Source organism: Mauremys mutica, unplaced genomic scaffold (genome assembly GCF_020497125.1).
Source record: "Mauremys mutica isolate MM-2020 ecotype Southern unplaced genomic scaffold, ASM2049712v1 000581F_np12_subseq_155780:279073_obj, whole genome shotgun sequence".
Lineage (NCBI taxonomy): Eukaryota > Metazoa > Chordata > Testudines > Geoemydidae > Mauremys > Mauremys mutica.
In genome coordinates, this window is record NW_025423010.1 from 24,322 (window position 1) to 96,106 (window position 71,785).

The 71,785-nt window shown below is 51.0% G+C and overlaps 1 non-coding gene across 1 annotated transcript; it reads left to right on the forward strand.

Moving 5' to 3' along the window:
* Positions 1-15,235: 15,235 nt before the first annotated feature.
* Positions 15,236-15,308, forward strand: TRNAV-GAC. Its single transcript has one exon. It is a non-coding gene; the product is annotated as a tRNA-Val (tRNA).
* Positions 15,309-71,785: the final 56,477 nt, after the last annotated feature.

Sequence of the window (71,785 nt, forward strand, 5' to 3'; positions counted from 1 at the left end):
TCTAGTGTCACCCCCATGGCACCAGCACAGGGAACCCAGTGAGATGGGGTTACAGAATACAAGGGGGGAGGCAGCAGGGAGAGAGGTGACAGGGAATCTCTCTTTTTCTTTCTCTCGTCACTTTCTGTTCTTCTCTTTCCTTCCAGGAACTGCAGTCACAGCAGGGAAGGGTTTGTCTCCGTGTCTGTCACGGAGGTGGTGGAAGTGATGGATTCTGTGACTTCCTGCAACCTCCGTGACTTCTGCAGTGGGCACAGTGGCTGACTTCAGGGCCACTCAATCAACTGGCTCCAGGGACCGCCCAAGCAGCGGCCAATGCGGCTGGCCTGGGGACCACTTGACCAGTGGTCCCGGGGACAGCAGGAGCAGCCACAGCCTGGTGGCCTCTGGCAGCACTTCTGGGGTGGCCAGAGCAGCAGCTGGCCCCCTGGGGCTCCCCCCTGCCCTAGCAGCAGCTGGAGTGGCAGCGACTGTCAGGGCTTCTCCCCTAGTAGCTGGTGCTCATTATTCATCAAATAAATCAAAACACTTCCCCCTGCAAATGGATTTAGCCTGGGACCCTCAGAGTCAGCAGCTGTTACGCCCCCACTGAGCTCTCTGGTCAGGTGTCCTAGTGCTGGGAGCCTCCGATGTAGATCCTAAAATAGCATTTTTGCACCAGGGGCAGCTGAAATTTTGGACCAGACATTGTAGCTCCACTGTTATTTTACTGAATTCCTTCAAAACAGCAAGTGTAGAAAGTGTCCTAAGTGCCAGGCTCTCTGCCATGGAAACAGCTGCCCCTGCTCTGCAGGAGTCTGTGCGTTCCACCCAGCAACGTACACACCTGCTCCGCACTGAAGAGGGGTCAGACAGTGACGGTAACGCAAATCTTCAGACTATTAACCCAGGTCCCTTTCTTTAACCCAGGACGTGCCAGTCACCTGTTAGCCATGGTGTTATCTTCATCTTCAAATACCTCTCAGGACATTTAACAGAGGAAGTGAAACCCCCTCCCCCGAATGGCTCCCTGTTGAGGCGTTGTACCGTACCTGCCCCTGGAGACTGTCTGGTCTTATACTCTTAGAGCTTTTTCTCTTCAAACCCCTTATTCCAATCTCTGGGCCAACCTCCGCATTTCAGAGTTTAGAATTTACTCTCATCACCCTCCTATGGCACTTTCCATGTGAATTGGGCAAAGCGAGTGGGGGAAGCTCCGTGGCTAATGAAAACCAATGCTCTGGGTGAGGCCTGAACTCACACCCACAGCTGTATTTCCCCCTGCATGAGCCACTATAGGTGCTTCTTAGACAAACTTGGGCTGTAGGTGGTTATGTGTGTCTGTGCTTCACCACTTTGGCTGCTCTGTGAAAAGCTGATGGTTCAAACAGAAGCTGGTGGGTTTTTGTTTTGTTTTAAGCAATTAGAGTTTAGTACATTTTAACAGGCAGAAAATGTCCTATTCTGGTCTAGCCCCATTTGACTCCTTCTGTCCATCTTCTTCCTTCCCCCCTCAGTGTCTTTCCTTCCCCATTGGGGACATGCAGAGATGAACCCCAGTCAGTCTGTGTCACAGAGAGTCTGTATCTCCTAAGGAATGTGGGTGAAGGATTCCAGCTGAATTATCGCCGCTCACCTGGGTTAGAAACATTTGTTTCTTTCGAGCAGATAGTGGGAAATGGGACATTAATTCAGACTCAGGAGGCAAGGCAGAGGCTTCATGCTCTTGATCTCCATGAAGGGAGAGAGGATCCCCAGGAAGGAACAGAGCTTCCTTTAGACTCAAGCTGGGTCTCCTGGAAGTTGGAAAAGACCCTTGGTCACTGAGGATCTCATGGGATCGTGCTGCTCCAGAGGCTCGAGAGTCCTGGGTGCGGGGAGGGTGTCACTGCACAGTCTGAAATGGAAGGGAGGACCCTGGAAGGGAAGGGGAGGAACAGAAAATGGAGAGGAATGAAACAGAATAAACGCCTCTTCTCTCTCCCATCCCCAACCCAGCAAGAACTGTTATCAGTGGGGAAACTCCCCACGATGAATGGCAGAGACCACAGAGACATTCGCCTCATGCTGAGAAGTAAGGTGACCAGACACCAAGTGTGAAAAATCAGAGACTTTCACCAGATGCATTGGTGGTATAGTGGTGAGCATTGCTGCCTTCCAAGCAGTTGACCTGGGTTCACTTCCCAGCTGATGTGATGATTCCTCCACTGGGAGTTGGTTTGATTTCAGTCACGTTGTATCAGTTTATCAATGGAATGAAAGAATCAGTGTCATTAAACACCCAGTGGAGGAAGAAAGGGGTGGGACTATATAATGAGCAGTTGGAGTCATCCTGGTATTACAATGCTTAGTTTATTTATTTTTTTTTAATTTCCTTTAATTCCCTCTCCCTTTTAGACTCAGAGCCTTTAAGGTCAGAAGGGACCAGTGTGATCATCTACTCTGACCTGCTGCACCTTGCAGGCCAAAAGACCCCACCCACCCACTCCTGGAATAGACCCGGGATGGGAGGCAGCTCCGTGCTCTGCCCCTACCCCAGGCAGCATATGGAGGCCCTCTGCTCCCCTCCCCAATGCGTGTGCAGAGATGTGCCAGCAGCACTAAGGTGGCTCACTGCCCACTCTACCTCCGTCCCTCCGTGCCGCTCCCAGAAGTGGCTGGCATGTCCCAGCATCCCCTGGGGTGGGGGGAGTGTCTCCACGTGCTGCCCCTGCCCCGAGCACCAACTCTGCAGCTCCCATTGGCCAGGAACTGTAGCCAATGGGAGCTCTGGGGGCAGCACCTGGCGACAGCAGCACATGGAGATCCCCTGGCCCCACTCATCTAGGAGCTGCTGCCAGAGGGTTGTGTGTACCGGTCACTTTGCGAGCTGCACCACCCCTCCTGCACCCCACCCCCAGCGCAGAGCCCACAGCCAAATTTCCTCCCAGTGCTTTGCTTGTCTTCCTTTCACCAGAACCATCCTTCTTCTCCTGGGCTGCAAGTAGCCACCCCTGGGAAGCCAAGAGGCAGGCACAGGATTCTGCAAGGTAAGTGTCCCACAGCGCCGCGATGGACGGTGCGATGAAGGTAAGTCTTCCTGAGGCACAATGAACTGCAATGCAGCGAACCACTGGCCAGGCGGTCGGGACGAAGGGCATTCACTGGAGGTACAAGCTTGTGAGTGACTCCTGAGCACAGGGCCCCTTCCCCTTTTAAGGACCTGCTCCTCATGGCCTGCGACTAGAGATGACTTGGCTGCATCTGGTGGGTCACACTCCACCTTGGGCAGTGTCCATGCTCTGGGTGTGTGATCGCTGCCTAATTAGAGTCCCAGACACCTTGTCTATCTAGGAGCTCTTCTGATCTTCCAGCTGTTCAACCAGCCCCTTCATCCCACAAGCATTGCAGGAGGGAGCGGGAGGGGGAGGGGGGGAAGCCACTTCACAAGCATTCAGAGAGGGAGAAGAGACAAAAATGGGAATGGGGGAAGTATAACAGACCTATTGAGCATAGAAATCACTGCTGCTCCTACAACAGCAGGGACAGGCCACTAGGAGCTGGGAAAAATTAAGCCATCATGTTTCTGCCTGGTTTTGAACCAGGGACCTTTTGCGTGTTAAGCAAACATGACAACCACTACACTACAGAAACTCTGTTGCAGGGCTTTGCCCTTCCCTTCATAAGAAGAGAGGAATGGCCAGACTGGGTCAGCCCAAAGGTCCATCCGACCCCATATCCTATCTGCCAACAGTGGCCAATGCCAGGTGCCCCAGAGGGACTGAACCTAACAGGTAATGATCAAGTGATCTCTCTCCTGACAGCCATCTCCACCCTCTGACAAACAGAGGCTTGGGATACCATTCCTTACCCAGGCTGCCTAATAGCCCTTAATGGACTTAACCTCCATTAATTTATCTGCAAAAATAATGAGGAGTACTTGTGGCACCTTAGAGACTAACAAACTTATTTAAGCATAAGCTTTCATGGGCTAAAATCCACTTCATCAGATGCATACAGTGGAAAATACAGCAGGAAGATATATATATACACAGAGAACATGAAAAAATGGGTGTTGCCATCCACACTATAATGAGAGTGAGCAGTTAAGGTGAGCTATTATCAGCAGGAGAAAAAAACTTGTAGTGATAATCGGGATGGCCCATTTCCAACAGTTGACAAGAAGGTGTGAGTAGCAGTAGGGGGACAAATAAACATGGGGAAATAGTTTTACTTTGTGTAATGACCCACCCACTCCCAGTCTTTATTCAAGCCTAATTTAATGGTGTCCAGTTTGCAAATTAATTCCAATTCAGCATCTCTCGTGGGAGTCTGTTGTTGAAGGTTTTTTGTTGTAATATTGCGACTTTTAGGTCTGTAATCGAGTGACCAGGGAGATTGAAGTGTTCTCTGGCTGTGTTTGAATGTTATAATTCTTGATGTCTGATTTGTGTCCATTTATTCTTTTACATAGAGACTCTCTGGTTTGGCCAATGTAAATGGCAGAGAGGCATTGCTGGCACATGATGGCACATATCACATTGGTAGATGTGCAGGTGGATGAGCCCCTGATGGCATGGCTGATGGTGATTAGGTCCTATGATGGTGTCCCCTGAATAGATATGTGGACAGAGTTGGCAATGGGCTTTGTTGCAAGGATAGGTTCCTGGGTTAGTGTTTTTGTTGTGTGGTTGCTGGTAAGTATTTGCTTCAGGTTGGGGGGCTGTCAGTAAGCAAGGACTGGCCTGTCTCCCAAGATCTGTGAGCGTGAGGGATTGTCCTTCAGCATGGGTTGTAGATCCTTGATGATGCACTGGAGAGGTTTTAGTTGGGGGCTGAAGGTGACGGCTAGTGGGGTTCTGTTCCTTTCTTTGTTGGGCCTGTCCTGTAGTAGGTGACTTCTGGGTACTCTTCTGGCTCTGTCAATCTGCTTCTTCACTTCAGCAGGTGGGTACTGTAGTTGTAAGAACGCTTGATAGAGATCTTGTAGGTGTTTGTCTCTGTCTGAGGGGTTGGAGCAAATGCGGTTGTATCTTAGAGCTTGGCTGTAGACAATGGATTGTGTGATGTGGTCTGGGTGAAAGCTGGAGATGTAGGTAAGTATAGCGTTCAGTATGTTTCCGGTATAGGGTGGTGTTTATGTGACCATCGATTAGCACAGTAGTGTCCAGGAAGTGGATCTCTTGTGTGGATTGGTCCAGGCAGAGGTTGTAGGTGGGATGGAAATTGTTGAAATCATGGTGGAATTCCTCAAGGGTTTTCTTTTCCATGGGACCAGATGATGAAGATGTCATCAGTGTAGCACAAGTAGAGTAGGGGCATTAGGGGACGAGAGCTGAGGAAGCGTTATTCTAAGTCAGCCATAAAAATGTTGGCATAGTGTGGGGCCATGTGAGTACCCATAGCAGTGCCGCTGACTTGAAGGTACACATTGTCCCCAAATGTGAAATAGTTATGGGTGAGGACAAAGTCACAAAGTTCAGCTGTGACATTATCGGGGATACTGTTCCTGACGGCTTGTAGTCCATCTTTGTGTGGAATGATGATGGAGCGTCTACATAGCCAGACAACCCTGCTGTCAGGGTGCCAATGCCTGAGATGATGGGGCATCCAGGATTTCCGGGTTTATGGATCTTGGGTAGCAGATAGAATAACCCTGGTTGGGGTTCTAGGCTGTCTTATTGCCAAGGGACGGAGAAACTCAGCCAGCAGCAGGGGGTGCAGAACACCGTCCTAGTGTTGGGGTGACAGCGCCTCCGGGATCCTGACACCCTTATTGGTTCCACTGCTGGTTGTTTTCCTTTTCCGGTGGGACTTTGGGGAAGTTGCTCCCCCCCCCCCCAGGGCTCTGTCCCCAGCAGTCAAATGGGGATTTCGTACCTTCCCGCTATTGGAAAGTGCTGGGAGAATCCCCCAGCCAAAGCTGCTCTGACAGAGCTAAGCAGCATCTGACCATTCAAGGTCGGAGCGCACTGCCCAGGAGAAGGAGTGTCTGGCTCTGGGGTTTCACTTCAGCCCAGTCTAGAGAGAGGGGCCCAGCCATGGGGTTTGGCTCAAGAAGACCAAGTCTCCAATTTGTTTTGGGCGTTTTGAATTCCAATCCTGAGCTCCAAAATGCTTGGTGTCAATTGCACATTTTAGAAGCATGATCTCCACTCCATTTTCCAAATCATTCATGAAACTATTGAATAGCACCAGACCCTGGATTGATCCCTGCAGAACCCACTAGGTGCCCCCTCTCCGTTGGGCAGCCAAACCTGGAGAAGGGCCCTTGGAGTCTGGGCTTTCAACCAGCTCTGCCCCCACATGTCACTGATTGCCTCTAGACCTCATTTCCCTGGTTTGCTTGTGAGAATGTCCTGCGGGACTGTGCCAAAAGCCTTAGTAACCCCAAGATAGATCCCATCTACTGTTTACCCACCTCCACCAAGCCCGGAACCCTGCCAAAGAAGGAAAGAGGATTGGTTTGGGATGATTTGTTCTTGACAAATCCATGCTCACTCGTCCTAAGAACCAAATTCTCCTGTAGGTGCTGCTGACAAACTGATTGTTTAAGAATGTATTGCAGTATCTCTCCAGCTGTGGAAGTGAGACTAGCTAGTCTGTAAGGCCCAGGGGTCTCTTTGTTCCCCTTTTAAAAATGGGTCCTGTCTTGTTCATGGGTGGGAAGATGTTCTTTTTCAGGGATCTCAGACGAGAACCGGGACACAGCACCGGGTTTGTTAAGGCCACAAAAATGGAGGCAGGAACCTCTTCTCTCCTGCTGGCAAAGAACCCCAGGTACCTAAAAGACAGAGACTCACATCCCTGAATGGGCTTTAGAAAAGGCAATGGTTAAAAAGTTTGGCCCCGACCATTTCTTGTTTCCACAGACTAGATATTTTAGCAAACTTTAGAATTCCTTGGTGCTAAACACCGTGAAACTCCCCGTTCTCCTTCACACAGGGCTTTAACGCCCCTTATCTCACTCAGGCTCACAACTGCCCAGAGTTCGAGAACTGTCCCTGTTCCCATTGGGCAGATGGGGAGGAGCCTGAGGTATAGAGAAGGGAAGTGACCTGTCACCAGATGGATCAGACTGAACAGGTTTCAGACCTCCAGGAGGCTCTTACCTTTTAAACAGGGACGGCTGTTTTCTAGTAAAATCTGGAAAAGGGAAGGAGAAAACTCGAAAGAGGTTCCTCCTGGCGCTCACGTCCATGAACCCGAATACTCTCTCAGTCCTCAAAGAGAGACCTGGAGAAGGAGACTTGCTGAAGCAAAGCCACAGGGGTCTCTGAGGTTTTCCTGGCCCCTCGCCCCGGTCCTGCCTGGGTGATGTCAGCATCTCTCTGTGAAGTCACCACCTCCCCACCAATAGTCTTTGACCAATAGTCTGAGGTCCTGCCAAAGGCCTTTGTGATGTCACTGCCACACCCCTCCCTTGCTGGGCTAATGTCCTGCCCCTGGCCAGGCACTTTGGAGGTTTGAGCTACTCCCTGTGGATCACCCCACTCCAGGAGCGTTCGTTCTAGGCAGCAAGCCGGCTAGACAGGAAAACATCAGACGCTGCTCCCAATGCTACACTCAGTTTTTCAGAAATTAGTCGACTTTATGGCCAGAAGAGACCATCAGAGCATCTAATCTGACCCCCTGCATATCACAGGCCTCCTGTATGAAACAATAGCTACTTTGGGGGCAAACACATTCCAGAAAGGCATCTAGTCTTCATTAAATGACATCAGGAGATGGAGAATCCATCACTTCCCTTGGTAGCTTGTTCCTGTGGTGAATCATCCTCGCTGTTGAATCTTTGTGCCTTAGTTGTAATATGAATTTGTCTCTTTTCACCTTCCATCCATTGGGTCTTGTTAGGCCTTTCTCTGCTAGATTCAAGAGCCCTTTAATACCCAATATTTTCTCTCCATTAAGGCACTTCAGCACTTCAATGAAGTCACCTTTCAATCTTCTTTTGATAAGCTAAGCAGGTTGAGCTCTTTCAATAGCTCACTAGAAGGCATTTTTCTCCAGCCCTCAGAACATTTGGTGGGTCTTTGCTGCCCCAGCTCCAATTTCACAACATCTTTTACAAATGAGGACACCAAAACTGGAGGCAGTATTCCAGTATCAGTCTCGCTGATGCCGTGTCACCTCCTGTGACGTTATTGACATAATCTGTAACCGCATAGGTCACCGTTGCAACCGCTGTTCTATTTGTAGCCAATATTGTAGAAAGGTTGTCGCGTAAGGGGTCTATGGAGGGGTTCTGATTGGCTGATTATAATTATGCTATTTCTAGATGTGTAAAATTTTTACAGTTGACGTTATGAATTCCTGCCCATTTTCCCACTGGCTGGAGCATGGCTAGAGTGTGTCTGTGGTTAATGTTGTTGCTGTAGATTGTTCGTTTCCTGCCTGGGCAATTCAGATAGTGCCTGTTCCCAACATATCTCCAGCACATCATTAGTTCCAATAACAGGGGCAGCTTTTCTCTGGGGCACTGAGATTTTTTGGGGAGTTGGTGGCTCCTTTCTTTCCTCACCTTGGAGTAAACTCAGCTTTTTATTCCATGGTTCATGTTTTATGGAATAACAACATCAGCAGGAAGAAAGAGGAGAGGGAATATCTCACTGCCAGGGCTGAAGGTGGCCACATCCCCTCTGTCTGGCCGTTGCCATTGCAGGAGAGAAGGTGTCAATACAATCGAATGCCCTGGCTCAGACAAGAGACACAGGGAGGTTTTGCTGTTCATGGATCCATGCAAAGGAAATTGTGTCAATGTGTGAAACTGAGAAGGGAAATGAAACGGCCACAGGGTGGCACAATGCCCTAAGCTAAGGCAGGAGGGTGAAGGAATCGGGCTGAGGAATGACTGAAGTAGACTTATGTGGGATTGAAATGACATTTGTTTCTGTCAGGCAGTGAGAAATTGACATTAATTCAGATGCGGGGTTGAGGCTTCTTTAGCTCCTTGTAAAACTTGAACTTGATTTCCCAGAAGGGAGAAAGGAAAAGTCTGGGGTGGCCTTGAGTCCCTGGCTGGGTCTCCTGGGCAGTGGAAAACGTCCCTTGTTTGGCCCTGCCAAGGGGATCGTGGAGGCTGAGACGCCCCTCGCCTTGGATCAAAGGGGGAGTTGGATGGAATTTATCACACAACCCTCCCTGCTCCCCAGAGCCCCACGGGGAGAAGCTAGAGAAGGGGGAGTCATTCCTCCCCTGCGCTCCCAGAAGAGCTGCTAGCAGGGCCGCCCAGAGGGGAGGGTAAAGGGGGCAATTTGCCCCAGGCTCTGGGTCTTGCAGGGGCCCCCACAAGCAGGAGCGTTGCTGGGGGGAGCAGGGGGGGCTGCCGCTCCCCCACTGAGCACATTCCCCCAAAGTGGTGCCTTAGTAGGAATTTGGAATAAGGTGGAAAGATCTGGATTTCTCCCCCGCCTCCATCCCCCCCTACGCAGAGTGCGGCACTGCTGATTGGCCACCAGGGCCTGATTGAGCTGCTCCCATTGGGCCTCCAGCAGCCAGACCCCCCCCTTGCACACACACACACCCACACACCCACTGCCTCAGCATGCTGTGGGGGAAGGGCTGTGTGCTGGCACGTGTTTAACTTTGGCTCCAGAGGCAGCCAGCGGTTCGAGCTGCCGGGTGGTAAGAGGAGTCCTGGGGGGCAGTCAGGGAGCAGGGGGAGGGTTGGATGGTTCGGGGGGGGGACTTTCTGGGGGCTGGGGCTGTCAGGGAGCAGGGGGGGTTAGATGGGAGGAAGTCTGGGCCTCTGTCCAACAGCAAAACACAAGCCTAGAAAAGCAGCCGTTAGCGGGAAGTGCTATCAGCTGGCCCGGGCAGCCTGCCCGGCCCCCGGCCCGCTTGCCTGAGCTGTATTGTTAATGCATTTTAGTTGGAAGATGCAGCCTGAGTGATTTAAAGGCCCCAAATGCAGCTGAAAGAGCTGGGACAGTTGCAAGCTTTCTCTGCTGGGCTTTTCATCGGGGTCACACAATGCAAACCTGCTCGAGGCTCCGCACAAGAGAGGTTTCTTGAGGCCGTCCATGCAGCTCACAGCTTAAGCTCTTCTAAGCTTGCGGCCGTGGCACAAAAGGATTTGGGAGCAGTTAACAATTCTGTGTGGTTAAGAGATTTTCATTTCCTGGGCCCTGCTACCCAATGCCACAGGGCCCCACAGGGGAGACTGAGTGAGTAGCCCGGCTTGTCCTCTGCAATCCCTTCCCTGCTTCTTGCCCTTGTGTTTGCAAGGGTCTCATTAACATGCTGCATCCGAACGCGCCTCCCCAGGCCTTCCCTCCAGAGACACAGTCCTGGCTTCTCCTCCTGCCTCACTTCCTCCTTCTCTCCCTCTCTGTGGTTTTTCTCCATGCCCCGTCCCTGGTCTGTGCTCCCTCCCCACCCCATGCACGGTATTGAGCACGTCTCTGCTTCTCTTGTTCATGGGCCCTGTGCTGGGATGGCAGAGGCAGGGCTATTGTTGTGTTCTCTGCTGGGTCTGTTTGGATCAGACTCTAAAATCAAACGCTCCCTTTGCTAGCAGGATCCCTCCGCCTGCTCGCAAGGGCTTCTGGCTACCCACTAGAGCCAGGTGCTAGGGCAGAAGCAGCTGCCCATGTACCCTCAATGGCAGGAGCGGTGCGTGGTCCCTCGCCCCCCCCCACTTTGGATTACGGGGTGTGTCTTGGTGTATATTAGGGGTCCTGTCAGGGGGCAGGGAGTGGTCGGATAGGTGTGGGAGTCCTGCCAGTCTGTCTGGGGGCAGGGGTGTGGATAAGGGTCGGGGCAGTCAGGGGACAGGTAGGGTTCTAGGGGGGCAGTCAGGGACCGGGGTCCCAGGAGGGGGCAGTCAGGGGACAAGGAGTGGGGGGGTGTTGGGGGTTCTGAAGGGGGCAGGAAGTGGGAGGGAGCAGATGTAATTAGTAATTTGATATGTTGGGTGGTGCCTTTTTTTGTGTGCTCGCTTCCCCTCATGTGAGACCCTGGCTACGCCGCTGCCCACGGGAATCCAGTATTCTACAGGTTTGCAACTTTTTTGTCTGGAAGGGGTCCCCGAAATTGCTTTGCCCCAGGCCCCCTGAATCCTGTGGGCGGCCCGAATAATGTTGAGTTTTTGCTCAGCGGGGAGGAGGGCAGTGGGGAAGGATCCTGGAAGCAGGGGAGTTGGACAGTGTGGGGAGGGGAGCCCAGCAGTGGGGGTGGGGGGCAGAGGTCTGAGGGGAGGTCAGGGCAGGATCCCAGCGTTGTGGGAAGTGGGCAGCATGGAGAGCCCAGGCCTGGCACGGGCACTGGGCAGAGTGACTCTGTCCTTCTACACTCCCCCCCGGCAGGCTAGGCAGGACGGGGAGAATTACGTGTTAGTTGGTAAATGTCAATGTCTGTGTAAACACAGGACCCAATGGCAAAATATTTCCATCGATAATCATCAGACCTGACAGATGGGCAGAGTAAGAAACATGCTGCTTGAGAACGTGTCCTGTTCTAATCCGATACGGGTCCCTTCCGCCTTGGGCACCACCAGGCGGGTGTTTCATTTCCCTCCCTATTTTCACACAGAGACACAATGTCCTTTGCATGGATCCATGAACAGCAAAACCTCCCTGTGTCTCTTGTCTGAGCCAGGGCATTCGATTCCAGTGAAACCTTCTCTCCTGCAATGGCAATGGTTGGACAGAGCGTGTGGCCAGTCTCCCTGTGTCTCTGCTGCTCGTGCTGGGGAGCCCGGCCGGCCTTAGGGGTGGGGCCCCCGGCAGCCACCCAGGGCTCCAGGGGGTCAAAGGGCACCGTGTGGCCATGCAAAGGTGCTCACTGCTCTCCCCTGCCCCAGTGCTCCTCCGTGGCCCCACAGAGGGTGGGGGGAGCGAGGAGCAGCACTATGTGCCCCATGCGTCCTGGTCACTTTCCCCACCTGGGCTGGGCTGTGAGGGGAGCATCAGAAGCTGCTGCTCTCTGCCCTCCCCTGACGCCGCCCGGCTGAGGAAAGTGACCTGGATGCAGGGAGCTCGGATGACGTCCCTTCTCGCCTCCCCCCCCCGCCCCGTCTCCCACTCCTAGGGGTGCCCAGGAGGAGCAACGTCCCAGGGAGGAGCAGGGGGCAGCAATGCCAGCTGCTCCATGCACACAGGTCAGTGTCCCCATGTGGGTGCTGGGGGGGGCACAGGGGTTGGGGTGAAGGGGGTGCAGGAGGGGACAGTGGCTGGGGGCACAGGAGGGGGCGCAGGGGTTAGGGGTGAAGGGGCGCAGGAGAGGGGCAGTGGCTGGGGGCACAGGAGCGGGCGAAGGGGTTAGGGGGTGAAGGGGGTGCAGGAGAGGGGCAGTGGCTGGGGGCACAGGAATGGGTGCAGGGGTTAGGGGTGAAGGGGGTGCAGGAGAGGGGCAGTGGCTGGTGGCACAGGAGGGGGTGCAGGGGTTAGGGGTGAAGGGGGTGCAGGAGAGGGGCAGTGGCTGGTGGCACAGGAGGGGGTGCAGGGGTTGGGGTGAAGGGGGTGCAGGAGAGGGGCAGTGGCTGGTGGCACAGGAGGGGGTGTAGGGGTTAGGGGTGAAGGGGTTGCAGGAGAGGGTCAGTGGTTGGGGGCACAGGAGGGGGTGCAGGGGCTAGGGGTGAAGGGGGTGCAGGAGAGGGGCAGAGGCTGGTGGCACAGGAGGGGGCGCAGGGGTTAGGGGTGAAGGGGGTGCAGGAGAGGGGCAGTGGCTGGTGGCACAGGAGGGGGCGCAGGGGTTAGGGGTGAAGGGGGTGCAGGAGAGGGGCAGTGGCTGGTGGCACAGGAGGGGGAGCAGGGGTTGGGGTGAAGGGGGCGCAGGAGAGGGGCAGTGGCTGGGGGCACAGGAGGGGGCGCAGGGTTTAGGGGTGAAGGGGGTGCTGGAGGGAGCAGTGGCTGGGGGCACAGGAGGGGAGTGCAGGAGTTAAGGGCAAAGGGGACACAGCGTAGGGGTTAGGGCACAGGAGGGGGCAGAGTTAGGGGTGGGGGAGGCGCAAGGGTTGGGAGTGCAGGAGCTGGGGGTAAAGGGGCAGGGGGATCATCCAGGGGCGATGGGGAAGTGCCAACGTACAAGTTTTGCCCAGGGCACCATTTCCCCTAACGCTGGTCCTTGGTAACATTTCTTGCTGGGAGGGGGAGGGGAGAGACGAGGCGTTTTCTCTCTGTTTCTTTCCTCTCCGTTTTCTGCTCCTTCCTTCAATTCCAGAAACCTCCCTTGTGTGTCAGACGGTGCAGTGACACCCTCCCCACCCCAGGCTTCTGGAGCCTTTGGAGCAGGACGATCCCAGGAGCTGAGGATGGATCCAGGGGTGAGTAGCTGGCAGGAAGGAGTCCTAGCAGCTCTTCTGGGAGCGCAGGGGAGGAATGACTCCCCCTTCTCTAGCTTCTCCCCGTGGGGCCCTGGGGAGCAGGGAGGGTTGTGTGATAAATTCCTGTAACCCTTCTGCCCCTCTGAGTTGGCAGAAACAAGGGCCGGGTTCAGTATCCAGGGGTTCTGTTTCAATAACACAATGCAAAACTGGCTCGAGCCCCCACCCAGTGACCTGGGACAATTACATACCACCCACCCCAGGCGCCTCTAGGAGGCAAAACTTCCCCTCTCGCAAGCAGGGAGTCTGAGCCGCTCCGCTCCACCAGCCATTCCATGAACCGCTCCAGTGGTCCCTGCAAACTGCTCTGCTGGGGCAGCAAAGAGCCACCAAAGGTTCTGAGGGCCGGAGAAAAATGCCTTCTAGGGAGCTATTGAAAGAGCTCAACCTGTTTAGCTTATCAAAAGAAGATTGAAAGGTGACTTCACTGAAGTGTTGAAGGGCCTTAATGGAGAGAAAAGATTGGATATTAAAGGACTCTTTAATCTAGCAGAGAAAGGCCTAACAAGACCCCGTGGCCTGAAGGTGAAAAGAGACAAATTCGTATTACAACTAAGGCACAAATGTTCACCAGCGAGGATGATTCACCACAGGAACAAGCTACCAAGGAAAGTGATGGATTCTCCATCTCCTGATGTCATTTCATGAAGACTAGATGCCTTTCTGGAATGTGTTTGCCCCCAAAGTAGCTCTTGTGTCCTACAGGAGGCCTGTGATATGCAGGGGATCAAATTAGATGCTCTAATGGTCTCTTCTGGCCGTAAAGTTGACTAATTTCTGAAAATCTGAGTGTAGCATTGGGACCAGGGTCTGATGTTTCCCTGTCTAGCCGGCTTGCTGCCTAGAACGAACGCTCCTTGAGTGGGGTGATCCACAGGGAGTAGCTCAAACCTCCAAAGTGCCTGGGCAGGGGCAGGACATTGGCACAGCAAGGGAGGGGTTCGGCAGTGACATCACAAAGGCCTTTTGCAGGACCTCAGACTATTGGTCCAAGGTGGTGGGGAGGTGGTGACCTCACAGAGAGATGCTGACATCAGCCAGGCAGGACAGGGGCGAAGGGCCAGGGAAACCTCAGAGACCCCTGTGGCTTTGCTGCAGCAAGTCTCCTTCTCCAGGTCTCTCTTTGAAGACTGAGAGAGTATTCGGGTTCACGGATGTGAGCGCCAGGAGGAACCTCTTTCAAGTTTTCTCCTTCTCTTTTAGTGATTTTACTAGAAAACAGCTGTCCCTGTTTAGAAGGTAAGAGCCTCCTGGAGGTTTGAAACCTGTTCAGTCTGATCCATCTGGTGACAGTTGAATTCTAGGCATGGAAAACACGAGCTTAAGGAGGCAGAATTTTATTGCGCACCTGGGATTCTGTCCCTGAGAATCACTGGGGACATTGGGGTTTGTCCTTTTTGTTTCACCTCTTGCTCCATCCACTGTCTGATCCCTCTTTTCTCTTCATCTCTTGCTTCCTTTGTCCTTTCTCCTGTTCCCCTCCCAACACCAGGTTTTTTTCTCCTGCTGATAACAGTTCACGTTAACTGATCACTCTCGTTATAGTGTGTATGGCAACACCCATTTTTTTCACATTCTCTGTGTGTATATATATCTTCCTACTGTATTTTTAACTGCATGCATCTGATGAAGTGGGTTTTAGCCCACAAAAGCTTATACTGAAATACATTTGTTAGTCTCTAAGGTGCCACATGTTCTCCTTGTTCTTTTTGCAGATAAATTAATGGAGGTTAAGTCCATTAATGGCTATTAGCCAGGATGGGTAAGGAATGGTGTCCCTAGCCTCTGTTTGTCAGAGGATGGAGATGCATGGCAGGAGAGAGATCACTTGATCATTGCCTGTTAGGCTCAGTCCCTCTGGGGTACCTGGCATTGGCCACTGTTGGCAGATAGGATATGGGGTTGGATGGACCTTATGTTCTTATGAAGGGAGGGGCAGAGCCCCATGACATAGTTTCTGTAGTGTAATGGTTATCACGTTTGCCTGACACGCAAAAGGTCCCTGGTCTGAAGCCAGGCAGAAACATGATGGCTTCCTTTTCTCAGCTCCTAGTGGCCTGTCCCTGCTGTTGTAGGAGCAGCAGTGATTTCTATGCTCAATAGGTCTGTTATCCTTCCCCTCCCTCCTGCTTTTGTCTATTCTCCCTCTCTGAATGCCTGTGAAGTGGCTTTCCCCCTCCTCCTCCCCCTCCCTCCTGCAATGCTTGTGGGATGAATGGGCTGGTTGAAGATCAGAAGAGCTTCCAGGTAGACAAGGTGTCTGGGACTCTCATTAGGCAGCGATCACACACCCAGAGCATGGACACTGCCCAAGGTGGAGTGTGACCCACCAGATGCAGCCAAGTCATCTCCAGTCGCAGGCCATGAGGAGCAGGTCCTTAAAAGGGGAAGGGGCCCTGTGCTCAGCTGTGCACTCACAAGCTGGTACCTCCAGTGAATGCCCTTCGCCCCGACCGCCTGGCCAGTGGTTCGCTGCGTTACATTCCATCGCGCCTCGGGAAGACTTACCTCCATCGCACCGTCCATCTTGGCGCTGGGGGACACTTACCTGGCAGAATCCTGACATCTCCAGTGCCGAGCCAGTCCTGGGAGCGTGAGTATGGGAGTGTGAGTGTGACCCCTGCCTTCTTTTGAGCTTAGCTGTCAGTATAATTAACGTGCTGCTTTCTGCCAAACTCTGGTGGGTCATTAGTCCTCCCTACGCTGACTAGTTGGCCCAATTTCAGGTAACACCTGCGATAAGCCCAACCCCTGCAGGACAGAGGGTGGTGAAATGAGCTGAGAAAGAGCCTTGGCCTCAGCAGGGGAAAGCTAGAGGATCTGGGCCGGTCGCCTTTTGAAGCCTTGTGGCTTGGCTTCCTCTGCCCTGGGAGGTTGGCCGGTGGAGGCCGGCTCTTCCTGCTGGCCTCCTCTGCGTGACTTGCCAAAGGAGGAAGTGAGGCAGGAATGGGGCAAAAGAGGAAAGTCGAGCTGAGGAAGGCAGGGCAGAAGCTAAGCGCCTCAGTGCGGCTAAGTGGGGTTAGTAGAGCGTCACCATTCGTTCTGCAAAGCCGGGGGAGGTGCGGTTGGCTGCTGGGAGGCAGAATCCTGTGCCTGCCTCTTGGCTTCCCTGGGGTGGCTACTTGCAGCCCAGGAGAGGAAGGATGGTTCTGGTGAAAGGACGACAAGCAAAGCTCTGGGAGGAGATTTGGGAGTGGGGTGCGGGCTCTGCAGTGGGGGAGGGGGTTGGGGTGCAGGAGGGGTGGTGCTTACCCCGGGCACTGCAGCTCCCAAAGTGACCGGTACACACAACTCTCCGGCAGCAGCTCCTAGGTGGGTGGGGATGCTGGGACATGCCGGCCACTTCTGGGAGCGGCACGGAGGGACGGAGGCAGAGTGAGCAGGGAGCCACCTTAGTGCTGCTGGCACATCTCTGCACACCCGTTTTGGGGGGAGGGGAGCAGAGGGCCCCATGCGGTGCCTGGGGCAGGGGCAGAGCACGGAGCTGCCTCCCCTCCCGGGTCTATTGCACGGCCCCTCCCCTCACACAGAGGGACTTGTTTGCTGAAGCCTGACATGACAAACCCAGGGCGAGATGTCTGAGGATTTACTCAGTTTCATGCAGGTATTTCACCCCCCCCCAGACCCCCTGAGTCTCCTCTGACCGTATTTACCAGTGACACTGCACGTGGGTGGGGGGTCTAAGGGGCTTGGCGAGGCTGAGGGGGCAAGAAATGCTGGATGTGATGCACCCCCCTTTGGAGGGGGGCTGGGCTGCAGCCTGCCCCCTTCAGAGTGCCACCGACAGACCCTCCCGAGCAGTGGGGGAGCCACCAGTACCCAGCCCATGGCCCCGCCTGTGCTCTGCCCCCAGGCCCTGCCCCAGCTCGGACTCTCCCCCCGAGAACTCCCCCCCCCAGGGGTAGGCAGATCTTCCACCTGATCAGCCCTGAGCCAGGTCTCTGTGCTGCAAATTATTCCAGCCTCTGGGAAGGAAAGCGCAGCAGCCCCCAGCTCCAGCTCTGGCAGCTCTTTGCTCTCACTGGGATAGGAGACAACAAGTCTATCGCTGCTCAGCAGGGTGACCAGATGTCCTGATTTTGTAGGCACAGTCCTGATATTTGGGGCTCTGTCTTCTATAGGCACCAATTACCCCCCCACCCTCCCTCCTGATTTTTCACACTTGGTGTCTGGTCACCCTACTGTTCAGTGTGAGGTGAATGTCTCTGTGGTCTCTGCCATTCATGGTGGGGAGTTTCCCCATTGAAAACATTTCTTGCTGGGTCGGGGAGGGGAGAGAGAAGAGGCGTTTATTCTGTTTCATTCCTCTCCATTTTCTGTTCCTCCCCTTCCCTTCCAGGGTCCTCCCTTCCATTTCAGACTGTGCAGTGACACCCTCCCCGCACCCAGGACTCTTGAGCCTCTGGAGCAGCACGATCCCATGAGATCCTCAGTGACCAAGAGTCTTTTCCAACTTCCAGGAGACCCCAGCTTGAGACTAAAGGAAGCTCTGTTCCTTCCTGGGGATCCTCTCTCCCTTCCTGGAGATCAAGATCATGAAGCCTCTGCCTTGCCTCCTGGGTCTGAATTAATGTCCCATTTCCCACTATCTGCTCAAAAGAAACAAGTTTCTAACCCAGCTGAGCAGAGTTAATTCAGTTCTCAGCTGGAATCCTTCACCCACATCCCTTAGGAGATACAGACTCTCTGTGACACAGACTGACTGGGGTTCATCTCTGCATGTCCCCAATGGGGAAGGAAAGACACTCAGGGCAAAGGAAGATAGGCAGAAGGAGTCAAATTTAGGCAGTCCCAGGAGCCAGTTGATGGAGTGGCCCTGGAGTCAGCCACTGTGGCCACTGCAGAAGTCACAGAGGTTGCAGGAAGTCACAGAATCCATCACTTCCACCACCTCCGTGACAGACACGGAGACAAACCCTTCCTGCTGTGACTGCAGTTCCTGGAAGGAAAGAGAAGAACAGAAAGTGAAGAGAGAAAGAAAAAGAGAGATTCCCTGTCACCTCTCTCCCTGCTGCCTCCCCCCTTGTATTCTGTAACCCCATCTCACTGGGTTCCCTGTGCTGGTGCCATGGGGGTGACACTAGAGTTCTGGGGATTTGGTGGGAGGGGAAGGGGGCTCTTCATTTCTCAGCGTTTCACACAAAATTGTCTTTGGGCTGAAATTTCTCCTGTGAGGCCTCTCAGTCAGAGCTGTACCCCACCCCCTTCAGTAGGGGGGGGTGTAAATTGCAGAGCAGGCAGAGAAGTCGCCCATAAAGGGTCATATTGTTCTGGTGACTGGTTCTGACCTGGGTCCCACGTCCTCTGACACAGGATCATGTGCAGAACATGGGAGCTCTGGCTTGTCCTAAATGCTGTAGAGTGTGAGTTCCTGGAAAGGGCAGGGGAGAGGGAGCAAGAGGAGAAAGGCAGAGACATTGGAGATGAGGAATTGGGGGGAGAAGATGGAGAGAACAGAGAGACAATAAACGATTGAAGCAGAACAGGTGTCCCAACTGCATCTTGCTCATCACAGGTGTTCAGAGAGACAGGTAGTTGCGGGTTTTCCAGTGTCAAGTCTGAACTTTGATTCTAACAATGTGCGTTGAAATACCAAGGGGATCTCCACATACCTGATCTCTTCCCTCTCCCCTTTTTTAGTATTAATTTTTATTTTGACGTGTTTGGCTTAACCGTGATCGTCTCTTTCCCCACCTGTATTGCAATTTGGGGTTTATGTTTATTTTACCTCCTTTTTGTTCATGTCATTATAATTGTAACAGCAAAGGAATCTGCAGGAGCAAAAACTGACTCAAAACTTCATTTCCCCACCATGCCGGAACATCATACAAACAGCTCACGCAGCTGGAATCATAACACGCAAGGCCAGGGGATGGGAGATGCAGGTTTCCAAGGGTTCTGTCTTTCTCAGATGACACATTCCAGCCCCTTGTGTGCCTCCATCCTGAATGACCTGCTGGACTTTGACACATTTATTGTTTCATTCTATAGATAATGTGATTGTAACACGATGTGACTGAAATTAAACCACTTCCAAATAAGGAAACAACAGAAGAGAAAAGCCATTATTGCATTGGCTGGGAATCAAACCCAGATGAATTGCTTGGAAGACACCTACACACACCACTATATCACCAATGCATCTGGCAGGAGTAGCTTTCCTGCAGGCTCTGTGTGCTGGCAGAGGGGGTGACACATGACCACAGAGTTAGTGAGTAGGGTGGATGGGCTGGAAGCTGCCTGACAGCTGGGAGCAGAGTGACCATCCCAGAGTGACTGAAAGGGGGCAAAGGTGAAAACAGATCTCATTGGGAGCTGGCCCCACACCTGCCCCGCCCCTAGGAGAGGGGAACTGAAGCTCAACTTCAATCAGAAAAATCTTCCCTGAGAAGGAAGGGGACAGCTTGTTTTAAAGACCAGGTTTGTGTTTGTTCCTGCTACACACGGAGGGGCTGGGTAGTGCTGATTCCAGCCCCCAGACTCTGGGAGGATAAGGAACAAATTCAGGCTGCCAGTGACCTGCAGGAGGGAGATGATCTTTTGACAGTGACGGACGCCTCGTCCTAAAGGCCTTTGTCTGCCCCCTTCCAGTGACTGTTTGGCACAGGAATGCAGCCCCCACTCCTGGGTCTCTCCTGAGGAAATAATGTTTCTGTGCAAAACACCAAAGCTTTTAACAGAAAGGAAGAAAAGGAAATAGCCGCATGATGGGAAAAGAACATAAGGAATGAAACACAAGATCCTTCTCCCATGTGCATTGACTTTTAACCTTGTTTGTGGTGGTTTTGTATCCATGCTGGTCCCAGGGGTCCTCTGGGGCGCCGGGCATTGGCCACTTTCGGGATAGTGGACTAGATGAACTGGTCTGACTCAGTGTGGCTGTTCTTATGTTCTAATTGCTGGTTATGGAGGAGACGACCTTCCAGGCTACACAGAACTGAAGAAGGGTGCTGGGTTAGCTCCACAGCTTGTCTCTTTCACCAACAGAGGTTGGTCCTCTGCAAGCTCTTACCCTCACCCGCCTTGTCTCTCTTGGACTCTGAAAAGTGTTTTCTCTCAACTCCCTTTGGAGAGAAGTTAAGTTTCCCTTTGGGCAACTATCAGGCTGAAGCAATTGTATTGACTGTGACACTAGAATTGAAGATTTAATATTATAAATAAATGAGTCTAAACCTGAGGTTCTGGTTTTCACATTGGTTTTTCTAACTCAGTTCCCAATTCTCTTCTAGAAAGGCCTCCAGGCTGCCTGCCCAGCCCAGCAAAAGTGGCCAGGAGAAAGCCCACACTGCTGCTCTTTCAGGTAGTTGAAGGCTGCTATCAAACCCCCCTCACTTCGTCAGTCCCCAGTCTGTGGCAGTGCATAGGATTCTTCCATCCTAAGTGCAAGACTCTGCACTTCTCCTTGTTGAACCTCCTCAGATTTCTTTTGGCCCAATCCTCCAATTTGTCTAGGTCGCTCTGGACCCAAACCCTGTCCTCCAGTGCTTGGATTCTTTACATGCTTTCACAGGGCTGGTCTACACTGGGGGGGGGGGGAATCAATCTAAGATACACAACTTCAGCTACGTGAATAGTGTAGCTGAAGTCGAAGTATCTTGGATCGATTTACCTCTCGTCCTCACGGCATGGGATCGATGTCTGCGGCTCCCCGTCGACTCCGCTACCGCCGTTCGCGCTGATGGAGTTCCGGAGTCGACGGGAGCACTTTCGGGGATCGATATATCACGTCTAGATGAGATGCGATATATCGATCCCTGAGAAATGGATCGCTACCCGCCGATACAGCGGGTAGTCTAGACGTACCCACAGAGCAAAGAGCACATGTTCCATGATTTCATAGGGCAGAGTTTTATGCTATAGGGAGCTTTCCCTGTGTGAATTTGACAGGTGGATCAACATAGAGACACATTGTGACCCTTCTCAGGGTGCTGAGGACTGTGAGTCTCTTGTTGCCACCTGCCACAAGGAAGAGGGAGTTTTGCATTTGGCAGCTGGATGTTAGTGACCAAACTCACCAGCCTGCTGGAACTCAAGGACCCTCCTCTGAGCTACAGCAGCCACCTTAACCCTTGAGTTCCTTCAATGTGTCCCCCTCTGGGGTCCAGTCTGGATCACCAGCTACTCGGTGAAATCCCAGATCCTCTCTTCCCCAAGTATCCCAGGTTACTAGTTTTACTGTGGACCATTGCTACTGTATCTCACACAGCACCTGAGTACAGTTATCGAACAAGCAAAACATTTATTTCACAACGGATAGAGATTTAAACAAACGTGAGTGATGGAAACCAACTGTTACCAACTAAACAAAGGCAGAAAATGATAGAATAGAAAGGGCAGCACAAAAAACAGAGAGAGGAACAATAAGATACTAAAAAGGCAATGGTTGGAACTCTCCATTTTTCTTAGTCTTTGGATTGATGGGTACTAGAGCTGTAGCAATAGTTGAGGAACCAGGGTAAATTAAATCTAATTAACTTTTAAAGATTAGCCATCATTTCCTGTACGACTAACAAAACACAAAAAACAAGACAACTTTCATTTTCCAAAATAATTCAGATTATCACACAGTCTCTTACTCTTTAACCAATAACTTCACCTATAATTTCATTTTAATTGGTAACAATAACATATTCAAAGATCACAAATTCTTGTCATATATGTTAGCTTTCTTTTAATCCCCATTGCCAACAACTGAACCCTGGTTCTTTTTGTGGTTTGTCCCAACGTAGGTCCCAACCACTTCTGTGAGTTCACATATCTCAGGATCTTCTGCCATGTGTGTTGGTAGAAGGGGTCTTCTATGTCGGAATGTTTGCATCATGGAGAAAAATACCTCTCTTTTCACACTTTTTAATCTTTCAAAGTAGGAGGAGGTAGAGAAGTAATGTAAATGCATAAAACACAAGATAAACCTCTCTGGTCTACACTAAAGACATTTATCGGGATAACTATATTGCTTAGGGGTGTGAAAAATCCACACAGCTGAGCAACGTAGTTACACAGCCCTAACCCCCTGTGTAGATAGTGTTACATGAGCGGGAGAACTTCTCCTGCCACCATAGCCACCGCCGCTTGCGGGGGCTGGACTAATCAAGTCCGATGGGAGAAATCTCTCCCATCGGCTTAGAGCATCTGTTATAGCAGTGCTAGAGCAGCGCAGCTACATTGGTGCAGCTGTGCCAACATCAGCTTAATTGTGTAGCCACAGCCTCAGACACAAAACCATAGAATCAGGACTCAACATGCGTGTTTCCGGAAGTCTGAAATTGGAGGCTGACACATTTGTTGCCTCATTGGTTACCATAATTTCTACAGCCTGAAAGTCCTTGTTACCCAACCAGGCAACCAGTTTGGGATCCAGAGGGAAGGACTGTCCTATGAAGCACTCTCTCTTTGCATCCAAACAGTGAAGGATGACTGTTCTCAATCTAACCCTGGCATACTTTGGAAGTGTAATCAGTGACACTGAACTAGGAACTGGGTGTGGACTCTTTCAACCTCAGCTCTTTCCAAATCCTTGGTCTTGGATAGGGTAAAGTTACAGTTCTCTGAAGTAGAATCCTTTACAAAACCACTTAAAATCTCAGCAGTGTTAATGAGGAATGGCTTCCTGAAACATGCCCAGCTCTTCTTTAATTCGGTGGCACAGGTCCAGGGAAGGGACTGGATACAGGCCTGGATCAGAATCTTCGTTAGTTACCAGAGCTGGAGATTCTATTAAAAAATGGCTATTTTTCTGAAGCTATTACATTTTCAACACTGGTTTCATTTTATACACATCTTTAGCACCTACAAAGGATAAATTCGACAAAAACTCCACTTCTATTTCCTCAACATCTGTGTCATGAAGGGCAGCATTTCCCATAGCATAGGATTAGCTAGGAGAGATCTTCTGTAGGGCCTGGGTTACAAATGCTTTAGGAACCAAACACATGGGCATTTTACCTAGTTCAAAACCACTTACCATGGAATTCTCTTCCCAGATCATTGGAGACAATATTGCCTTAAACAACTGAAATACACTGTGATCAGATGCACATCCTTCAGTTAGCTGGGGTTCTGCTGTTGTTCACCATTTCTGAGTGGAGATTTTAAATCACTGCTGTTTCTTTGTTAGCCTGTCCAGTAAATTAGAGAGTTCTCTCCTGTTGATAGAACTGCACTTCAACTTTCTCCATGTCATCATGGAGGGATGGGGAAAAAGCAAAGCTGAAATCATAAATGAGGACTTTAGCAAAGGGTCATTGTCTTAAATTCTTCAATAAATCTGAGCTACATCCTATCAAACTGAACTAATATCCAATTGGGTGACCAAACAGCCTTCAGGAAAGAGAGAAACCCAGATCACAGAGAGAGAATACATTACAAAGAAAGTGTCAAGTGAAATTCCAGAGCAGGTTACATCTGATTATTCAGAATTGGGACAAGAGAATCTCCCATCACATTCTCCTCTGATCCATTCAAACCTGCTTCACTCATCCCTGTCTCCATAGTCAGTTATGTTATTTACAATTTTTTTTCTATCCTAGCATCCCCATAATGAGGGAAAAACAGCCCTCTTGCCAGAAGTGGCTTTACAATAGATGGAACCTGGAATTTAAACTCTAAATGATCACACTGTATTTGGGATCCATTTGAATCCCACCCCCCAGGACTTTGACACTTTCATCTCCAGTCATAGCGACTCTGATATAGGATTAAAGAAGTCAAAACATCATCTGCAAGCACAGACAACGGAGAATGCTTCATCACATGACACTTTGAGAAGTGGATAGATAGAATGTGACGAAGATAAACTCTGCCTGGCTCAGGCAAAAGGTAACAGTTCTGCATTGAAGGGGAAGGAGGGAATCTTTGAGTCACCCCATCTCCTTCCAGTGTCACAGAAGTTGAAATTATACTTTTTTCCTGCCCCTGCTCCTCTTCATTTACATATAATTTGAAAAATTCCCAATATATCTGCTCTTCAGCACAACCCAGAGCGACGTGAGAACAACTGGCAAGGATACAATCTGTATCACTGGTGACTCTAACAATAACTTTGCAATAGGAGGAATGGTATAAATGTGACGCTCCCTGGTTCCTCATAGGAAGGGCACACTCAAATTACTTGTGGGACAATAGAAAGAACAAATAGGTCCATCTCAAAAGAGGACAAACTGCAAAAGGCAAAAATGGGCCACTCATCTGGACAAGCTGAGGGATAACGGTGCTGCACACAGTTCAAAGAGCTTTAAAAGTTACTATGTGGGAATCAGGACAAGTATTAAAGAAAAGAAAGTCTTGATAGCCCTAGAGATTTTTACAATGTTGAGCTCCCTTGCAGATTCTCTGATGGTTAACATGGGTTGAGTGCCAAGAGAAGGTTTTCCCACACTCACTGCATTCATAGGGCCTCTCCCCTGTGTGGATTTCCCTGCTCAGGACTCCTGGGGTAGGTCTACACTTACCGCGCGGGTCGACGCGGAGAGTTCGACTTCTCGGAGTTCGAACTATCGCGTCTAATCTAAACGCGATAGTTCGAACTTCCCGCGCTCCGGTCGACACCGGAGCTCCACCACTGCAAACGGCAGAGTCTTTAAATATATCAGAGGGATAAATACCAGGGAAGGAGAGGAATTATTTCAGCTCAGTGCTAATGTGGACACGAGGACAAACGGATATAAATTGTCAGTTAGGAAATTTAGGCTTGAAATTAGACGAAGGTTTCTAACCATCAGAGGAGTGCAATTCTGGAACAGCCTACCGAGGGAAACAGTGGGGGCGAAGGACCTCCATGACTTTAAGATTAAGCTGGATAAGTTTATGGAGGGGATGGTATGATAGGATAACGGGTTTAGTCAATAGGTCAATAACGTGCCACACTGGTAATTAGTACAAAGGGTCAATGTTTGGATATGGTTAGCCTTTTCCAGAGGGTCTGGCTGGAGAGTCTTGCCTGCATGCTCGGGGTTCAGCTGATCGCCATATTTGGGGTCGGGAAGGAATTTTCCTCCAGGGTAGATTGGCAGTGGTCCTGGAGGTTTTTCGCCTTCCTCCGAAGCATGGGGCAGGGGTCGCTTGCTGGTGGATTATCTGCTACTTGAAGTCTCTAAATCACAATTTGGAGCATTCAACAGCAGAGTCAAGGGAGAGAATTAGTTCAGAAGTGGGTGGATCGGCTTAGGTGGCCTGCATCTTGCAGGAGGTCAGACTAGATGATCATAATGGTCCCTTCTAATCTTGAATTCTATGATTCTATGATTCTTGGAGTCGCGGATTCGATTCCGCGGCGTCTGGACGGGTGAGTAGTTCGAACTAGGGTACTTCGAATTCAGCTATGCTATTCACGTAGCTGAATTTGCGTACCCTAGTTCGACCCCCCTTCTTAGTGTAGACCAGGCCCTGGACACATTCCTTTTCCATCTTTGAGATAATGCTCTGTTTTTACCCACTGGCTCAACATTTTCAGGCTGAGAATTCTGCTCCTCTTTCTCACATGCCATTGCATCACCTGCTGTGATAGAGACAGAAACCTCAAACAGGGATGGAAAGGGGAAGACCAAACACAAACAAGTGCTGAAGACAGGTCAAATAAAAATCAGGAGCTGAACTCCCCCAAACTCTTCCCCCAAGTAGGAGAGAGGAGGGGGATGAATTCAGCCTTCACATCCCATCCAAATACGCAGGGGGAAGGGAGGAAGCTACTGCCTGGTGTCTGCTAGGATCTATAGGAAGCCATGAACAATATTTACCCAGAGGATATGACCCCTGCTAGGGACAATAATGAACTGAGAGACCTCCCCAAGGGCTTTGTTGGGCATTCCAGATGTTTCCTTCAGGCACTTACAGATTCTGAGTTGGTTTAAATGTTTCCTCACCTGTGCAGGGAGTTCTCAGGATCTCTCTTTCCTCTGAACCCTGGAGGTCTGGGACCCATGGCTCTTCCCCTTGTTCCAGCTGGGAGATCACATTATGTTGGAAAACTAGAAACCCTGCTCAGATGAAAGAAAACAAAGGACTTCAGTTGATTTCATAAGACTTGGTCATAAAAAAACATTCTATTCATTTAACTTCAGTGCTTAGTGTGACCTGGTGCTCCAGGGGCAGTTCTCACTGAAAATGCCAAGATCAGGGCAGGCTGAAAAAGGGAGAGCAGATGCTCCCAGAACTGGTGGTTAACACTGAAGTTAAACTCACCGACCAGTCACCAACTGTGCTTCTGATCCCCCACATGGGTTATGTTTTCCAATGGGCTGCACTATGTGCTATTCTGTCATCTAGCACTGCTGAGATCCTGCATTCAGTGATATCCCTGCCCTTCCTGTTCCCTTTCTCCACTGAACCCCACCAGCCCATGCTTCCTGTTCCCAGCTTCCCCAGGACTTTCTCACTGTCTCTGAACCTCTCTGTCAGCAAGAAGCAGAGCCAGGGACACTTGCCCTCTGTCTGGAGTCTTCGATTTCTGGGACATGGATTTACTTTCTCTGTGTTGTAAGAGGCTCTGTCATAATGAGGGTCTGTTACATTACCCAGAGTACAATCTGGACTGTTAAATAGCTGTGTCCCCTCAGTTCTCCAACCTGGGGTGCCTTTTCCACTGTTTTCCCGTGAGAACAGCCCCTCTTGGCCAATTAACACACAGTCTCCAGCATTTAACTCACTCCCAGCTACACAGTATTGAGTGCTGCTAGACAGCCACTCATGAATTACACTTCAGGAGAAAACCAGCAAATTCTCAAGTGCCCAACTTTCCCCCAGAAATGTTCATTTTGCACTGTCCAGCACGCTACTGAACAACGCAAGCTCATATGAAGTCTAAATTAGCTGTTTCCACTCAAGAGATGGATCTTGGAGTCACTGTGGATAGTTCTCTGAAAACATCCACTCAATGTGCAGCAGCAGTGAAAAAAAGCGAGCAATGTTGGAAATAATTAAGAAAGGGATAAATACGACAGAATATATCATATATCATAACTGTAAAAACAGCAAATAAATCCATGATACACCCACATCTTGAATACTGCATACAGATGTTGTCACCCCATCTCAAAAAAAGATATATTGGAATTTAAAGGTTCAGAAAAGGGCAACAAAAATGATTAGGGGTATGGAACAGTTATGCCAGACCTAATCCCCAGTTTCACTTGAGCAAACAGGAGCTATTTGACACTGTGCGATACGGCTCCTGTGCTCTGTTCCCAAAGTGTTCTGCAGCAGGGGAGGGTCTCTGGTAGTGTGTGTGTGTCACTGGCATATTGGGGTGATACTGAAACAGGACAGAGTAGAGGTGGCATTGTGGGGCTGGCATGAACCTTAACTCTTCATTTCCCCTTCCAAGAACCGAGGGGACAGGAACCCTTACCCAGCGAGGTCACAGTCTCATAGTTCTCCTGCATGACATCCCAGTAGAGGGCTCTCTGAGCGGGATCCAGCAGAGCCCACTCTTCCCTGGTGAAATGCACAGCCACCTCCTCGAAGGTCACCGGCCCCTGAAACAGTAAGAGTCCAACATTCAGGACCTCTTTCCCCACTCACAGCCCCACTATTTGTGGCAGAGATTAGCGAATCAAATGGAAGCTCTGGGTGGATCGCAGTCAACAGAGTCCCAGCCCGACCCCGCTCAGCGTATCCAGCAAATACCAGGGTGAGGGGACGAAGAGAGAGCCCCTCGTCTCTCCCAGCAGATCCATCACACACCTACTGGCCACCGACTGATACAGGAGATGGAGCCCCTAGCAGGGTCCAGGGAGAGCTCCCTGGTAGGAAGCCCAATAATCACCTCATTGTGAGGAGCGGGATGTGAAGGGAGAGGCAGCTCCAATAAGCCTGACTCATGGGTGCCCCCTTCATATCTCACAGCAGCCGCTGGTTAGTGAGCTCAGGCTCCAGCCCTGGGAGTCTGGTCAGTTTTACCAGCCCCATGTAGGTGGGCTATTTTCTCTCTTCACAAATTAGGGCATTTCCACCTCCAAACCTCCTGGGTCTGTTCCTAGAATCTAGGCCACTTATTAAATAACTCCCAGCAGGTTTGCCACACCCTGGCCTCCTCCTTTCACCACCCTGTGAATTTCCTGCCCCGCTCCAACCTCCAGACCAGACTGTGCAAACCTTCCCATCTCCGGTGTATTTGCTGTCCCTCTCCTCCAGCAGGAACCCTCCAGCAACCCCCCGATAATCTCTACCTGAGTTGGCTCCACTGCAGCCATTTCTCTTCCCTGTCCCACGCCAGGCTGGGATGAGCTGGAGCAAAACATGGACGTCATTCTGCAGCCTGTCTGGGGGAGAAGGGCAGTTGTGGGTGTTTCAGAACCAGTTTTAGTTAATTTCACATCATGATTCCCCCAGGCAATTTCCCTGCAGACAGACGCCCTAGATTCTGCCATGCTGGGAAATGCTCAGTCTGTTTATTACAATGTAGATCTGGCCCCTCCTGCCATGCTAAGCCCAGACACATTTTTTACCTCCCTTCTCACTGCCCTCACCCCCTAACAAAGTCTCTGAACACAAGGCTAGAAAAGAGCAGAACCAAAGGAGTCACTGTGGGGGATTCCCTCGGACACTGACCCCACGGCAGCCACACCCCAGCAGGGGGAATATGGAGTCAGGAATTGGCTTTTCCTCTCTCTGATCCTTGTTTTGTTCACTGGAAAGTGGTTCTGCCCAGGGACGCAGCAATACATGTGTCTGGGTGGACTACAGAGCTGGAAATCTCCCCCCTCATTTCTCCCACTGCCCCTTTCAGTCTCTCCTTCCCCTGTCCTCTCTCCCTGCCCCTCTGGGCTGGGACAGTCCCATTCCTGGGGGCTTTGCTCTCCCATGGCTGGGTTTTCTACTGGCAATTGCTAATGGGAGGAGAAATAGGGAGGGGATTTTTGTGCAGAGTCACTTTCTTGCCAGACCCCAGCACTTTCCCTGAGGTCTTTCAGTTACCTGGAGACTCTGGCTCAGAATTTAGTATTAACAGGGCCCAGGGCTGCCCTAGGGGGCTAGGACCAGCTGGAGAAAGTCATCCCCTGGGCCAGGCAGAGAAGCAGCTTTAATTCAGGTCACTTCCCAGCACAGAACCCCACTGGGGGAGCAGCAGCTACTAAGCCTGGTTTCCCAGATCACAACAGAGGCTGCAGCGTCTGACCCAGGAAGCTGAACCCCAATATCCTGAGCAGAGAGGGACAGAGCGTTTGAGTAGCTTCCCTCCTTTAGCTCTCTGGGGAGAGCAGCTAATGAGAGCCCCTCCTCACAGGGAGAATTGCTGATCTCATTTGCCCCACTGTCCATCCAGAGTCACTCCTTGTCTTTCCATACAGTGACTCTGGATTAACAATGGTCTCAATGAAACCAGAGTTCAGAAAGAATGAGTCCAGAATGCTGTGGAAGGGACCATTGAGCGGCAATGCTGACCCACTTCCCACCTCCCTCACCCCCAGATCCAGGACAAGGACTGGACAATGGACTCGACAATCTAGGACAATGGAACGGGAAGTTCCTGCAGTTTTAAAGAGGGGAGAAGAGCACAAATCTGTGATTTCACCTCACAGTGTCTGATAAGTGGCTAGAAAGTTATCACAGTGACGGGGCCTGGCCGGGGAATGTCGGGCAGTGCTTGGAGCCAGGATTCTGGCATAAGCTAATTAGGGAGAAGAAGCGAGGTCGGGAGCAGCCCCCAGAGCCCCAGTCAGCCCCCCCAGATACTCCCTGGGACCCAGTCCCCAGTGTCCCTGGCCAGGGACCTCAGATACCCCTCAGAGCCCCACCGGCCAGAGAACCCCACCAGACCATCCCTGCCAGGTTGGGAATCCCAAAGGGTTCCCCCCACCAAGAGACCCCAACAGCCAGAGACCCCCCAAAAGGGACCCCCACTGGGAACTCAGTCCCTCACTGCCTGCCTAGGATCCCCCCCGCCGCCCTCCAGCAGGATCTGCCCTGCCCTTTGCCTGGCACCCCCTCCTCCCCCCTGCGGGATCCCCTGATGCTTTACAGGGGCACCCCCTGGCCTAGCGCCGGGGATTCTCCCACACACACTCTGTGCACTGGGCAGGGCAGCGATCCCAGGAGTCTGCGGGGGAAGCCCAGACAGAGCCCCTGGCACAGCACCAGGCTCCCTCTAACCCCCTGTCCCGCCTCCCCAAGAGACGCCCACCCCGGCTGTTCTGCAGCCACCAGGACCCACAGCCTCAGGGCTGGGCACATCACACCCACCCCCCGAAACCCCAAATCTCCAGAACCCACCAACCTCACTAGGGTACCCCCTGCCCAGCCACCCAGAGGCCTCCCCCACCACAATCCCCCTTCAGCTGCTATCTCCCCCCACAGCCCCACCCCCACCCAGCAACACTGTTACCTCACAGTGCCTGAGAAGTGGATAGAAAGTGACCACCGCCCCCTGCTGGCCAGTCGCACAGGCAGAGGGAGCCCTGGGGGATGTCTCTGGAACAGGAGAATGGAAGGCCTGGAGGGACAAAATACATAAGAAATGTCCATGGCCTGTCACTAGCAAATAATGGCCACCATGGATCCACCCCAGAGGTGGCTGCATCTTAGCACTGTGGGAAGCAACCCCTCACCAAGGCCATTTGCCATGGGGTGTGAGATACTGCTCAACTCACACTGCACTCAGAGTGACCACATCATCCCGTGCCAGCTGGAGAAAAGGGTCCAGCCAACTCTTCTGTAACTGGTTGGGAACCATTGACCCCCCAAACAGGGGGAGGCCTCTGGCTTTGATGGGTATTAAATATCTGGCTGATCTCTTTCTTTGGCAAACATTTTAACAGAGGAAAAGGAGGGACCAAATGATTCACAAAGGAGTCGGGAAAGATGATCTCTGGGCAATTTCACCCCCTGCGACCTCCAGGATGGAGAAGAACTCAGGGCAACAGGTTGCCTTCAAGGAAGAAGTTGCTGGGATTTAGAAACACGGGGAACAGCCCCAAACCCGAGAGGATTTTTAACTGACATTTGATAATGACACAGAAAGAGGCAAAACCTGAGCTTTGAGAGCAACGTTCAGAAATGAAAGAGAAAGGGTGGAAATCTTAGAGATTTTGGATCCATTTTTCAAATTATAGAGAGGAAAGTGGAAAATCAGAGGGATTTTATATCAGTTGTTGATAGGAGGCAAAATCTGAGTGTTTCACATCAATATTTGATAAATGAATAAAGAGGAAATGGGCAACATTTGCAAACATTTTATATCCAGGTTCAAGAATCTGAGAAAAGGTGTAAATCTGAGATTTTCTTGGTATTTTATAATTAGAGAGACAGGGGGAAATCTCAGGGCATATTCAATTAGAAATAGACAACTAGAGGGGAGTCAGGCAAACGTTTAGGGTATTTTATATGAATCTTTGAGATTTGCACAGAAAATGTGTCACAAACTGCGTATTTGATCTGAGGGGATTTTATATTGCTGTTAACGAACTAGTGGAAAAGGGGGACTGTTGGACTGGATTTTATACAACTGTCCAATACATAAACAGAAAGTGATGGTTGCCCCACCCCCACCATTCCCATGGGCAGCAGGGAGCCCTGTGAGGAGCTGATTAAAAGGGAGCGGGAGGGGGAGGGGGAGCTGAAAGGTCCCTGGATAAAGGAAGGGGGCAGCAGTGGGGGATGGGTGGGTGACTGGCAACTGATGGTTGGGGGCAACTGTGTTGGTAGTTAGGGGGCAACAACTGGGATTGGGAAACGGGGGTCTGGGCAGTCCCCACGGGGGACATGTGCGCCTCCCTTCCAGTGATGAGCTGCTAAAATCTTAACAACCGGTTCCCTATAAAAAGTTCTGATTGAAGAGATGTGCCACAGGATGGATTTTTTGTACCAATAGGGTTACCATACGTCCATATTATCCCGGGAGGAATTTTTAAAATTTACCACCCAGACAGCGATTTAAGAACCTAAAAGCCTGACATCTCTGGGAAAATACAGATGTATGTTAACCCGACCTACAGTTCTTTTTTACAAAGATGGGCCTGAACTAGAACTGAGCTCCATTTCCCATGCGTGGGTCCCCACCACTCCCTGGGGTGTGCGAGGGTGACCAGATGTCCCAATTTTATTGGGACAGTCTCAATTTTGGGGTCTTTTTCTTATCTAGGATCCTATTACCCCTCACCCTCTGTCCTGATTTTTCACACTCGCTGTCTGGTCACCCTCGGGTGTGCACAGGTGTGGGTCCCAGCTGCTCCCTGCCCCCCCCATTGAAGCAGGTGTGCAGGGTTAGTGCCCTGGGAACTGCAGGGCACCAGTGGCCATGGGGCTGGCTGCAGACAGGGGCGTGGGGCAGGGCTCGCTGGAGGCAGGGAGTGAGACACGGGCTGGCTGCAACAGGGGCTGGCTGCGGGCAGGTGGTGCGGACAGGCTGTGGCGGGGAAAGGGTCTGTGGCAGGGGTCGGGGGGGTGGCAGGGGCTGCGGGCAGGGACTGTGGCAGGAGGCAAGCGGGGTGGCAGGGGCTGTGGCAGGACGGATGGCAGGGGCTGGCTCTGGCCAGGGGGTGCAGACAGGGGCTGGCTGGAGGCGGGGGCGGCAGAGGCTGCGGGTGGGGGAGGGTGGCAGGGGGCAGCTGTGGGCAGGGAGGAGCGGGGGGGGTGCAGACACTCACACAGGGGGAGCAGCTGGGAGCAGGAGGTGGCTGTAGGCAGGGGCTGGGGGCAGGGGGTGCAGACAGGGGCTGGCTGGGGGCAGGGGGATGGCAGGACAGGGGCTGGCTGGGGGCAGGGGGATGGCTGGGGGCAGGGGGTGCAGACAGGGGCTGGGGGCAGGAGGGCGGCAGGGCAGGGGGTGCAGACGGGCAGGCAGGGGGCAGGGGGTGCAGACAGGGGGCTGGAGGCAGGGCAGGGAGTGCAATGGGGGGTGGCAGGGCAGGGGGTGCAGACAGGGGCTGGCTGCACGCAGGGGGTGCAATGGGGGTGGCAGGTCAGGGGGTGCAGACGAGGGCTGGCTGCAGGCAGGGGGTGCAATGGGGGGTGGTGGGGTTGCAGGCAGGTAAGCCGGGCCGGGGGGGGAGGGGGACAGAGCTCGCAGCCCAGTTCGGCTCCACCTGAGCGGCTCCTCCTGGCCCCGTCCGAGCACCCCAGCCGTGTCCTAGCCAAGCACCCCTGGCTCGGGCTGGTCCCGGCCGAGCGGCTCCAAAATGGCCCAGCTTGGGCCCTGCAGCACCGGTCCCGGCCGAGCGGCTCCAGCCCGGATCAGGGACTTGGGTCCTGCGGCGCCAGTCGCGGTCCTGGATCCAGGCAGTGTGGTAAGGGGGTAGGGAACTTCATTTCTCCCAAATCAAATATGCTGACCCACTGTCATTTGCTGTAGAAAAAGTAGGATAAAATTGAGCAAGAAATTGAGCAAGAAATGCTTCCCAGGGGTTATTAGGACTGGAATTGCAATTTTCAACTGCCATTGCCTTTTTGTTTTTGTTTTATTTGTTTAAAAGGAAGACAGTGATATTGCATTGGCAAATTCCCCAGAGAAACAAAGAGTGGAACAAAAGAATAAAGGCACCTCATCTTTTCCTCATTTATGGAGGACAGTCTTATAATATGCATCCAGGTATCCTCCAATCACACAAGCTGAAAATTGTTCCATTTTACTGCAGCTCCGTAACCCTATGGGAACCAATCCTGTCTGTGTTCTGTGCACATCCAAAATCCCTGCTGAATGACCCACCTTGGGAGCAAGTTACCAGTGACCCAGGGCTGGGGTGGAAGGAGGGTGCAGGGATGTGTGTGTGTGGGGGGAGGGGGGGGCAGAGCCCAGGGCTGTGGTGGCAGGGGGTATGTGGGGGGAGAGCCCAGGGCTGGGGTGGCAGGGGGTGCAGGTGGAGGGGGCAGAGCCCAGGGCTGTGGTGGCAGGGGGTGTGTCGGTGGGGGAGCAGTGGGGGGGAAAGGGTGGAGCCAAGAGCTGGGGCAGCATGGGGTATGTGGGGGGCAGAGCCCAGGGCTGGGATGGCAGGGGGTGCAGGGGGGAGCCCAGGGCTGGGGTGGAGGCAGCCAAATTTTTTTTCCTTGGGATGGCAAAAAACCTAGAGCCGGACCTGCCTCCACCCACCGTGAGGTAGGTAGGAGCGGATCATTATTATCCCTACTCGAAAGAGGGAGAAGCTGAGGCTGAGAAAGGAGAATTGACTTGTCTTAGGTCACACACCCAGCCAGTGGCAGAATTGGGAATAGAACCCAAGAGCTCTGATTTTCAAACTAACCCTCGGATCTTGAATTTCATACATTGAATGAACTCAATAAAGTGCTCTCAGATGAGCTCCAGACCACAACAGTGAACAGGAATTATTCAGCAAGTATTTGAGGAGAACTGCAATGATAGAGAGAATCGTGAACTGCTCAGAGACCATTAATGCAGAGAAGCAGCAAAATTCATCAAACACAGAACTGGTTCTGACTTATTTCCTTGGTCTTAAAAGAGACCAACAAGGACCTGAGTCTCCTCCCTGTCAATAACCCCCTGCTCAGCCAATCAGGGTAGAGACTGAGGCTGAGGGTTCTCACCAGAGAGCCCAAAGGATGGCCCAGGTCACGGGTGGGGATCACTGCCTGAGCACTATTTCAGCCACACATTTTTGAGTGGACCTCCCACAGTGGGAGCTGCAGAGCACTCCCCAGCAACACACACACACACAGGTGGTAGTGGGAGGGGAACAGGAGAAAGGACAAAAGAAGCAAGAGACGAAGAGAAAGGAGGGAGGGAGGGATGGAGGAAAAGGTGAAACAAAAAGCACAAACCACAATGTCTCCAGTGATTCTAAGGGACAAAATACCAGGTGTGGAATAAAATTCTGCCTCTTTAAGCTCATGTTTTCCATGCCTAGAATTCAACTCTCACCAGGTGGATCAGACTGAACAGGTTTCAAACCTCCAGGAGGCTCTTACCTTCTAAACAGGGACGGCTGTTTTCTAGTAAAATCACTGAAAGGGAAGGAGAAAACTCGAAAGAGGTTCCTCCTGGCACTCACGTCCGTGAACCCGAATACTCTCTCAGTCCTCAGAGAGAGACCTGGAGAAGGAGACTTGCTGAAGCAAAGCCACAGGGGTCTCTGAGGTTTCCCTGGCCCCTCGCCCCTGTCCTGCCTGGCTGATGTCAGCATCTCTCTGTGAGGTCACCACCTCCCCACCACCTTGGACCAATAGTCTGAGGTCCTGCAAAACGCCTTTGTGATGTCACTGCCACACCCCTCCCTTGCTGTGCCAATGTCCTTCCCCTGGCCAGGCACTTTGGAGGTTTGAGCTACTCCCTGTGGATCTCTCCGCTCAAGGAGCGTTCGTTCTAGGCAGCAAGCTGGCTAGACGGGAAAACATCAGACGCTGCTCCCAATGCTACAGTCAGTTTGTCAGAAATTAGTCAACTTTATGGCCAGAAGAGACCATTAGAGCATCTAATCTGACCCCCTGCGTATCACAGGTCTCCTGTAGGACACAAGAACTACATTTGGGGCAAACACATTCCAGAAAGGCATCTAGTCTTTATGAAATGACATCAAGAGATGGAGAATCCACCACTTTCCTTGGTAGCTTGTTCCTGTGATGAATCATCCTCGCTGTTGAATATTTGTGCCTTATTTGTAATATGAATTTGTCTCTTTTCATCTTCCAGCCAGTGGGTTTTGTTATCCCTTTCTCTGCTCAATTAAAGAGCCCTTTAATACCCAAACTTTTCTCTCCATTAAGGCACTTCAACACTTCAATGAAGTCGCCTTTCAATCTTCTTTTGATAAGCTAAACAGGTTGAGCTCTTTCAATAGCTCCCTAGAAGGCATTTTTCTCCAGCCCTCAGGACATTTGGTGGCTCTTTGCTGCCCCAGCTCCCGTTTCACAACATCTTTTTCAAATGAGGACACCAAAACTGGAGGCTATTCCAGTATCAGTCTCACTGATGCCATGTCACCTCCTGTGACATTATTGACATAATCTATAACTGTATAGATCACCCTTGCGACCGCTGTTCTATAATTGCAGACAATATTGTAGAAAGGTTGTCGTGTAAGGGGTCTATGGAGAGGTTCTGATTGGCTGATTATAATGATGCTATCTCTAGATGTGTATCATTTTTGTAGTTGACGTTATGAATATTGGCTCTATGCTGCCTGTATTTCAAACTTGTGCTCTGCTTCTGGGGAACACCCCAGACAAGTTACTGTCAGTTCTGCCTAGCCTGCTTAATGGCCCATTAAGGACCATCAACTACACAATCACCCCATTGAGAGAAGGCAGATACAGCTTGTGACTCAGCAAGGTCTGCAGGGACCTGCCTATGGACAGAACTCTAAGGTTTTTCTGTGCCACGTGCTGGATAGAGTGTCCTTGGGACAAAGAAAGCAAAGACAACATGGGAAGAGGCTATAAAAGGCTGATACCTCGTCTCCATCTTGTTTTCAATCCTGCTTCATGTCTCTGGAGGGACTTTGCTACAAACTGAAGCTCTATACAAAGGACTGAATGACCCATCCCAGCTGTGGATGGACTCCAGAGACTTGATTTGAACCTGCAGATGATTCCATCACTGCTACAAGCCTGAACCAAGAACTTTGCCATTACTGTGTGTAATTAATTCCTTTAAAAATTTTAACTCTCATCTATATTTCTTTCTTTTTATGAATAAACCTTTATATTTTAGATGTTGTAAGGGAAAATCCAATGTTATCCAAGGCCTTGTAGGCCCAGGCCTCATGTCAGGCTGCCAGGGCTGGCCAGACAAGTCAAGCAGGGGGGCACGGAGGAGACAGTGGAAAGTCCTAACAGTCCCCAACTGAAAAACAATTTTGTAATATCCCCTACTGTCAACTCGTAACCGCATAGAACAGATAAGTAATAACAGGAAAAGCCTAATATGGAAGAAATTTACTCCTGCTCCAATCAGCATTAACTTTGCAATATTTTTTTAGCAAAATAATAAGGAAATGATGTATGTAACTTGCATATTACGATTGTGGTTTTAAGCTTTATAAGGCTGTCTGTAACCAGCTTCGGGGAGGCCATTTCCATAACGGTTTTCTTTTACTGGGGTATTGGTTTTCATAACCATTCATCCCCATAGGGAGTGGTGCTCGTGGTGATACAAGGGAACTGGAATAGCTGAGGGAATTGCTTGTATGACGTCCGATTGGCCAGTGGGGTGAAACCAAAGTCCTCTCTGCATGGCTGGTGTGACGTGCTTTAATAGTAAAAGGCACCCAGCCTTGGGGTGTGACTGCCCTGCTCCAAGCAATTTGTCCTGAATTGATACTCTCAGCAGTGTCCCACCAGTGGTCGCATTGTTACAGGGGTCATCCGGGAACTCTCCGACGCTCAGGATGCGCTTCCTGAGCTAGGGGAAGTATGTAACCCACACACCTCCAGGGCGTGGTGGTGTGTCCCAGCTAGTGGCACCGAGATCACTTAGAAGGAGCAATAAAACCTGTCTTCTATACAGCCTTCGCTAACAGCCAGGCGGCTTTTAGTTCATGCTGTAAAGGCCCCCACACTAAGCTCCAGAGGTCCCCGGTTCAATCCCGCCCACCACCGCGTCACCAACCTGGATCTGTCAGCATAACAGAGGCAGCTGCCACCCCAAGGAGAGAGCTGCCATGCCACGCCCAGCTGAGAAGAGGTACCGAGCAGTGAGCTGACATCGTTCAGAGCTTCCTGTGATAAACTGTGAACTTAGGACAATAGCGGGGTGGTAAGAAGTGTTACCCTCAGAGTGGCCTGGGTCAGAGCCCATGGGAGGCCCTGGGCTCCCCCCTCACCCCATCTGCTGCATCCTTCCCCCCAAAAGGGCCGAAACCCTGACCAAGAGGCAACATCCCCACGAGCAAAGGCCATCATGAAGCATCTGTCTTCGAAAGTTTGCAGAGGATGCGGGAGCAGAAAGGGGAGAGAGGATGAGGGTGGCTCTTGGGAAAAGGGAGGGAGGGAGCCTTATGGGAATCTCTTGTTTACCGCCATCAACCCAATGATCAGATCATTGATGCCTAGAATCTTCCCTGACATGTTGTAATTGATTGGATCTAGGTTTTAAAGTGGGTACCACATTTGCAGATGGAGAAATGTCAGGGAGTTGAGTGGAAGGCCATTGCAAGCTCAGCTAATTAGGCAATGTGGCTTATGCCCCATCTAACAAGCTCTTAAACAATAGCTCCCAGTTTTCATTTACATTGTTCTGTTTAATGTTTTTCTCCAAAACACTTTTACTAAACCTTTGGGTCAGCTTTGGAATGTTGGAACTTTCAGCGCACCAAATATAAATATTGCTGGTGGGGACTGCCCTCTATTGGTCATAAGAATGGCCATACTGGATCAAACCAATGGTGGGCATACCATAGATTTATAGACAGGGAATATTATATTTCTGTCTCGCTAGCCATCCCTTTCCTAATGACTTCCCAACATTGTGTTGGCTTTTTTGACTGCCAATGCACATTGAGTAGATGTTTTCAGAGAAGTATCCACAGTGACTCCAAGATCTCTTTCTTAAGTTGTAAGAGCTAATTTAGACCCCATCAGTTTAGATGTAGAATTGGGATCATGTTTTCCCATGTGCATTACTTTGCACTGATCCACATTGAATTTCATCTGCCTTTTTGTTGCCCACTCACTCAGTTTGGCAAGATCCCTTTGTCACACTTCGCACTCTCTTTTGGACGTAACTAACTTGAGTTGGTTTGCATCATCTGCAAATGTTGCCACCTCACTGTTTACCCCTTTTTCCAGATCACTTAGGAGTATGTTGAACAGTGCTGGTCCCAGTACAGACCCCAGGGGGACACCACTATTTACCTCTCTCCATTCTGAAAATCAGACCCTTTCTTTCTTGTCTTTGAACCAGTTACCTAACCCAGAGAGGATCTTCCATCTTATCCCATTTTGCTTCAGAGCCTTCGGGGAGAGACCTTCTCAAAGGTTTTCTGAAAATCTAAGTATACTATATCCACGGGATCACCTTTATCTACATGCTTGTTGACTCCCTCAAAGAATTATAGTAGATTCGTGAGGCATGATTTTCCTTTACAAAAACCATGTTCATTCTTCCCCAATGTAAGCGGGGGCAGACTCACCCGGCGGCACCTCCTGCTGGTCGTCTTGGGAATTAGCTCTCCAGCCGTCAGAGCACACTCTGCAAGCCGGTGATCTGCCTTACCGCAGCTGGCCCCCTGTCCCTCCCAGGACCCCAGTGCCCCTTTTACCCTGGCAGTACCCCCACAGTTCTGGGTCTCCCCCTCCCAGGGGAACCCCCACCCACTATCCCTACTTCACCTCAGTCTTGGCTACTGCCCAGTCTCCATCCAGCCCCCGTTCACTGGGGCAGACTGCAGTATGAGCCACTCATCACAGGCAAAGGGGTTTGGACCTGCCACCTCTGCTTCCCCCTGGGCTGCCCCATTGCAGCCCTGCACCTATTCAGCCTAGAGTCAGGCCTGCAGCCTGGGGCTTTCCAGGCCAGAGCTCCCAGCTCCTCTGGCCCTGCTCCCACTCTAGGTGTCTTGCTTAGGTCCCTGCAGCCAGGCCCTTCTCTCGCTACAAGCAGAGGGAGACTGACTGGGCTCCTGGCTCACAGCCTCTTATAGGGGCCAGCTGAGCCTGCTTTCCTCAATCAGCCCAGGCTCCTTGCCCCAGCCCCAGCCCTCTCCTGGGCTGCTTCAAGCCCCGCAGGGCAGGAGCAGGGGACCACCCCACTACACCCAACAAAGTGGAGACCCTGGTGCACGTTTATTTAGAGTGCACCAGGCTGCAGCTCCTATACTGGCTCCTCACCAATATCCTATTGCGTTTCTGGCTGCACTTTCCCCCCACCTCCTTCTCCATGCACTCCCTATCCGTGGCCCCACAAAGTCGCGGGACCTCCTGGTCAACCTCCTCCTCGCCCTGGCTAAAATGGCCATCTACGTGACCAGGGAGAGGCGGTTGGCCAACAGAGAGTCCTGCGACTGTGGGGATTGTTTCCGGTCCTTAGTCCGTTCACGTATCCGGGCGGAGTTCCTCTGGGCGGCGTCCGCTGGCTCCCTTGACACCTTCGAGGAGCAGTGGGCGCTGTCCGGGGTTCTCTGCTCGGTGTCCCCGTCAGGCTCCCTTCTTATGACCCTTTGACCGCACTCCTGTCCCTGTTCTTTTATTAGTTGTCCCCCGGAATTAGTGGGTTTCTGAGGCCCTGTGGATCCTCCCCTTAGGCTGAGGGGGGGATCCATTAGCATTGGGCGGGCTTCCGCCCACCCCGTTTCCCGGAAACCCAATAGATACACCCAGCAAATCCTGGTTAGCTATGAGTCTAATCATTGGGCTCTACAATTCCACCCAATGTGCCTGGTACTGACGTTAGCCTTAGTGGCCTGTAATTGCCAGCTGCGTCTCTGGAGCCTTTTTCATACACTGCTCCAGCCAGGGACTAACGGCCGCCTCAGACTTTCTCTTTCTCCCTTCAGGGAAATCAAGTTCACGTTCTACAAGGAGCTAAAGAAGCCTCAACCCTGCATCTGAATTAATGTCACATTTCTCACTACCCGACACAAACAAACGTCATTTCAATCCCAGGTGAGTCCACTTCAGTCATTCCTCAGCCCCATTCCTTCACCCTCCTGCCTTAGCTTAGGGCATTGCGCCACCCTGTGGGCGTTTCATGTCCCTCCTCAGTTTCACATACAGACACAATTTCCTTTGCTGTTCAACGAACAGCAAAACCTTTCTGTGTCTCTAGTCTGAGTCAGGGCATTCAATTCCATTGAAACCTTCTCTCCTGCAATGGCAATGGTCAGACAGAGGGGACATGGCCACCTTCAGCCCTGAGAGTGAGATATTCACTCTCCTCTTTCTTCAAGCTGCTGCTGTTAGTCCATAAAACATGTACCATGGAATAAAAAGCTGAGTTTACTCCAGGGTGAGGAAAGAAAGGAGCCACCAACTCCCCAAAAAATCTCTGTGCCCCAGAGAGAACCTGCCCCTGCTATTGGAATCACTGATGTGCTTCAGCTACAACGGGGAAAGCATCTGCTCTCATGGGGGTATAGCTCAGTGGTAGAGTGTTTGACTGCAGATCAAGTGGTCCCTGCTTCAAATCCAAGTGCCCTCTAATAAGCCTCTCCTTATTCTTTTATTTTTTTTATTTTTAAAAAAAAAGGGAAAACATTTTGATTACCATTCTCCATTATGTTCAGGAGCTCCACTATACGGGGATGCTTGAAATGAATGTAAACACTCAACATTTCACTGTCCAAATGCATAAAAACCTAGCAAACCTGCCCATCAGCTGAAATCAGTTCCAATCCTCTAAGTGTCTAGTTTATGTTTTCATCAATTAAACAAAGGGATCATATGAATGTACATTTGCAGATTCCTCCTCTCCAGGGCTGTGCTGTGCAGAAGAACAAGACCCACATCCAGTTGGGGTTCAGGAGTCTGACGAGCAAAGGGCACTTGGTGTGGGCTAAAGTCACCAGCACTTTGGCTCCTTCCCATTCAACCAGCAGCTGGGCCCCCAGGACAAGGCATGAGAAGAAGACAGTGGCTCTGAGCAGGAAAATAGCCACCAAGAAGCTGGTTAAAGCTGTCAAGATCCTCAGGGAGGTCACCATGCCCATGTCTAGAATGTACTGACTGCAGCAGGGACCAAAATGGCAGAGAAAAGCCCTCAAAAGTTCTAAGCTGCCAAGCCCCAGAAGGTGATCAAAATCCTACCTAAAATCAAGACAGGAGTAAGGCTAATGTCATCTCCAAAGCCAGGGCTAAGAAGGTAACACTGAGAAAGAAGTGGAGAGATTTCCATTAGGATGACTCCTGCTCCCCAATGGCTCTGTTATGAATCACCCTGGACCACCCGGAGAGATCAAAGTCCTGCAGGACAAACAGCCCCATGGACAGTATAATGAAGTGGTGGCAGTGGCGGGAAGTGCTGTGTTTTGTGTAACACCTGCCAGGTGAGTGATGCACTGACAGGGCAGCTGCCCATGAGCTCTTCGATCTCCTTCTGCTGTTATTTCAGAGCCAGCACTAGCGGGAGTGTGTCCCTGTCACTTCACCAGCTGTAGAACAGGCTCTGTCTGCAGCCCAGCTCTGATTAATCCCACTTTTTAATGTATTCCTACTGCGATACTTTCCCAGTTCTCTGCCTCATTCGAACATTCCCGTCAGAGACTGAATATGGGGACGGATGGACTAATTTGTGTGACATTCGGTAAGTTGCCGTCGTATGTGATTGAAACCTCTGCTGGAGGTGGGCAGGAGCCTGTTACACACATAAAATAGCTAAGCTTGACCAAACTACCTGCTACACATTCAAACCTTCCTGTACACACACAACAGAAATTGGGGCTCTGAGAAATGGCAACTTTCCTTTAACACATATCATTGTTTTCTGTACTTCCAGAGGCACTGAAATAGCAGCTGTTTAAAGGTAATGTGCTTCTATTTCATGATCAGCAGCAGAGCCTCTGTAAATTTACCACCCATAGAGCTGATTGTTTCTAACTGCAGGGTTAGCCAGACCATTCAGTAACATTATTGCTCTGTTCACAAAGCCTTTGGTTAGTGATGAATCATGAGACTTATCCCTTCCTGCTGTAATTCCACTGACTCCAGTGTCTCTTTCCCCATTTCTGGTTCCAACAAAATAAGCAAATTAAAACAACCTTCAGAACTAACATGCTGTGGGAAAGTGGAAATGTTGATAGCTCAAATAATTCAGTTTCTTCTGTGTCTTGTGTGTGTCTATCTGCTTTGTGTGTGTGACCAGTGGGGTTTTTTGTTTGCTCCTGCAGGTGCAACCATGTCAGATTTGTCTGTGGGGAGGGGCCAGAGAAAACAGACACCCTGGCCTTCCAGGTTGGGGTTAGGCAAAGGAACAACAACCCTGTCCCATAAAAAACAAAATATGTTACAGAAACAGTGGTAGGAACAATGCTAGAGAAACCGGTAAATAATCACAATGCCCAGGCTTGAAGTAATCGGAAACACAGAATTCAAAAAGCAAAGCTCAGGGGCTATTGGGGGTTTATTCTCTGAGCTTAGCCATGTGCTATAGCACAGGGAGCACTTTTGGAAGTCTCCCATCTCACAACTGGGGAAAAGGAAAAGGATTCTTAGGCTCTAGCACGGATTGAAGGAGGATGGTGATGGGGAATAAGGGAATCCCTCTGACTTACCCTAACGACATCTGTTGTTACAATGGGGGAAATGACTTTTTTTCCCTATCCCTGCCCTGTTCCTGCTCTTTGTTATAGTTCAATATATTTTAAGTGCGGAAAATGATAATAAAAATATCTGCTCCCCAGCACAACCTGAAACAACATCAGAGCAACTGGGAATAAAACAATTGGTTCCCCAGGGAGAACTCGATGACTAACAATTGCTGTGAAATGGGGGAACAATATAACCGAGATGCTCAGGGTTTGTTTAGACTAGGAAAAGTGATGGAGTTCAGGTCAGGTCAAGGGGAAAGCTAATGGCAACCACTGCACCTGGGCTGCATCTGCACTACAATTTTCTACATTAAGATCACTAACTTGAGCAGCCAACGCCATGTACAGCCCTAGTGGATCTCAGGCACAGGTAGTTTTAGCCTCAGTGTAGCTTGTTGGAATCAAACCTCTCTCCCACCTGGAGCTGATGAACATTCCTGGCAGGAGGGACACACTCCTGTGACTCAGAAGGAAAGGAGTTGATAGAAAAGATCACAGGACTGACCCCAAAGAAGGGTGAGCTGCAAAAGGCAGAAGCAGGCAACTGATCTGGTGGAGCTGATGCAAAAATCACTATGTGGGAATTAACAAATGTGATTTAAAAAAACAAACTTTGGCCAGCCCTAGTCAAGGGATTTATAACAGTTCTCTCTCATGTGGATTTTGTGATGTCCAATAAGGCTTGTGTGCTGACTGAAGCTTTTCCCACACTCAGAGCACGTGTAGGGTGTCTCCCCTGTGTGGATTCTCTGATGTGTGATAAGGTTTGAGCTCTGACTGAAGCTTTTCCCGCAGTCAGAGCATGTGTAGGGCATCTCCCCAGTGTGGATTCTCTGATGTGTGATAAGGTTTGAGCGCTGATTGAAGCTTTTCCCACACTCAGAGCAGGTGTAGGGCATCTCCCCAGTGTGGATTCTCTGATGTGTGATAAGGGTAGAGCTCTGCCCAAAGCTTTTCCCACACTCAGAGCACGTGTAGGGCGTCTCCCCTGTGTGGATTCTCTGATGTGCAATAAGGGTAGAGCTCAGCCTGAAGCTTTTCCCGCACTCAGAGCACGTGTAGGGCGTCTCCCCAGTGTGGATTCTCTCATGTCTGATAAGGTTTGAGCGCTGATTGAAGCTTTTCCCGCACTCATGGCACATGTAGCGTCTCTCTTCCAAGTTGATTCTGTTGCGTGGAATAGGGGCTGTTAGGAACTGAAACTTCCCTGATTAAATCACTTTTACACCCTTCAGTTGCAGTAAACTGCTTGCACAGGCTACCATGAGGATTCCTTTCCCTAGGAGCTTCTCTAAGCAGCAATTCACCCCTCACAGAAATTCTGCCCTTCCCCTCTCCACCTAGGGCTTGCTTTACAGGAACACTTCCCTGAGCAACCACAGCCGCTTTCTGGGTCTCACCTACACTTAGACTCACTTCAGGCCCCACAGGCGGATTTCTACACAATCCCCTTTTAGGCACACCTACAGACTTTCTAGATAACAGGTCAGAAGCAGTCTCCTTCCCTTGGCCATGAACAAGTTCAGGAATCTTTTCCTTCTTGCTACAAGTTGTCAAACTGTCAGTAAGTAACACACTTAAATCACTTTCATGCTCTCCTTGTGCCTTGGCTAGGGTATCTCCCTGATCAGACAGAGTTGCTGCACCCTTTTCCAACCACACATTAGCAACTGGCAAACTACAAGCACCAGAACTGTCTGGTCTTTGGGACCTTGCTATGACACTAACTGGATGCAACCTAGTCACAGTACCATTCTCCCCAGCAGACTCAAACTCAGGACTATTCCCTTCCTGGGCTTTAGCTGTATTTACAACCAACTCCGAGACAACTGAATCACCCTCAACCATCACAGGCTGACAGGCACCTTCTGTCTGCTCCACAGACACAGAAGCGCCGGAGACACATTCTCCTTTACCAGACACACAGCTTGGGATTTCACTTCCCTTGTCCCAGCACACAGGGCTGTTCACAGACAACTGCTTGGAGACTGGGGTAGCTTCCTTCATAGGCAAGTCAATACCCCTGACAGACACAGGCACATTCCCTCCACTGTCACATTTCTCCACACAGGAAACAGGTAAGGGATATGGACACTCATTTTCCACTATCCCTCCCTTCCCAAACTGCTGATTAGACAAAGCCATCCGCTCACAAGGCTGCCTAGGCTCCTCCAAACTTTCCCTACCAGGCACATTGCCTCTCCCAACAGATAAGCTGCTGCTCTTTTCGCTACACTGAGCTACTTTTAGCAAATCACAGTTACCCATTTCAGGTTTACTTCTACAAGCTGCACTAGCCACCAATCCATTACCCATTACAAATTTACCCTCTCCTTCCTCAGTTAGGGATTTAACCTGAGAAACATTTTCCTCCCCAATGAGATTTTTCTGCTCTTGATCTAACTTCAGATTTCCTTCTGAGACATCAGACAGACATTCAGAAACTTCATTCCCAGACACACTGCTTTTTTGCACAGACAAACCTTTGGAGCAACCCTCCTCAGGCAAATCATTGCTCACATTAGACACAGGTTTAAGATTATTCCTCTCCTGTGACTGGCTACCTGGACTGAACAACGCTTTCACATTTTCCCCAATTAAAAGATCTTTAGGCAATAACTTCCTGACACCAGCTATCACTTCATGCTGAGTCCCATTCCACTCAAGGTGGATTCTGGCTAAAGGCACACGGACAGTAAACTCACAGAGGATCACAACATTCACACTCTGATTTGGTAAATAATCTTCCTCTTTGACCAGATCTGCTTTAACAAGAGTGATGTTAGAAGCCATAATTTGCCCTAAACAGCTTTTACCATTGACTTTTACACACTCTATGAATTTTCCATTACCATTCCCATCCATAGCACTGGCACAATTTATGGGGCCACCCCCTATTGAACACACAGTAACAGCATTGACATAAAAGGTGGCATTGTTGGGGTACATTTGGTTACCCCCAGACAACTGCTCAGATTTATACAACATACCAACATTGTTACAAACTGGACTTTCAAGAGGATACAGTCTCTGCTGTTCTTCCATTGCTTTTTTGACTTGGATTTGGAGTCTAGCTGTCTCCTGTTGCATTTGTCGAGTTTTCTCCTCAGCAGCCAGCAGCTCCAGACGCCTCTTACGAGCTTTTTCTTCTCTCTTAGCAACTTCTTTCTTTCTCTCCTCAGCCTCTTTCTCCATTCGAATTTCTGCCAGTTCTTGCTCATAATCAAACTGCAGGCTGTCTCTCAAGGCTTGCAGTTTCCTTGCTTTTCCTGATGCTTTCTGTCTCATGGTCACTGATCTTTAACCAACCAAACTCTCAATCCCAAAGTTAAAATTTGGATAGCGTGGGGTTCTGACCCAAAGCTTAATTGACCTGGTTCTGTGGATCCTGCCGACTACGCCACTGTGACGGTGCGGTTCTGGCGGGACCCAACTGAGAGTGCCAAATCAGGACCAATTGCTTAAACAGGGCAGTCACAGCCCTAGGCTGGGGTTTTTCCACCTCTAAGGCAAACCAAACCAGCCAGACAAAAAGGACTTTGGTCTCACCCCACTGGCTAACCACAAGTCACACAAGCAATTTCCTTAGACACTCCAGTCTCCCAGTATCACCACCAGTGCACTCGTCCTGGGGATAACTGGTTATGAAAACCAACACCCCAATAAAAGGAAAAGGTTCTCTCGATCCCAAAGAATCAAGCCCCAGATCCAGGTCAATATACACATCAGATCTTACCCACAAATCACGCTGTTGCCAATCCTTTAGAATCTAAAATCTAAAGGTTTATTTACAAAGGGAAAAAGGTAGAGATGAGAGGTAAAACTGGTTAAATGGAATCAATTACATACAGTAATGGCAAAGTTCTTAGTTCAGGCTTGCAGCAGCGTTGGCATAAACTGCAGGTTCAGATCAAGTCTCTGGAACATCCCCCACTGGGATGGGTCATTCAGTCCTTTGTGTAAAGCTTCAGTTTGTAGCCAAGTCCCTCCAGAGGTTAGAAGCAGGATTGAAGACAAGATGGAGATGAGGCATTAGCCTTATATAGACTTTTCCAGGTGTAAGAATCCCTTTGTCTTCACTGTGGAAATTTACAGCAAAATGGAGCCTGGAGTCACATGGGCCAGTCCCTGCATACTTTGCTGAGTCACAAGGCGTATCTGCCTTCTCTCCATGGGTCAATTGTGTAGCCGATGGCCCTTTAATGGGCCATCAAGCCAGCTATGCCGGGCTAACATCAGCTTTGTCTGGGACACTTCCCAGAGGCAGAGCATAATACAGAATACAGACATTACAGAGCCAATACTTATAACTTCAACTACAAAATGATACACAGACATACAGACAGCATAATCATAACCAGCAACCCAGAACCTGGTCTTAGACACCTTATATGACCCCCTTTACTTAGGATTTGGTGCCACTACAGGACCTTGGTTGCAACCCATGTTCTATATGGTCCCCATTTATATCAATAACGTCACAATGCCCTTCCTGCACACTCCTCTCCACTTCTTCCCATTATTCTCAGCCAGCACCACCTCCCGGCACCTTGGGAGCTTCTTGTGTTCCCTCCTCGTGTCTCACAACCTCATCCCTCCCTGCTGCTTCTTAGCTCTAACCCTGCACACACCCTCCCCATGTCCTGGCACCCCAGAATTATCTACTCCCCCCTTCTCCTCCCCTCCCACAGCTCTGTTCTCCCTTCACCCGTGGGGTCCTGAATGGAAACATTATACGCTCTCCTATCAAAAGAGGAGCTCATCTGACTGTCACACAAGCCATGCATGAGTCATACACCTATTTACTCAATTTAGAATTCTACAGGTGGCGTATTTTCCTCTTAAAATGAGGACAAGGCATGAAAGCTACAGTGATTAATGTAGTTATTCATGTAGCCAATAAGGATATATTCAATGCAATTTTAAAATGACTGACGGCACCAAAAAGGCACATGACAAAAATGATACTAGTGGGTGGGCGATAAGGCAAAAAAGGGGGGGCAAGGAAACTTGTCAAAACTTGTATGATGAATAAAGGTATAAAGCTATTACTGCTCAGGTTCTTTAGAGACCCCACAGCTTCTAATAACCCAGGGGACAGGACTCCTTACCCAGTGAGGTCACCGTCTCATAGTTCTCCTGCATGACATCCCTGTAGAGGCCTCTCTGAGTGGGGTCCAGCAGAGCCCCCTCTCCCTTGGTGAAATACACAGCCACCTCCTCGAAGGTCACCGGCTCCTGAAAGAGCAAGAGTCCAGCACTCAGGACCTGCTGCCCCACTCACAACCCCACTATTCATGGAACAGCAGCACCAGGGAAATGGAAGCTCCGGGAGGCACATGTTAACAGAGTCCCACCCCACCTTGCCTAGAGCAGCCAGGAGGCATCAGAGGGTGGAGAGAGAGAACCTCTGTGTCTCCCAGCTGACAGACGGAGGTAGAGTCTTCATGTTTATCACATACCTACTAGCCAGGGCTTGATATAAGATGGGGCTGTCTCTGGACCCTGCTGGTGGCTCCCTGGTAGGAATCCCACCACTCTCCAAATAAAATATATGGAAGAAAGGGGAAGTCAATAGTAAAGAATAGAAGGTCAGAATTGTAGAAAGTTGGCAAGGGAAGCCATCAGAAATCAATGACCAATTAATGAAAATAAGAAGGAAGTTTTTAAAAAATATATTAAGTACAAAATTAATCCTAACAATGGAAGTGGCAAATTACTAGATGGAAATGGCAGAATTATAAAAAATAATGTAGAAGAGGTAAAAGTGTTCAATAAATCTCTCTCTCCTGGATTTGGAGAGAAACGGATGATGTAAGTCATATAAGATGTTGACGACGACAGTCTTTCCATTCCAACAATAACTCATGAGGATGTTAAACAGCAGCTATTACAGTTAGATATGTTTAAATAAGCAGGTCCAGATAACTTGTATTCAAGAGTTTTGAAAGACCTGGTGGAGGAGTGTGGAGGACTGTTACTGGTGATTTTAATTAGGACTTGGAACACTGGGGAAATTCCAGAAGACTGGAATAAAGCTAATGCCGTGCCAATATTTTAAAAGTTTAAAAGAGATGACCCAGCTAATTTCAAGAGTGTTAGTCTGATACTGGGCAAGATAATGGAGCAGCGAATATGGATTTAATTAATAAAGAATTAAAGGAGGGTAATATAATTAGTAACAATTAAAGGTTCAGAGACAACAGATCCAATCAAACTAACGGGATATCCTTATTGGATGAGATCAAAAAGTTTGGTTGCAACTAATAGTATTGATGTAATATACCTAGACTTCTGTAAGGCATATGACTTGGTTCAGCACAACATTTTGACTAGAAAACTAGAAAGATACAAAATAAACACAACATACATTAAATAGATTAAAAACTATGATTGTAAATGGGGAACCATGGTCGAGTGGATTTCTTTCTAGGGGGTTCCCACAAGGATTGGTTCTTGGCCCTGTGCTATTTAACATTCTTATCAATGACCTGGAAGAGAATATAAAATCATCACTGATAACGTTTGCAGTTGCCACAAAGATTGGGGTTGGTGGTAACTAATGAAGTAGGTTCAGGCTCCAGCACTGGGAGACTGGGAAGTTGTCCCAGCCCTGGCTGGAGGGTTATTTCCTGTTCCACAAAGAGGGAAGTTCCATTCCCAACTCCTGTGCCTTGAAATTAGGCCCTGACACTACACCCCACATTCAGCATAGTGGTATGATTATCAAATGATTAGGACATAATTATGATTCATTTTGTGCAAGATGCGTCATGTTCAGTGTCATTGGAAAAGTTATGATTTGCTGAATATGACTGTCCTATTTGTGTGCACATATCATGTTCGTATCTGAAGTTATGGATATTGACTCTGTATCTGTCTTTCAAATGTGCTTACTCTGGGTAACAGCCACAACGAGCTTTTCAGGTACAACAAAGAAGCCAGACAGTGTTCATGGCTCATCAACAAAGACAATGGACCATGGAAGAGCTGAGCCTTCTTGTGAATGTTTCAGCCAGCCTATGAGTCACTGCTACTATGACTCAGCAGGACATGGTAGTGCATGTGACCAGACCATTTGACACTAAACTCCATTTTGGTACCTGTATTTTTCCACAAACTGGACTGAGAACTGAGTTTGGAACAAAGGGGTCCCACCATATGGAAAGGCTACATAAGGTGGGATGTGACATCATTTCTTGGCTTCATTCCCCACACAAGCGAACTCCTGGAAACACCTGAGGAACAAAGACTGAACTGGGGGAAGTGCTGGTCCCAGGGTAAAGAGATTTCTAGCTTGTGTATGGAAACTTGGGGGACTGCTTCTATCATCAGTCAGGGTGAGAAATTGCTAATTCAAATTCTATCCATCTAGTATGTTAGGCTTTTTTGAGTTTTTGGTCATTTGCTAAGTCATCTGCTTTGATCTGTTTGCTAACAGTTATGGCTGGGAAATTGGCTGTTGTCGTCTGTCTCTCCTTGAGTGGCTCAGGTAAAGCACTCAGGTAGCTTAGTTGGGTGTATGGCGCCACCTGCTGTCGTGTTGGGTGATAACAGGGCCTGGAGAGGCTGGCGGAATCTCCAGCAAAGCAGTGTGAGAAGGTGTGATGGAGTAGGGGCTGTCTGTGTGGGAGATGGCAGAGCCGGGGATTACTTTAGGTGAGAGACAAGTGCTCAGCCTGTAACCTGATCCAGGGAGCAGGGAGGGGTGTCAACACCTTTGCCCGGGAAGGTGGACAAAGGAAGGGGCCGGCTGGAGGGAGGGGAGTTTAGTTTCGGTTTTGGGCTGGGTGGTTGGAATTTAGGGGATTAAGCTTCCTGGACCCCAGAGGGGCTTGATTGAGGGGTCCTGGCTGTGCCTCCAAGCTCTGCTGTAACCTGCATTCCTGTTGTCCATTAAACCTTCTGTTTTACTGGCTGGCTGAGAGTCACTGTGAGTCCCAGGAAGAAGGGTGCAGGACCGGACTCCCCCACACTCCGTGACAGAAGGGCCAGCCCAGCTTGAGGGTTAGAGGGCACAGCGGTTCCCAGAAGCTCCCCAGACTGCACCCCGGGGTGACAACCCATCACACCCTAGAGTACACAAGTCTCAGCAGGTTTTTCACATCCTTTCCCCTCCCATTCCGCACCCTAGATAGTTCCTGCCTCCCACCCTCCTATACATTTACTGCTCCTCTCCCTCCAACCAGAACCCATCACCACCTCCCTGAGAATCCCTTACCTGAGCCAGCTCCATTGCAGCCATTCCCTTCCCGCTGGAAGGAGGGGATGATTTGGGGCGAAATGTGGACGTTATTCTGTAGCCTGCCAGGGCGAGAAGGGCAATGTGAGAGAATTCAGACAGGGTTTCTGTCCTTTCCACATGTCGTTTCCCCCCAGCATTGTTCCCTGCTAATGGACATTCCAGGTTCTGCCACACTGTGAAGCACAGAGTGACCTTATCCCAGTTCAGGCCTAGCCCCCTCCCACCAGGGTGTAACCCTCTGAGACATGGTGAAACCCTCCCAGCAGCAGTCTCTCTCTGTTACACTTATCAAGTTTGTGGACGATACCAAGCTGGGATGGGTTGCAAGTGCTTTGGAGGACAGAATTAAAATTCAAAATGATCTGGACAAACTGGAGAAATGGTCTGAAGTAAACAGGATGAAATTCAATAAGGACAAATGCAAAGTACTCCACTTAGGAAGGAACAATCACTTACACGCATGGAAGATAGGAAATGACTGCCCAGGAAGAAGCACTGCAGAAACGGATCTGGGAGTCACAGTGGATCACAAGCTAAACATGAGTCAACAATGTTACACTGTTGCAAAAAAAGCAAGTATAATTCTAAGATGTATTAGCAGCAGTATTGTAAGCAAGACACGAGAAATAATTCTTCCGCGCTGATTAGGCCTCAACTGGAAATGTTTGCCCAGTTCTGGGTGCCACATTTCAGGAAAGATGTGGAAAAATTGGAGAAAGTCCAGAGAAGAGCAACAAAAATGATTAAAGGTCTAGAGAACATGACCTATGAGGGAAGAATGAAAAAATTGCGTTTGTTTAGTCTGGAGAAGAGAAGACTGAGAGGGGACATGATCAGCTTTCAAGTACATAAAAGGTCATTTCAAGGAGGAAGGAGAAAAATTGTTCTTCTTAACCTCTGCAGACAGGATAAAAAGCAATGGGCTTAAATTGCAGCAAGGAAGGTTTAGGTTGGACATTAGGAAAAACTCCCTAACTGTCAGGGTGGTTAAGCACTGGAATAAATTGCCTAGAGAGGTTGTAGAATCTCCATCATTGGGGATTCAGAAAGAAAAAGGTTGAGAACCCTTGGAATAAGGGATCATCTGTCACGAAGGTGAGCTCACCTGCGTGGCAAGATATATGGGATCACCCAAGGGGATTGTCTGTGATTCCATGTTAATGCTGTTACAGTGCCTGAAGCGTTTACACTGGATACTTGGTTGGTGAAATCTCCATACAGACCTCACACCCAATTTGGGGTTTGTGCCCTGCTTCTTACCAGTCTGCCCGAGGCTGGTGCTCGTGCTCGAGTCACTGAAGACAGCGTTACAGAGAGAGGGGCTGTGACTTCCCCATGGTCAGTAAACAGGTCTGTGACAGAGGCAGGAACAGACCCTGTTAATGCCAGAGCCCCGTCACCCGCAGCTTGGAAAGGCCCCCCGAGCACACTGTATTAGGCTGCAGGAAGAGGTGTGCAGGGACTGCAGCTGAGCTGCCCTGCCAAGACAGCTTGTGCATCCATGGACAAACCACCTAGCAGGGGGGTGTCCCCTGGGTCAGGAGAAGTCAGTGTCCAGCCCTGTGGGGCTGTGCTCCTGGCTCATCCCTCCAGCACTCACTGCTGCCCCTCCCTTACCAGCTGCACTGTTCAGCCAGCCCCAGGCCTCTATGAGGTCACTTCCCCCCGCCTCCACCACCTCAAACCTTCAAACAGGGACATGGTGCACCAGTGCCAATCAGAGTGCACTAGTGTAATTTCTGTCTGTACTAAGGGTTTGCACTAGTGCCTAAAACACCAGTGTGGCAGAGACCTTCAGAAACAGCAGTACGGTGGCACTAGAACCTATTTCTAGCTCGGTCACAGACAGCCTAGGTGACCTTGGACATGTCAATGTTTCTCCTCCCAACTTCAGTCTCTGTACCCAGCTGCCACTCACTGGGGTCTCCTCTCTCTCCAGAGCTGCTCACCACTACAGTCTGTGTGGGTGTCCCCAGAGCTAAGGCAGGTCAGCTCGGGAATAGTCTTACAAGGGGGGCTGGGGAGTCTCTGTCCCTGGAAGTTTTAAAGAACATGTAGGACAAAGCTCTGTCAGAGATAATCTACAGATACTTGGTCCTGCCTCAGCAGAGAGAGCTGGACTTGATGACATCTTGAGGTCCTATCTAGCCCTACATTTCTAGGATGCGATGCGATATATACGTATAAAAACCCAACATACAGAATAAAACCCACCACAACATAATGTCAGGCAATTCAGGGGGAAAAAAAACACAACCTACACTCCACAGCATAAAATGACAATACAAAGGAGAAGAAAGCAACAGATGCAAACGACGACATCCTAGGACAAAAGTACACAATGGAAAATAGCGCAACTCAAACCAACACAGCACAGGCACCAAACAAGCTGAGGCAAAACAATTCACCATAAAACTGCTACACAGCATGGTGCGATCACAGTTTCAAATGGCACCATGCAAAACAGATCAGCGTAGAACAGGACACAGCACAAAAGAGAATTATTTCAGTGTAGGCCTGGAAGGGATCTTGAGAGGGCATCTACTCCAGCCCCCTGTGCTGAGGCAGGACCAAGTATCCCTAGACATTCCCAGACTGGTGCATCTCTAACCTGGTCTTAAAAACCTCCAATGTAGGAAATTCCACAGCCTCCCTTGGAAGCCAATGCAAGGCAAACACAGACCAAAACAACGCTGCACACACACACGCTGGGCCTGGGGTTAAGGGGAGAGGCAAGAATTCAAACAATCTGGGTTCAGTTCCCAGTTTTGCCCCAAATTCTCCATGCAAACTTGTTAGACACCGGCGGCTGGGGGCACAATTACACCAGCCCCAACCAAACTACACACATACACATGCTGCTATCTGGACTTTGGTGCACAAATGGATCTGTAAATCTTATTGCTGTGAATAATTGCCTATTTAGCCTTTGAGCTTTTTGTGGCAAGGTCTCTCTGTCCCTGTGGGCATGTCTACACTGCAGTCAGACACCGGCGGCTGGCCCGTGCCCGCTGACTTGGGCTCACACGGCTCAGGCTATGGGGCTGTTTAATTGTGGTGTCCATGTTCCGGCTGGGGCTGCAGCCCAAGGTCTGGCACCCTCCCACCTCGCAGGGTCCTACAGCCTGGCTCCAGCCCAAGCCCAGACATCTACACTGCAATTAAACAACCCCTTCGCCTGAGCCCGTGAGCCTGAGTCACCTGGCATGGGCCAGCTGGGGGTTTTAATGGCAGGGTAGAGATACCCTTGGTGTCTGTTCAGCACCTGTCACAATGGGGACCCTGATCTTCGTCAGTGTCTGTGCAGAGCCCTGCGCAACAGGGGGCCTGACCTCAGTCGGGGGCTCTGCAACTCCCAGCATTACAGGATCCCGGATTTTGTTTAGGGCCCATGCAGCATCTGGCAAATTGTGGGGCCAGGATCTCTGTCAGAGTCTGTGCAGTGCCCAGTACAGTGGTGGGGCGGGATCTTCATTAGGGTCAGTGCAGTGCCAGACCCAGACCCAACGGGGACACAGATCTCAGTCGAGGTCTCTGAAGTGCCCAGCACAATGGAGGCAGCAGTTTGGGTCGCAGTCGTGCGCTGCCTGCGACAAGGGAGGCCGTGATCTCAGTCCAGGTCTCAGTTTTACCTGGCACAACAGTGGGGTCTGATCTCACCTGGGGTCTCTTCAGTGCCTGGCAGAACAGGGCCCAGATCTCAGTTGGGGTCTCTGCAGCGCCTGGCAGTACGATAAGAGCCCTGATCTCAGTCACACACCTGGAGAGAAAAGGGGGAAGATTTTTGAACATTAGATATCAGTATTTCAGAACTGAGGAGAAAATGGGGCACAAACTAAATATTTGCCAATATAAGAGAGAAGCACCAACATCTGGGAGATTTTGTGTCACCATTTAAAGGCTCGAGAGAAAAGATGGGAAATTGGAGGCGATTATACAAGGATATTGAATCAACAACAGAATGGGAGGGATTCTTCTTGCCCCACACTCACATGGCCGGCAGGGGGCTGGAGTCACAAAGTGACTATCAGTGGGGAGGGCCTGGCAGTGGGGTCTGGGAATGTGACTAGCAAGTGGTGGGGGGGGGGGGGCTGCTGGGTTGGGCAGGGTGGGGGAGGGGAAGTAGCTGGGAAGGGAAACCTGGGGCTGGGCCGTCTCCATGGGGGACACTTGCTCCTCCCTCCCCTTCCTGGCCCTTCTCAGGCCCCGTTGCCAGCAGAGAGTGGCCCCCCCAGCCCAGCCCAGAGGTGTCCCTGTCTCAGGGCCCCCCCAGCCTCTGCCCATTCACCCTCTGCCCAGCTCAGGAATCACTGGGGGGAACCATTTCCCACCCGCACAAGGACAAATCCCTGCAGGTGGAAATGGGGGAAACCCCCCAAACCTGAGACCTGAACTGGCCACTGGCGAAGGGGAGAGAAAATGGGGCACAATCGGGGGGGGGGGAACAGGGAACTTCTCAGGGGTTGGGGGAGGGGGGAGGTCACCCTGGGCGCTGCTCGTGGCTCTCTGGGGAGAAAGGGGGCAGGACGGGGGTCCCCACGGGAGGGGGCAGCGGTAAATCCGAGGGGATCTCAGCCCCCCCCTTTCTCTCCCCGCTCCTCGGGGGTCACCTGCCCCCGGTTAATGAAGGGCTCTCCCGCCGCGATCTGCGCATGCCCAGAGCTCCACCGGCACCGACCCTTCTCCGGCCCGGGAGAGGCTCCAACGGCCCCGCGCGAGCCAGGCAGAGCCGCAGGGGCCCGCGCGCGTTTGCAACTCGGCTCGGTCTCTCCACCCAACGTCACTTCCGGTCCAGGGAGAGTGAGGAACTACATCTCCCAGCCTGCCCCGGGGCGCTTCCGCCCTCTCCAGCCCAGGGAACGGACGCTCCCTGGACCGGAAGTGACGACAGAAACAGCTCCCGGTCCCGATTCCAGCGCGGGGGAGGGCGGGGCGAGGGGCCCCGCGGGGGGGGATTTTTACGGGACGCTCCAGCGCACGCGGGCAGTGACGGTTCCCCCCCCTCACACGGGCCGCAGGGAGCCCGGAGGGGGCGGCAGTGGGGGAGGGGCAGGTGCGAGACACGGACACACACTCACCACCTCCTCCCCCCCCACGGGGGGTTTCCCGGCCCCCCACGCCCCGCTACGGAGGCCGCACCGGGACCCCCCGCCCCGCCCCGCCCCAGCTCCCGGCCTGGCCCAGGGCGGGGGGGGGGGGGGTGTCTCGGGCCCAGGTGTCTGTTCCCCGCGCCCCGCTCGGCTCTTACCGGTTCCGCCGCGCGCCCGGAGCCTCCCCCCCGCAGCGGCCGGAAGTGACGCAAACCGCGGGGGACCGGGGGGGAGGGGTCACGTGACGGGTCAGGCGTAACGCCAGTAACAGCCCCCGCTCCGGACTCGCTACTTGGGCTGCACTGAGCATGCGCAGCCGACCGGAGCCTGCGCAGTAACCGCCGCTGTGGCCGCTGCCCGCTCTCTGCCCTCACCGCTCCCGGCGCTTCGCTGCCCGCTCCGGGGGGGGTGAAAAGCCCCGGGAGGCAAATCGCAGCGGGGGGGAGGGGCTTTCCTCAGAGCCTGCACCCCTCACTCAACCTCCCCAGAGCCTGCACCCCAAACAGGGCTGGATTAACCTTTTGTGGGCCCGGCGCTAAACATATCTGTGGGTTCCCCTGGGGGAAATGGGGGCAGGGGGCAGAGTCCTCAGAGCGAGGGGCTGGCTGGGGGCAATGGGAGATGGGTCATGGCACGGCAGGGACAGCCCCACTCCCCCCAGCCCAGTACAAGGGCCCTGTTTACCAACCGGGAGCTGCCAGACCCATGCTGTCCAGCCCAGCCCTGCACTGCCATCGTGCTTCTTCCCCTTGGGGGCGGGCTCATGCTGCACCATGCTACCCCCTGCCCAGCACCCCTCCGGCTCCCTACGCCCAGCGCCGCACCACCCAGAAACCCCCACAAACCCCCCTGCCCAGTGCCCTCCCAGATCATGGCCCCACCCACTCAGAAACACCCCCCACAGATCCCCTCACTGCCCAGTGCCCCCCTAGCTGAAGACCCCCACAGCCCTGCCACAACTGCACAGTGCTCTGCACCTCCCCACCCAGAGTCCCTCCATAGATCCCCTCACTGCCCAGTGCCCCCCACTGCCACAACTGCACAGTGCCCCACACAGACCCCCCACACTTCCCAGCGCCCACACACACACAGATCTCCCCCACTGCACAGCCCCTCAACACACACAGATCTCCCCACCCCCCAGTGCCCAGCACCCCCCCAGACCCACTAGAGACCTACTCTCCCACACCCTAACCCCCAGCCACAGTAGCCGGCCCTGATGGGAGGTGACTGTGTCTGCCAGGCTGAGCTGGCAGCGCAGCCAGAGCTGGTCCTGGGGCAGGAGAACTCCGGCCCCTTGGGAGTGGTGGAAGCAGCCAGGCTGGAGCAGGAGCAGAGCCTACCCGGGCCAGGCTCCCTCAGGACCCAGCTGAGCCTCCCCCCTCCCCGACTGTCCCCTGTGAGTGGCTGAGACTGGCCCAGCCTCTGCACCAGTCCCAGGTGGCTCTTCCCCCGGGGAGGCAGGTGGGGCCCCACAGGTCCCAGGCAGTGGAGACAGCTCAGAGCTGGAGCAGTGCTGGGGAGCGGGGCAGATCCCTGAGACGTGACTCCCGAGATCCCACCCAGCCCACCCACACCCATTGGCCCCGTGGCCAGCAGCCCTGCTGAGCCCGCATGGTGGCCCCCAGCTGCTGGGTGATGAGCCCTGTACAGCAGTGGCATAGCCAGGTTCTAACATCAGGGGAGCAAACACATAAAAAGAGGCACCACCCAACATATCGAATTACTAATTACATACGTTTAAATTTGTTATACATATTTATTTTGTACTTCAAATAAAAACCCAAGAATGATCCAGCCACAGAAGGTTTTGCACAGCCGGCATTTTGCAGGAGAACTTTAGAGTATACTTAGATATACTTTTGATTCTAGAAACTAAATGACAGAATACAGTAGCTTATAATTGTCACAGGTTTAAAAAAAATACTGGCCATTTTTTCCAGTTACTAATTTCATTTTAAAATCAATCAGTGAAATGCACTTTATTTATAATAGATCATAATACTAAAGTCACCAAAAAGGCATAACAAATACAAGCTTTATGAGAATTGGTGAGCAAAGATCTCATAGCTCTTCAGGGTTGGACAAAGCAGTAATTTCCCTTAAAGTAGCTTTATTCATGGGTTTTTTAAAAAACAGAAGACATCTCTACGACACAGGTTGCCAGTCTATCATTTTTGAAACACTGAGTACTGAAAGTTAGACTATTTAACCAATTTAAGCTGTACACACACACACACACACACCTCTCTTCCTGCTTTCCTATCACCAGTTCCGTTACTACAGGAATGAAATCTAGACATCCTTTAAAAAGGACAGTTACCTCTTCCGTAACTGGTGTTCTTTGAGATGTGTTGCTCCGGTCTAGTCCACAGTAGGTGTGCGTGCTTGCCACGTGCACCGGTGCCGGAAGTTTTTGGAGCACTGCTGCGACCCCTGGAATGGCGCCTCTATAGCGCTATAAGGGGAGCTGCGCACTCCCCCCACCCTCAGTTCCTTCTTGGCAGACAACTCCGACAGAGGGGAAGGAGGCTGGGATGTGGACTAGACAAGAGCAACACATCTCGAAGGACGCCAGTTACGGAACAGGTAACTGTCCTTTCTTCTTCGAGTGACTGCTCCTGTGTATTCCACAGTAGGTGACTCCAAGCTATATCTGATGGAGGTGGGTAGGAGTTTAAGGGTTATCTGGACGGAGTACCACCCTACCAAACCCGGCGTCATCCTGTGCTTGGGAGACGATCGCATAGTGCGAGGAAAAAATGTGGACAGATGACCATGTGGCAGCCCTACATATGTCCTGCATAGGGATGGGGGTGACATAGGCGGCCGATGAGGCTTGCGCTCTCGTAGAATGCACCTTCACTATAGGCGGTGGGGTAACCCCTGCCAAGTCGTAACGCGTGCGTATGCACAAGGTGATCCAGCAGGAAATGCGCTGGATGGAAACTGGTTCCCCCCAATCCGCTTGTCCGACGCAACGAATAGTTGCAAGGACTTCCTGAACAGCCTGGTTCGGTACAGGTAGAAGGCCAGCACATTAGCCAGGAGGAAGCAGATCGTGAGTGTTTTCGACCACAAACCCCATCCCTCCAGATTTGCAACCATTGGAAATAAGCAAGGAGGAAGCCAGTGGAAAAAATGAAAGGGGCCACTCTGGTTATCACCTTGGGGTCAGGGGTGTGCTCTGTACCCCCAAACCTTACCTCCCTTTTCACATATTCACACACAAAAAAGTGAAAGAGCGTGCCTCAATCATCCAAAAGATCAGGGTTCGGCAACCTTTCAGAAGTGCTGTGCTGAGTTTTCATTTAGTCTCTCTGATTTAAGATTTTGCATGCCAGTAATACATTTTAATATTTTTAGGTCTCTTTCTATAAGTCTATAATATAGAACTAAACTATTGTTGTATATAAAGTAAATAAGATTTTTAAAATGCTTAAGAAGCTTCATTTAAAATTAAATTAAAATGCAGAACCCCCCAGACCCCTGCAATAGGTCATTTTGGCACATTAGCCAGGAGGAAGCAGAATGTGAGTGTTTTCGACCACAAAACCTGTCTCTCCTGATTCACAACCCCATGGACCAGGCGGCAGCAAGTCCTGAGCAGGGGCCCAGATGGTCACGTTGCGCGGCATAAACTGCACCTAGTTGCAAAACGGGAGGGTTTCACAATGTGTCGTCACACCTGTGGCAGATCCTGGCTGCAGCTGAGAACAGCGGCTCCTCCGGCGGCTCCAGCGCTGCTGGCAGCACGTGGTCACCAGGGAGCAGCTGCTGAGCCCGGGCTCCGCGTCACAATGTGCCAGAGCCACGCCCCCAGGAGCTGCCCCGCCCCCGGGCTGTGCCAGAGCCCCACCCCCAGGAGCTGCCCCGCCCCCGGCCTGTGCCAGAGCCCCATCCCCAGGAGCTGCCCCGCCCCCGGTCTGTGCCATAGTCCCGCCCCCAGGAGCTGTCGCTAGCGGTCGCCTAGGGTGCTAGGATTTGGGGGGGTGGCATTTTGTGCGCTCCCCATGGGGAGCCCGGGAGCTTCCGGTTCCGTTCCCGTTGCACCACCAAAGATGGACCCTCCGCCAACATGCCGCGGAAAACAGCAGCAGGCAATTGAGCAGCTCAATGACTGCTGCTGTTGCCTGCGGCATTTTGGCGGAGAGTCCTTCTTCGGTGGCATGACGGGAGTGGAACCGGGTAGTGCACAAAATGCCGCCTAGGGCGCCAGAAACCCTGTCACCGCTCCTGGGTGATGCAGATGGAGTCAGAAGAAGTTGGGCAGCAGAGGCTCAGGGAAATTGAGGGCAACCCCCTGGGTGTCCCAGTGTTGGCTAGGGATCGTACAGCACCTAGCGCAATATGGGGTCCCGATCTCAGTCATGGTCTGTGCAGCACCTGGGAGCCCTGATGTCTGTTTCCTGATCACAGGCACTGGGGATGGAGAGAGGGAAACCTCAGCACCTGAAGGGTTAATGCAGCCCTGTGTGCAGCCCCTGCTAGGGTGACCTGACAGCAAATGTGAACAATCGGGACAGGGAGTGGGGGTAATAGGATGCTATATAAGAAAAAGACCCAAAAATCAGGACATCCGGTCACGCTAGACCCTGCTGCGCTCATGAGGGGTTGGCTTAGAGAGTTGTAGTAATAACAGCAGCAAAGAGTCCTGTGGCACCTTATAGACTAACAGACGCATTGGAGCAGGAGCTTTCGTGGCTGAATCCCGACTTCATCAGATGCACCAATAGTCCCATATGGGCTAGTGGTCAGGATTCCTGGTTTTCACACAGGGGGCCTTGTTGCATCTCAGTGCATCTCATGCGGGCTGGGATAAAGCACAACAACCAATATGATTGCAAGCAAAATCATTTATTTCTCTCCAGCATACTTGTTATATACAATTAAGGCAAGCAATCAAGCAATTGCTAATTGGTTAATAAAATACACACAGGCACAGCTATAACTTCATTGGATAATTGTCATCCTGTACAACCTTCTGATTTATTATCCTGTTTACTGCCTACTAGCAGATGAGAACCAGCCAAGGCCAATCTAACTACACAGCTCACAGCCTAATTAGCCCGTCCTTGAAGCCTACATACCTTAACTTCCCACACTCCCATCCGCCAAGTTAGCAATACATTCCCACATCTCCCCCCTTTTCTCAAAATTAAAAAAAAGGGGAGGCATTAGCAATACATTCCCAGCTCATAGCATCACATTACTACAATCTATTACAATCCAAAACTAAAAGGCAAGTAAAAACACCAGCTGCCTAAATAAACCGTAACAATATCTTCCGCAGTGCCCTGCTCTTACCCATTACATCCCTCCTCTAGCAAACATAAGCGGCCCAAGGGGCCAGGAGGGTCCCGCCAAGGTACGTGCCACACAACAGCAACGGCGGCCACACAAATAGCAAAAATACAAAAGGCATGCACAAAAAATACACAGCACCCCTAGCACTAAACCTTGCAATAAGTGTGCGGCCCAGCCACGTAACGATGAGAGCCATGACCACAGCCAGAAATCTCCCTGTTGCTGGCGGATGCCCTCCGCAAGGTGGCGCAGACGATCCAAATCAGCCTCAATAGCCGCACTCGCATCTGTAATATTAAAGCAACACATTCCCACAAAATCAGAGCAAGGATGACCATGTCGCAGCAATAAATAATCAATGGCCAAGCGATTCTGCAAAACTCCTCGGCGAACTTCTCCCACTTCTTGAGTTAATAAGGCAAGAACAGTAGAAGTTAAATTCAAAGCTTTCGCCACAGTACAGGCAAGATGTGCTACGGCATGGTAATTATGCACCACCAGACCGGGGAGGCCCACCAGGGTAAAGGTAAGGGCTGCTGCCTCTCGTTCTGAAAACAAGGTAACATCTGCCTTGCAGGTAGGGCTCAAGGGGATGCTCTCCCGCCGTTGGCGATGCCCTTTCACCAGGGGATGGGGAAACAACAAAGGGGCCACACGGCCAATAGCACAGGGGCCACCAGAACTATTAGCCGGAATATAAGTAAAGGCTGTGCGGCCACATAACAAAAACCACCCCAGGGGCAACTTCATATGTCCATAAGCAAAGGATACATCCCTCTTGTGGCGACAAACGAGTTCCACATTATTATGATTAACAGCTACATGCTTAGCATTAACAAAATTCATACATGTAATTGCAGCTGTCACATTAGCCAAACGAAACGAATACATACTGGCATCTAGCTTATATTGGGCAGCTCCAGGGCCTAAAGCATACAACTCTTCATAAGATAAATCCTTGGAAATACGAAACAGCCAGGAGTGCTGCTGTAGCACCTCCAATTCGGTACAAACACCCACAAAACAGGTTTCCATAAGGGCTCCCACTGCAACAACATGGGGCAGGCAAAAGGCCGTTGTATTTTTGGCACTCTGCGCCAAAGTCAGCCAAGCATTTACTGGGGGCATAAAATCATACATGGCGCCTCCCCTCACAAGGAGCGCCACAACAAGCAAAAAGGCAAAACCAGGCGAGGATGGTTCTCCGCATCCGACAGAATATGAGCCCAGCCCAGAATCACGGAGGCTTGTGGAACGCATTGGGGAACTGACCATGCTGCACTGTCCGGAGCGCGCGTCATCAAACCTATGGGTAATATTAAAACAACACAATTAATATACAATTACACAAAATCAAACAAAGCAGCCAAAGATCCTGGTGGCAAGTACAAAGGGAAGGTGGGTAGCAAGCAATTGAGTCACGGTAGCATCATCAAAGGGCAAATAAATCATGTGAGGATCCGTGCCCGCAATCGCTAGCAGACGCTGTCGGGCCACTCGAATAAGATGAGCGACTGCATCAAGTCGCGTGGTCACAGTCATGGCATAATGCGAGGGCGGAAAAACCCACTCAATGCCCACAAGCGGATCTAAAAGAGCTTCATGCCACTGAAAAAGTAGGGCCGTTAGGGAAATATCTGTGGAAAAAATAGCCATAAAAACAGGTAAGTCCGGATAAATGCGGCCGGAATAACGCGTGGCTAACTTATTGGCAATGGTTTGCAGGGCAACATGATGTTCAGCTTGAAGAGAGCGAGGATCATCCGGGGCACGACCACCCTTGAGCAATGAAATTAAAGGTGCAAGATCCTCATTGGTAATTCCACAAAGACCGCGGATCCACTGCAGGTCGCCCACTAAACGTTGTACATCATGTAAATTACGAATATCCAATCGAATGGTTAAATTTTGCGGCCGCACAATCGAATCGGTTATCTCCATACCAAGATACCGATACGGGGCTTGCTGTTGAATCTTTTCTGGAGCAATTACTACACCAGCCTTTTGTAAAACAGAGTCAATTTCAACAATGGCTGCTTCCATTAAAAAGTGAGCGCTGGTAAACAAAAGATCATCCATGTAATGATAAATAATCCAGTCAGGATGTGCCGCTCGCAGAGGCACTATAGCCCAAGCAACATAAAACTGACAAATGGTAGGAGAATTTTTCATACCTTGTGGCAAAACAGTCCATTGATACCGTTTGGCAGGTTCAGCCTTATTAACAGAAGGCACAGAAAAGGCAAACTTCTCCCGGTCCGCAGGATGCAAAGCAATAGTAAAAAAGCAATCCTTAAGATCAATAACAAGTAAAGGCCATCCATGCGGAAGCATAGTAGGCGTGGGCAGCCTAGGTTGGAGGGCGCCAATGTCCTTCATCACAGCATTAACAGCTCGTAGATCTTGCAACAAACGCCAGTGTCCAGACTTTTTAGGTATGGTAAAAATAGGGGTATTCCAGGGGCTGAAAGAAGGTTCAAGATGACCTTTAGCCAGTTGTTCCTGCACAAGTTCATATACTCGGGCGAGCTTGTCTTTGTGCAGCGGCCACTGAGCGACCCAGACCGGCGTGGAGGTTGTCCATTCCAGCTGTAGGATCGGCCGCCCCTCAATGGCCGCTAGGCAAAAGGTGAATTCTGTAGCACAACGCCCCACTGACTTAAGCAGTCTCGACCTAATAGCCAGATCGGAGCCGGCATCACATAAGGGCGAACCTTCGCGCTTGTGGCCGCATCTTCCACGTCAACAATGGTAATAAAATCCACACTGATGCGAGTCAACTGAGTCCCGCCAATTCCTCTCACGGGTGTGGCGGCATCGCGCAAGGGCCAGGATTCCGGCCAGAACCGAGAGGGGATTATAGTCACATCGGCCCCCGTGTCCAACAGGGCTTCATGAATAATCTGCCGCCCATCAAACCCCTGAAGTCGAACAGTTCGGACGGGCTTACGCGAAGTGATTTCCATTGCAAAGGCAATTTGAGGAGGTCCGGTGGATCCAAACCCTCGAGACCCGCGGTCAATCCGAGTCGGTCTGGGCACACATCCTTTAAAAGGTATCAACTGAGCGAGACGCGTACCAGCAGTTATAGTTATAGGGGGACAAAGGGCGCGTACCATTATCCCAATATTTCCCGTATAGTCAGCATCAATAAGGCCAGGTAAAACAAAAATACCTTGTTTTGATGTTGACGAGCGACCGATCAAAAGGGCACTCAGTCCAAATCCTAATGGGCCATCAGTATTAGAAGGAAGAACTTGGACCTTGTCATTCTCTAAAACTATGTCTGTCGCTGTGGCCAAATCCACTCCGGCACTGCCACGGGTTGCTCCGGTAAGGCGTTCCAGGCAGCCGATTTGGTGGTTGGAGGCACTTGTGTCGTCGCGCTCCTCCGAGGGGCGCTCTGAGGTCCGTTTCCCGGCAGCGGTGTTCCATCCTTCTTGCAACGCGACCAGCACTCAGAAGCGCGATGTCCAAACTTCTCACATCGATTACAAGTGCCGGTAAAAGCTTTAGGCGGCACATCAGGGGCTCGCTTCCCGTCTGGCACAGGGCAGTCCCGCCTGACATGTCCGGGTTTTCCACAGGCAAAACAAAGGCCGGTTGACCGGGCTATCCTTCTGGCCCCCCGCTTCCGCCCGATCAGAGGTTGTAATGCAACGGCCAGTGCAGTGGCATGTGCCTTAGCGTGAATTGTTGCCTTATCCGCTTCCTCAAACATAGCGGCCCTATTACATGCCTCGATCATTTCCATCAGGGACGCAGTCTTTGGCAAAGTGGCTAATATACGGCGGCAAGCGGAATTTGCATTCTGGGTGGCAAGATCAAGTCCAACTGCGGTTCTGGCTTCCGGCGTTAAATTAGGAGATCTATCAATAGCCTCACGAAGGCGATCCAAAAAGGTGGAATAAGGTTCCGACGGGCCTTGTGTAATTTTAGCGTATGGAAGGATCGGCTTTCCCATCTGGGGCACCGCCTTAAAGGCAGCCAAAGCCAGTTCCTGCGACTGCTGCAGGATTCGGGGACTGAGGCGGGCTTGCAAATGCGGCTCAACGAATCAGCCGGTCCCCAAAAGCATATCGATGGTGGCCACGCGCCGAGCATCGTCGTCCGGTAAATCCAGATTACGGACAAGAGCCAAATCAACTCTCTTAGCCCAATCATCTTTCCACAACAATCTCTGTGTAGGTGTAAGAAGCATATCAGCTAGCTTAATCGCATCGTATGGACACATTGCCTGTCCAGCAAACACCTGTTCAATTATAGACTGTACATACGGATTATCTAATCCATAAACCATAATCGATTTCTGCGCTTCACGGATCAACTTCCAGTCTAAAGGAGCCCACCGCCTACCGTTAGGATTGTGAGGGTCTGGTGTGATCACCGGGAAAGCCTCGGGTGTCAAACCTTCAATGATGGCTTCCTTTAGAACCCCATGCCAGTGCTGTACCGGATCCGGAGGGTCCCCGGGGCCAGATGGGGCGGAAAGGTGAGTCGGGGGTGGCTCAGATAAGTGAGATGGATGAAAACATTCATGAAGATGCGAACGCGATGATCCAGGCGGAAAACCCTGCATTTGATCCAACTTATTATAAATATCCTGCAGCTGTTGACCCTGGCGCTCCATCTCCTTAGAGAAGGCATCAGACTGAGTAAACTGAGTAAGCGTAGTCAAATCGGGATATATCTTTGATGGCACATGTTCCATCCGAGCCTCCTCTGTTTCCCCGCAATCGTGACACCCCCAGGTCCCGTGAACTCGGCACGGCCTTGGGGGGGGTGCATGCGGCAAGGCTGTCTCCATAGGCTCGGTCGTATCAGGGGGTAACGGGACCGTAGCAGGATCAATCACGTCGGGGCCGAGGGCCACATTGGAGGGTAGTGGGACCGTAACAGGGGCAACATCATCCAAATCGGGAGCCAAAGGTATTACCGTGTCCTCGCCACCAAAAAACTCCCTGGCTCCAACCGGCAACACAGAAGGCATTTCGGGTGTTGGGCGGAAGATCTCATGAAGGGCCGCCTGCACTCCCGCCTCAGCCGCGAGAGTGTCTACTATCTTCCTTGTTTTACTCCATACTTGACTCAGGGAGAAGGCTTCCTTATCGCACTGAGTCACCGACTCCCAAAGCTCGGAGCCTAGCCGCTCCCAGACAGTTTTATCAAAAATTGTACTTGGCTTAACGAAAAGTCCCCTTCTCTGTCCCCACCGCAGCAGGCGGGACAACGTATCAGAGGGGAGCTTTTCTCCCTGCCGTTCCGCGATGCGTATCAAATATTCATGCACCGTTTTTTCTTCCGCTGATGCAGCGGTACCCATGATTCACTAGCCGCTCACCTTTGAGCTCAAATGTGTCTCCCTTCCGGACGCCCAGGAGCTGGCTCTTCCCCAGTACCTCCTGCCGCGGCTGTTCTCCCGCCTGTTCAGGACAACGACTCGATCCAATCCGAATCACGTCGGGGTCACCATTTGTTGCATCTCAGTGCATCTCATGCGGGCCGGGATAAAGCACAACAACCAATATGATTGCAAGCAGAATCATTTATTTCTCTCCAGCATACTTGTTATATACAATTAAGGCAAGCAATCAAGCAATTGCTAATTGGTTAATAAAATACACACAGGCACAGCTATAACTTCATTGGATAATTGTCATCCTGTACAACCTTCTGATTTATTATCCTGTTTACTGCCTACTAGCAGATGAGAACCAGCCAAAGCCAATCTAACTACACAGCTCACAGCCTAATTAGCCCGTCCTTGAAGCCTACATACCTTAACTTCCCACACTCCCATCCGCCAAGTTAGCAATACATTCCCACAGCCAGCCCCTGCCACATCCCCTGCCCTGTCTCCAGCTAACTCCTGCTGCACCCCCCTGTGGCCCCGCCCAAAGCCAGCCAGCCCCCACACACCCCCAGCTGTGCACACCCTGCCCTGTCTCCAGCCAACTCCTGCCACACCCGCCTGCCTGAAGCCAGCCAGTCCCGCACTCCTCTGTCTTCAGCCCTGCCAACCCCTGATGCACCCCCCCTGCATCCTTGCCTGAAGCCAGCCAGCCTGCCCCACACACCCCTGTCTCCAGCAAGCCCGGCACCCCTTGCCCTGCCTGCAGCCAGACCCTACCTCCAATCAGCCCCTTGCCCTGCCTGCAGCCAGCCCCATGGCCACTGGTGCCCTGCAGTTCCCAGGGCAGTAACCCTGCACACCTGCTTCAATGAGGGGGGCAGGGAGCAGCTGGGACCCACACATGTGCACACCCGAGGGTGACCAGACAGCAAGTTTGAAAAATCAGGACAGGGAGTGGGGGGTTAATAGGATCCTAGATAAGAAAAAGACCCCAAAATTGGGACTGTCCCTATAAAATTGGGACATCTGGTCACCCTAGCACACCCCCAGGGCTCCTGAGTTCCATTGCTGGGTTTCCTATTGGTTCCACTGCTGGTTGTTTTCCTTTTCCTGGGGGACTCTGGGCAAGTTGCTCCCCCCTCTAGGGTTCTGTCCCCAGCAGGCAAATGGGGATTTCGTACCTTCCCGCTATTGGAAAGTGCTGGGAGAATCCCCCAGCCAAAGCTGCTCTGACAGCGCTAAGCAGCATCTGACCATTCAAGGTCGGAGCGCACTGCCCAGGAGGAGGAGTGTCTGGCTCTGGGGTTTCACTTCAGCCCAGTCGATAGAGAGGGGCCCAGCCATGGGGTTTGGCTCAAGAAGACCAAGTCTCCAATTTGTTAAGGGCGTTTTGAATTCCAATCCTGAGCTCCAAAGTGCTTGGTGTCAGTTGCACATTTTAGAACGATACTCTCCACTCCATTTTCCAAATCATCATTCATACTGTTTACCCACCTCCACTAGGCCTGTGACCCTGCCAAAGAAGGAAAGAGGCTGGGTTTGGAATGATTTGTTTTTGACAAATCCATGATCCCTCGTCCTAAGAATCAAATTATCCTGTAGGTGCTGCTGACAAACTGAGTGTTTAAGAATGTATTGCAGTATCTCTCCAGCTGTGGAAGTGAGGCTGGCTAGTCTGTAAGTCCCAGGGGTCTCTTTGTTCCCCTTTGAAAGATAGGTCCTGTCTTGTTCATGGATGGGAAGATGTTCTTTTTCAGGGATCTCAGATGAGAACTGGGGCACAACACCTGGTTTGTTAAGGCCACAAAAATAGAGGCAGGAACCTCTTCTCTCCTGCTGGCAAAGAACCCCAGGTACCGAAAAGACAGAGACTCAAATCCCTGAATGGGCTTTAGAAAAGGCAGTGGTTAAAAAGTTTGGCCCCGACCATTTCTTGTTTCCACAGACTAGACATTTTAGCAAACTTTAGATTTCCTTGGTGCTAAACACCGTGAAATTCCCCTTTCTCCTTCACAGAGGGCTTTATCGCCCCTTATCTCACTCAGGCTCACGAGTGCCCAGAGCTCGAGAACTGTCCCTGTTCCCATTGGGCAGATGGGGAGGAGCCTGAGGTACAGAGAAGGGAAGTGACCTGTCACCAGATGGATCAGACTGAACAGGTTTCACATCTCGAGGAGGCTCTTACCTTCTAAACAGGGACGGCTGTTTTCTAGTAAAATCCCTACAAGGGAAGGAGAAAACTCGAAAGAGGTTCCTCCTGGCGCTCACGTCCGTGAACCCCAATACTCCCTCAGTGCTCAAAGAGACCTGGAGAAGGAGACTTGCTGAAGCAAAGCCACAGGGGTCTCTGAGGTTTCCCTGACCCTTGCCCCGGTCCTGCCTGGCTGATGTCAGCATCTCTCTGTGAGGTCACCACCTCCCCACCACGTTGGACCAATAGGCTGAGGTCCTGCAAAAGGCCTTTGTGATGTCACTGCCACACCCCTCCCTTGCTGTGCCAATGTCCTGCCCCTGGCCAGGCACTTTGGAGGTTTGAGCTACTCCCTGTGGATCACCCCACTCAAGGAGCGTTCGTTCTAGGCAGCAAGCCGGCTAGACAGGGAAACAGCAGACGCTGCTCCCAATGCTACACTCCGTTTTTCAGAAATTAGTCGACTTTATTGCCAGAAGAGACCATTAGAGCATCTAATGTAACCCCCTGCATATCACAGGCCTCTTGTATGACACAATAGTGAGTTTATTACGCAGGGTCCACCCCTCCCTCACTGTGAATAGTACATGAACCAGCCTTGTAATGGAGCTGAGATTTCCCAAGAACTTCAAGCAAAATACACCAGTTTCATAAAACAGATTTATTAACTACAGAAAGATGGAGTTTTAAGGATTATAAGTGGTAGGCATAAAAGAGCAAAGTAAGTTACCATGGAAATTAAAGATAAATTCACAATCTAAACTTTACACCTTATTACACTAGGCCGTAGTTCGGTTATGCCACAGGAAGGCTTAATGTGCTCAGTGGAGGAGCGGCAGCCCCCCCTGCTCCCCCCAGCTACGCTCCTGCTTTTGGGGGCCCCTGCAAGACCCAGGGCCTGGGGCAAATTGCCCCCCTTGCCCCCCCCATCTGGGCGGCCCTGCTAGCAGCTCTTCTGGGAGTGCAGGGGAGGAATGACTCCCCCTTCTCTAGCTTCTCCCTGTGGGGCTCTGGGGAGCAGGGAGGGTTGTGTGATAAATTCCATCCAACTCCCCCTTTGATCCAAGCCGAGGGACGTCTCAGCATCCATGATCCCCTTGGCAGGGCCAAATAAGGGACGTTTTCCACTGCCCAGGAGACCCAGCCAGGGACTCAAGGCAGCCCCAGACTTTCCCTTTCTCCCTTCTGGGAAATCAAGTTCAAAAGTTTTACAAGGAGCTAAAGAAGCCTCAACCCTGCAACTGAATTAATGTCAATTTCTCACTGCCTGACACAAACAAATGTCATTTCAATCCCAGGTGAGTCCACTTCAGTCATTCCTCAGCCCGATTCCTTCACCCTCCTGCCTTAGCTTAGGGCATTACGCCACCCTGTGGCTGCTTCATTTCCCTTCTCAGTTTCACACAGACACACAATTTCCTTTTCATGGATCCCTGAACAGCAAAACCTCCCTGTGTCTCTTGTCTGAGCCAGGGCATTCGATTGTATTGACAACTTCTCTCCTGCAATGGTAATGGTCAAACAGCGGGGACGTGGCCACCTTCAGCCCTGGCAGTGAGATATTCCCTCTCCTCTTTCTGCATGCTGATGTTGTTATTCCATAAAACATGAACCATGGAATAAAAAGCTGAGTTTACTCCAGGGTGAGGAAAGAAAAAAACTCCCCAAAAAATCTCAGTGCCCCAGAGAAAAGCTGCCCCTGTTATTGGAACTAATGATGTGCTGGAGATATGTTGGGAAAAGGAACTGTGTGAATTGCCCAGGCACGAAATGAACAATCTACAGCAACATCATTAACCACAGACACACTCTAGCCATGCTCCAGCCAGTGGGGAAATGGGCAGGAATTCATAACGTCAACTATAAAAATGATACACATCTAGAAATAGCATAATTATAATCAGCCAATCAGAACCTCTCCATAGACCCCTTACGCGACAAGCTTTCTACAATATTGGCTACAAGTAGAACAGCGGTCGCAACAGTGATCTATACGGTTACAGATTATGTCAATAACGTCACAGGAGGTGACACGGCATCAGTGAGACTGATACTGGAATACTGCCTCCAGTTTTGGTGTCCTCATTTGAAAAAGATGTTGTGAAATTGGAGCTGGGGCAGCAAAGAGCCACCAAATGTTCTGAGGGCTGGAGAAAAATGCCTTCTAGTGAGCTATTGAAAGAGCTCAACCTGTT